Source organism: Tursiops truncatus, chromosome 16 (assembly GCF_011762595.2).
Source record: "Tursiops truncatus isolate mTurTru1 chromosome 16, mTurTru1.mat.Y, whole genome shotgun sequence".
Taxonomy (NCBI): Eukaryota; Metazoa; Chordata; class Mammalia; order Artiodactyla; family Delphinidae; genus Tursiops; species Tursiops truncatus.
In genome coordinates this window covers 47,225,887-47,286,834 of record NC_047049.1, presented here as the reverse complement: position 1 = coordinate 47,286,834, position 60,948 = coordinate 47,225,887, and the positions used below count along the sequence as shown (strand labels likewise).

Genomic DNA, 60,948 nt, shown 5'->3' with positions numbered 1-60,948 from the left:
TTAATATGGTGTATCACATTGATTGATTTGCGTATATTGAAGAATCCTTGCATTCCTGGAATAAACCCCACTTGATCATGGTGTATGATCCTTTTAATGTGCTGTTGGATTCTGTTTGCTAGTATTTTGTTGAGGATTTTTGCATCTATGTTCATCAGTGATATTGGCCTGTAGTTTACTTTCTTTGTGACATCTTTGTCTGGTTTTGGTATCAGGGTGATGGTGGCCTCGTAGAATGAGTTTGTGAGTGATCCTCCCTCTACTATATTTTGGAAGAGTTTGAGAAGGATAGGTGTTAGCTCTTCTCTAAATGTTTGGTAGAGTTGGCCTGTGAAGCCATCTGGTCCTGGGTTTTTGTTTGTTGGAAGATTTTTAATCACAGTTTCAATTTCAGTGCTTGTGATTGGTCTGTTCATATTTTCTATTTCTTCCTGGTTCAGTCTCGGCAGGTTGTGCATTTCTAAGAATTTGTCCATTTCTTCCAGGTTGTCCATTTTATTGGCATAGAGTTGCTTGTAGTAATCTCTCATGATCTTTTGAATTTCTGCAGTGTCAGTTGTTACTTCTCCTTTTTCATTTCTAATTCTATTGATATGAGTCTTCTCCCTTTTTTTCTTGATGAGTCTGGCTAATGGTTTATCTATTTTGTTTATCTTCCCAAAGAACCAGCTTTTAGTTTTATTGATCTTTGCTATCGTTTCCTTCATTTCTTTTTCATTTATTTCTGATCTGATCTTTATGATTTCTTTCCTAGTCTAACTTTGGGGGTTTTTTGTTCTTCTTTCTCTAATTGCTTTAGGTGCAAGGTGAGGTTGTTTATCTGAGATGTTTCCTGTTTCTTAAGGTAGGATTGTATTGCTATAAACTTCCCTCTTAAAACTGCTTTGGCTGCAACCCATAGGTTTTGGGCCGTTGTGTCTCCATTGTCATTTGTTTCTAGGTATTATTTTATTTCCTCTTTGATTTCTTCAGTGATCACTTCATTATTAAGTAGCGTATTGTTTAGCCTCCATGTATTTGTATTTTTTACAGGTCTTTTCCTGTAATTGATATCTAGTCTCATGGCATTCTGGTCGGAAAAGATACTTGATACAATTTCAATTTTCTTAAATTTACCAAGGCTTGATTTGTGACCCAAGATATGATCTATCCTGGAGAATGTTCCATGAGCACTTGAGAAAAATGTGTATTCTGTTGTTTTTGGATGGAATGTCCTATAAATATCAATTAAGTCCATCTTGTTTAATGTATCATTCAAAGCTTGTGTTTCCTTATTTATTTTCATTTTGGATGATTTGTCCATTGGAGAAAGTGTGGTGTTTAAGTCCCCTACTATGAATGTGTTACTGTCGATTTTGCCTTTTATGGCTGTTAGTATTTGCCTTATGTATTGAGGTGCTCCTATGTTGGGTGCATAAATATTTACAATTGTTATAGCTTCTCCTTGGATCGATCCCTTGATCATTATGTAGTGTCCTTCTTTGTCTCTTCTAATAGTCTTTATTTTAAAGTGTATTTTATCTGATATGAGAATTGCTACTCCAGCTTTCTTTTGATTTCCATTTGCATGGAATATCTTTTTCCATCCCCTTACTTTCAGTCTGTATGTGTCTCTAGGTCTGAAGTGGGTCTCTTGTAGACAGCATATATATGGGTCTTGTTTTTGTATCCATTCAGCCAATCTGTGTCTTTTGGTGGGAGCATTTAATCCATTTACATTTAAGGTAATTATCGATATGTATGTTCCTATTCCCATTTTCTTAATTGTTTTGGGTTTGTTACTGTGGGTCTTTTCCTTCTCTTGTGTTTCCTGCCTAGAGAAGTTCCTTTAGCATTTGTTGTGAAGCTGGTTTGGTGGTGCTGAACTCTCTCAGCTTTTGCTTGTCTGTAAAGGTTTTAATTTCTCCATCAAATCTGAATGAGATATTTGCTGGGTAGAGTAATCTTGGTTGCAGGTTTTTCTCCTTCATCACTTTCAGTATGTCCTGCCACTCCCTTCTGGCTTGCAGAGTTTCTGCTGAAAGATCAGCTGTTAACCTTATGGCGATTCCCTTGTGTGTTATTTTTCCCTTGCTGCTTTTAATATGTTTTCTTTGTATTTAATTTTTGATAGTTTGATTAATATGGATCTTGGCATTTTTCTCCTTGGATTTATCCTGTGTGGGACTCTCTGTGCTTCCTGGACTGGATTAACTATTTCCTTTCCCATATTAGGGAAGTTTTCAACCATAATCTCTTCAAATATTTTCTCAGTCCCTTTCTTTTCCTCTTTTTCTTCTGGGACCCCTATAATTCGAATGTTGGTGCGTTTATGTTGTCTCAGAGGTCTCTGAGGCTGTCCTCAGTTCTTTTCATTCTTTTTTCTTTATTCTGCTCTGCAGTAGTTATTTCCACTATTTTATCTTCCAGGTCACTTATCCGTTCTTCTGCCTCAGTTATTCTGCTATTGATCCGTTCTAGAGTATTTTTAATTTCATTTATTGTGTTGTTCATCATTGCCTGTTTCCTCTTTAATTCTTCTATGTCCTTGTTAAATGTTTCTTGCATTTTCTCTATTCTATTTCCAAGATTTTGGATCATCTTTACTATCATTATTCTGAATTCTTTTTCAGGTAGACTGCCTATTTCCTCTTCATTTGTTAGGTCTGGTGGGTTTTTACATTGCTACTTCATCTGCTGTGTGTTTTTCTGTCTTCTCATTTTGCTTATCTTATGTGTTTGGGGTCTCCTTTTTGCAGGCTGCAGGTTCGTAGTTCCCGTTGTTTTTGATGTCTGTCCCCAGTGGCTACGTTTGGTTCAGTGGGTTGTGTAGGCTTCCTGGTGGAGGGGACTAGTGCCTGTGTTCTGGTGGATGAGGCTAGATCTTGCCTTTCTGGTGGGCAGGTGCACGTCTGGTCATGTGTTTTGGGGTGTCTGTGGCCTTATTATGATTTTAGGCAGCCTCTCTGCTAATGGGTGGGGTTGTGTTCCTGTCTTGCTAGTTGTTTGGCATAGGGTGTCCAGCACTGTAGCTTGCTGGTCATTGAGTGAAGCTGGGTGTTGGTGTTGAGATGGAAATCTCTGGGAGATTTTTGCTGTTTGATATTATGTGGAGCTGGGAGATCTCTTGTGGACCAGTGTCCTGAAGTTGGCTCTCCCACCTCAGAGGCACAGCACTGACTCCAGGCTGGAGCACCGAGCCTTTCATCCACACGGCTCAGAATAAAAGGGAGAAAAAGTAGAAAGAAAGAGAGAAAGAAAGAGGATAAAATAAAATAAAGTAAGATAAAATAAAATAAAGTTATTAAAATAAAAAATAATTATTAAGAAAAAAATTTTTTTTAAAAACTGAAAAAAAAAAAATAACAACGGACAGAACCCTAGGACAAATGGTGAAAGCAAAGCTATACAGACAAAATGTCACAGAGAAGCATACACATACACACTTACAAAAAGAGGAAAAGGGGAAAGAGTAATAAATCTTGCTCTCACAGTCCACCTCCTCAATTTGGGATGATTCGTTGTCTATTCAGGCATTCCACAGATGCAGGGTATATCAAGTTGATTGTGGAGATTTAATCCACTGCTTCTGAGGCTGCTGGGAGAAATTTCCATTTTCTTCTTTGTTCGCACAGCTCCTGGGGTTCAGCTTTGGATTTGGCCCCACCGCAGCATGTAGGTTGCCTGAGGGCATCTGTTCTTCACTCAGACAGGACGGGGTTAAAGGAGCAGCTGATTCAGGGGGTGTGGCTCACTCAGGCCGGGGGGGGGGGGGGGGGAGGGAGGGGCACGGAGTGCGGGGCAGCCTGCGGTGGCAGAGGCTGGCGTGACATTGCACCAGCCTGAGGCGCGCCGTGCACTCTCCCGGGGAAGTTGTCCCTGGATCACGGGACCATGGCAGTGGCGGGCTGCACAGGCTTCCGGGAGAGGCGGTGTGGACAGTGACCTGTGCTCGCACACAGGCTTCTTGGTGGCGGCAGCAGCAGCCTTAGCGTCTCATGCCTGTCTCTGGGGTCCGTGCTGTTAGCCGCGGCTCGCGCCCGTCTCTGGAGCTCCTTTAAGCAGCACTCTTAATCCCCTCTCCTCGCGCACCCGGAAACAAAGAGGGAAGAAGTCTCTTGTGTTTTCGGCAGCTCCAGACTTTTCCTGTACTCCCTCCCGGCTAGCCGTGGTGTATTAACCCCTTCAGGCTGTGTTCACGCTGCCAGTCCTCTCCCTGCGATCTGACCGAAGCCCAAGCCTCAGCTCCCAGCCCCCGCTTGCCCCCCCCCCCCCCAATCTCAAGTCCAGATAATCAGTGAACCAAGAAATGAAGCCCCGATTTATAGCATATGCCATAGATGCTCCCATTATGGCTGACTTGATGTCATTAGATGTGGAGTTGGGCAGAAATGCACAGAAGCGGGGCACCATAGCCCACATACAGGCCCAACAGTTGCGGTACCATCCGCAGCAAGATATTCAATAGTGAAAACTAGTAAAAGAATTAGGAATTGGTGAGTTTGGGATATTTATGGTGTTTATATAATTTATTAAGTTTACTTAATGTGGGTTTTGATAATGGCTGTGTTAAAACAGCTTGTTCACAAAATTCCTGAAAATCTCACAAGCCACTATGAGCTGGCTCCGAACCACCACTGGCCACATGCCACAAAAAACACTTTACTCAAAGAGAGGTGAGGGGAGAGAGGACACTTTTGGGGGACAGAGTAGCATGTATGTGTCCCCTCAGCCTCTTCATGTGGTGAGCTGTACTCAGTGCCACAGTGACAGGTTCTGCTGGTTCAATCAACCTGTGTATGTCATCCCTTCTACTTGGCTTTCCTGCACCGTAGTGGTGGAAAAGCTAAATGTACATTTTATAGACCCCTTGCAGTGAGGACATGGGCTTTTGACATGGATCCCTCCAAGCATCTCCATGCATTAGTGCGCCTGGATAGGAATTCTAAAAGGTGTGAGGTGATATCTCATTGTGGTTTTGATTTGCATTTTCCTAATGAGTAGGATGTTGAACATCCTTTAATGTATTAATCTGTCACATTTATTGTTTTGTGTATGTTGAACCATCCTTGCATTCCAGGGTAGAATCCCACTTGATTATGGTGTATGATCCTTTAAATGGTTCACTAGTAAATTGTTGAGATTTTTTTCCATTATATTCACCAGGGGTATTGATCTATAGTTTTCCTTTCTTAAATGTCCTTTTCTGCCTTTGGATTCAGGGTAGTGCTGGCCTTGTAAAGTGTCTTTGGTAGTGTTTCTTCCTCTTCATTTTTGCAGAAAAGTTTGAAAAAGATTGTTGTTCATTCTTCTTTAAACATTTGTAGAATGTACTAGTATAACCATCTGGTTCTGAGCTTTTCTTTGTTGGGATGTTTTTGATTACTAATTGAATCTCCTTACTCATTATTGGTCTGTTAAGATTTTCTATTTCTTCAGGATTTAGTCTTGGTGGGTTGTACTTTCTAGGACTTTCCCCGTTTCTTCAATATTGTCCGATTTGTTGATGTGTAGTTGTTAAGTAGTAGAGTTTTATAAATACTTTAATTTTGGTAATATCAGTTTTCATGTCTTCTCCTTCATTTATAATTTTACCAATTTGGTTTCTCTTTCTTTTACTCACTTAGTCTAACTAAACTATTGTCAAATTTGTTTATGTTCTCCAGAAAACTAACTCTTCATTTTGTTTTCTATTTCATTTATTTCTGCTCCAATCTTTATTATTTTCTTCCTTCTACTACCTTTGTGCTTTTTTTAATAGTTCCTTAGGTTGAAATATTTTTTTCCTTAAAATATGCATTTACTTCTATAAATTTCCTCCTTAGAAATGTTTTTGTTGCAAACTGCATGATCTGGTTTACATACTGTGTTTGCCTTTTCAAGATATTTGTTTGTTTTTAAAAAAGTCTTCCCTGGGGCTTCCCTGGTGGCTCAGTGGTTGAGAGTCCACCTGCTGATGCAGGGGACACGGGTTCGTGCCCCGGTCCGGGAAGATCCCACATGCAACGGAGCTGCTGGGCCCGTGAGCCATGGCCGCTGAGCCTGCGCATCTGGAGCCTGTGCTCTGCAACGGGAGAGGCCACAACAGTGAGAGGCCCGAGTACCAAAAAAAAAAAAAAAGTCTTCTCTGGTCCACTGGTTGCTCAGGCATGCGTTGTTTAATTTTCATGTAATTTAGCATCTTCCAGCTTTCCTCACGATATTCATTCCTACTTTCATACAATTGTAGTTGGAGAAAATGCATGGCATGATGTCAGTCTTCTTAAATTTATCGAGACTTGCCTGTGGCCTAAAATATGATGTATCCTAGAAAATGGTCCATAGGTGCTTGAGAAAATTGTATATTCTGCTGCTATTGTATGAAATGAAATGTGTATATCTTTTAGGTCTCTTTTGGTCTATAATTTTGTTCAAGTCTGCTGCTTCCTTATCAATTCTCTATCTGGATGATCCTTCCATTGTTTAGAGTGGTTATTAAAGTCCTCACCTATTATTGTGTTATATTTTTGCCTTTTGTTCTGTTAATAATTGCTTTATATACTTAGGTGCTCTGATATTGAGTGCATGTATATATGTGCAATTGCAATGTTTTCTTGATGGATTTTTTTTTTTTTTATCATTATATAATGACCTTCTTTGTCCCTGGAGCATTGTTAGCTCAAAGTCTATGTCGTCTGATGTAAGTATAGATATCAATGCTGTCTTCTGGTTACCATTTGCTTGAGTATCTTTTTCCATTCCATGACTGTCAGTCTTTGGGTGTCTATAAGGCTAAAGTAATTCTCTTGTGGGGAAACATATTTCTGGACTGCTGTTATTTCCTTTTTTTTTTTTTGGTCCATTCAGCTATTTTATGTGTTTCTATTGAATTTAATTTTTTTATGTTTAAAATAATTATTGATATGAAATACTTACAATTGCCATTTTGTTTTTTCAAGTGTTTTATAGGTCCATTTTTCCTAGCTTCTTATCTTGCTGTCTTTTGCTAATTGATGACTTTTTGTAGCAGGTATGCTTAGATTCCTCTTTTATCACCTTTTTTATATCTACCAGAGGATTTATCTTTGTGGTTATCATGAAGCATACCTAAAATATATTTATAACATCCTATTCTAAGCTGATAACAACATTGATAGCATACATAAATTTTCCCTTTATTTCTCCATCCTTCACATGTTAGGTTATCAATATAAAAATTTATATATTTTTATGTTTCGTATCCAGTAAGATATTATTGTAGTTATCGTTGTTTAATACATTTTAAGCTCTTAACTAGTGTTCTAAGTGAATTACACACCCAAATTACAATATTGCAGGGTCTGATTTTGACAATATGTGTCATTAGTGGTGAGTTTTACAAACTTCTTATGTTTTCACAATGCTAATTATTATGCATTTATTTCTGCTTGATGAAATTCCTGCAGCAGTTCTTGTACAGCAGGTCTTCTGGTGATGAACTCTTTCAGTTTTGTTTGTTTTGATATATTTTCAATCTCTTTCTTCATTTCTGAAGAACAGATTTGCTGGGTACAATATTCTTCTTTGACAGGATTTTTTTTTCTTTCTATACTTGAATACATCACCCCTCTCTCTCCTGGACTACAAAGTTTGTATTGGGAAGTCCCTCTAAATTCTTATGGTGGTGACTTACATGTGGTGACTCATTTTCTCTTGTTGCTTTCAAAATCCCCTGTGTCTTTGACCATAGACAATTTACTTACAATGTGATTTCCCATAGCCATTGCAGAGTCAACTTATTTGGGATTCTTTGCGCTTCATGAATTTGGATGTACATCTCTCATTCCATGTTTGGTAAGTGTTCAACTCTTTTGTTTCAAACATACTGTCTTTTTCTCTTCCTCTTCTCAATGGGACTCCCATAATTCACTATTGATTCTGTTTGTAATGTCCCATAGTGTTTCTTCACTCTTAAATTAATTTTTCTTTTCACTCCTGTGGCAGGATAACTTCAAATGACCTATCTTTTAGTTCACTGATTCTTTCTTCTGCTTGCTCGAGTTTGTTGTTGAATCTCTTTATTATATTCTTCAGTACAGTCATTGTATTCTTCAGCTCTAGTTTCCAGTTGTTCTTTTGATGGTTTCTATTACTTTGTTGAACATCTCATTTTGTTGATACATTTTTTTCCTGAATTTCATGAAGTTGTGTGTCTATGTGTGTTTCTTGAATTTCACTAAACTATTTTAAGAGGATTATTTTGAATCTTCTCTACGAGAGTACATAGATCTCTTTTTCTTTAGAGAGTTTATTCATTTCTTTTCATCATCTCATGTTTCCTTGATTCTTCATGGTCCCTGATTTGTTGCATTGGTATGTACACTGGTCTTTGAGTAAGCAGTCTCTTCTTCCCTTCTTGGACTCTGTGGTCCATGGTGTTGCTTCATCTTCACATATATATTCTGTGATTTTCACAGTGAATTCTTGCCTGTTGATAGTCCTCTAGCATGTAAGTGTGGAAGGAAACCTGATCATGTCTTCAAAGTATTCTTTAGGAGGGATCTGAAAAATTGGGAGGTGTGTCTCTGTCATCAGAGGAGCTGATGGGAAATTGGGACCCTGCAATTACCTTAATATTATGAGAAATATTAAGGTACAAGAAGGGAAATTACATTTCTGAAGGAGGTAGTAGATTTGAGGACCTTTTTTTGATAGTGCCTTGGAGATTACATGGGTAGTGGCCTTGGATGTTAACCTACATGTGGTCAGCAGTTTACAGAGAATTCTCAAGTGTGGCAACCCCACGTCCTGGTATCCAGAGCTGAAAGGCCCAGTCATGGTTTCTTCTAACACCTTGGTCCTCAACGCACATTTCTTGATGTCTCTGAGCTCATCATCCTCTCCCTCCCTGGGGCAGAGGAGGAAGACATTAACTACTGGGCCCCTGAGTCTTTACAAGTGACCTGGCCCTGTTCTGAGCATACTGTAGCAGTTACTGTCACCCTCATGGCACCCTGTAGAGGAGACACCATTATCCCTCTTTTCAGTGAGAATTTGAAGCACAGGGAGATTAAGTAACTTGCCCAGGAGATTAAGTAACAGCAAGTGAGTAATGGACACCAGACTATATTCATACATCAAAGATATTTTGGGCTTTTTGGAAAGAGCATATTTTGGCTAAAACCCCACGTATCTCAACCCATGGTGACAGATGAAGACCTGTCTGTGGGGAATGAGACTCATCATGTCTACATCCACAGGACACCAGGGTGCTTTGTTCTGGCAGGAGCAGTATAGCTGCATCTCATACAGTGGAGCAGTGCTCACCAGGTAACAAACTCTCTTGCTAATCAACAACAAATCCCAACTCCTTTTGACTGGAAACCCAAACACAGTATATGTGTCCAATTCAGTACAAAAGGGGCTCTTAACAATTTTGTGTTTTTGGTGCTTTAGATGTTGGGCTACGGGGGTGGGAGTGACAAAGTACTTCTGCAGAGCTTCCGGGCAGTACGAGGGATCAGCGGCAGCATCCTGGAGAGTGACTGAGAGCATATGGGTGGGAGATGTTGACTATGTGAACAGCAGCTACTGAGGGGGAAGCACTCCTGGCTGGGTTGAAGGCAGATCTTTGGGCCGCAGAACATTTGTGTGCAGTGGGGATTCATTAAGGTGAAGTTGATGCACCTCCCCTGTGTGAAGAAGAGTAGAGAGAGAAGGTTACTGAGAAGCCATTGGAATTGGGAGCAGAAGGCTGTGGTTTCCTTGGCTCAAGGGGATTAGGCTCAGTACCTGTCAGGATCCCCAGGGTGCGCCTTTGTTGATGCCCTTCCTCTCCCTAGGTGCCGGCCTCCAGCCTGCGCTCCTAATACTAGATTCTGTTCAGATATTGGACATCTGCCCTCCCTTCCCTATGGAGCCCCGTTGTTCTGACTCTGGACTCCCTTTGCTCTGGTGTTGAACTTGCCTGCTCCCCTCTGCACTGGGAGCCTGGTTAGCAAGGACAAGGGCTTATTGCCACTGTAGCCCCAGCATTGCCCAGGCTCTCTTGGTGAGTATGTGCCAAAGGGATGGGTTCTCACTACAACCCTCAGGCTGGGGTTGAGTCCACAGTGCAAGGGCAGGTGATGGTGCCCTCAGATGGGTGATGGGCTCTGGAGGCAGCAGCACATACAGACCCCTTGGTTTGGGTAGAGATTGATGCAGACCCTTTGGGGCACCATAATCTGTCTGCAGCACCACAGGGAGGGTGGTGAGCACACTGACCAGCTGACAGCATCCCTGGGCAGCCCTGGACTGGATCTGTCAATGGGACTCCAGGACCTCTGGACTCTGGGTTATTCGGACTCACCTGGACACTTTCTTAGCCTCAGCAAAAATTGACCTAGCATTCTTCATAACTGCATTATTTCTTCAGTGGCATTTTATTATTTTATCCCTGTTTTTGTCAAAAAAAGGTAAGGCTTGGAGCGTTTCAGAAACTAGACTAACTTCACAGATGTAGTAACAGGTTGAAGTCAGTACTTTCCTACAGTCACTCCTGAAAATGCCAAAGGGACCTTTCCCCATCCCTGCACAGTGCCCCGCAAAGCAGATTTCTGTGCCCTATATTGTCAGATCCAAAATGCCTCCTTGTGTCACAGAAATGACCTAAAGCCTCTACACAGGAGCACGTGTAACTAGAAGTGCCCATTCATTCATTCATGATCAGAGGGCTCAGTGTGTGTGGACCACATGCAGTGGAACAACTGGATTTGGTGCCCTTGCAACACTCTGACCTGCAGGACTGGTGTGCCTCTGTCCCCCACACCCTATGTGGTGACAGTGGGAATCTTGTGAACATCTTTACCATTGGATTGATGAGGACAGTACTTGATTTCGAGCCTTTCAATTCAGCAAGCCCTACAGCCCCAGGGCATACACACTGGCTGTTTCCTCCATTTGGAAGGACCTCTCTGGATGTATTTTTATCAGTTATTTCTCAGCTTAACTGTCACTCTCACAGATTCTGATCTGGCCAAACAGGCCCTCACTGAGATATTCATGACTTTCAAGTGTCTAGAGAGCTGTCTAGAGACAGGTGGAGAATGGGGCTTCTGTGCAAGCAAGGCTGGGACTCAGAGCTCGATTCACACCCAGAGCCGGGAGCCCAGCTGCAGAAGGAGCCCCGACACCACTGTCACCAGACAGTGTCTCTGCTGGGTGTGAGCATGCCTCAGGTGTGTCACCAGCAGTGTCCAGAGGCTTTCAGGCCTATCCAGAGCTTCTAAATGCCCACCTGTCCAGCCACCAAGAGCCAGTGTTTTCCTGATTCAGTGAATGTGGTCAGTACAGACCTCACTACAGATCGTGGGACTGCAACATCCTCCAGGCCCCTGGCCCGGTCTGTACAAAAGGTCTGATTATGGGGACACCCAGGAATATGATGCCCAGGCAGGTGCTTCCCAAGAGAACCAGGAGCAAGGTCCTCCTCAGATCTGGAGGCCTGAGAAGGGCAGCTCTCTGATGGTTTGGGGGTAACCATCATGAGACCATGAGTGCTGACCCGAATGGGGGGCAGAGCAGTGAGAAGGGTGGAGCCAGGCTCAGAATTAAAGTCCCGCTCTGCTGCTCCCATCCTTTGTGAGCTGGGACAAGTCACTCAGCCTCTCTGTGGGTCACACCCGCCTCCATAGAGCTGGGATCTACCAGTACAGTAGTATCTACCTGTACATTCACTGGGAGGATTAAAGCAGTGAAAACATGTAAAGTTCTTGAGGAACTGACCCACAGAAAGGACACAATAAAATTATCTATCATTATTATTATTAAATAACAAGGATGACAAGTGGAGAAATTGGGCTTCTCCCCACTGTCACAGGCACTGACACAAGGAGGGCATCTTTACTAGCTGGTAAAACCAGTCAGTGTTGACCAGACAACATTGGGGAGGGGGTGCCACCATGTCCTCCGCCACTGCTGCAGCTGAGTGAGCAGCCCAGGAGGGTCTCATGGATGGGGTGCAGCCAGCAGTCCCACAGGGTCAGGTAGGCAGTGGGGAGGGACGATGGACGGGAGTCCAACAGGCCTCTCCAGCCCTTTTCGCTTAAGATTGGAATTGCTGGGCATTGCTCTGGAGAAGAAAGGTCCTGACATCCTTGAGACGAGGACGCAGGGGAAATGCACGGGCACCATGTTGAGAATCGTCTGGAGGCTCATGAGCTCCAGGTCTCCACGCCTTGGGCTTTCCTCTCGGCAGATGCCCGGACAGGGCTCTCTGACCCACAGTCCCAGGGGCAACTGTCAAGGGCAAAAGCAAGACCCCAGCCCACGGGGAGCATCCCTGTGCCCTGCTTACCATGTCCCTGGGCGGACACCACATCAATGGCAGCTGGCTGCAGCGCTGGACAAAGTCATAAAAAGTATCCAGTTTTCCCTGAAAAGCAGATGTGGTTGTGAGGAAGCTACAGGCACAGACGCTGCGTCCAGATGGGTGGTGTCCCCTCTGTCTCCCATGGCTTCCCAGGGCTGTGTCCCCACAAACTGGCTGAGACAGCACTGCAGCCATCACCTGGGGCAGGGGGCTTAAAAGTCTTCTGCGTTTGTTGGGAGCTCGTCACTGTGGGTCACAGATTGTTTTGGGTTCTGGAACAAATCGGTACTTTTGGTGTAGGAGGAGAGGTCGGGGCTACTTTTGAAAAAAGTGTCAAAGTTTGGAGGAGACATGCAGTAGCCAAGGAGAGGTCCTCAAGGAGCAAGGTGAGGGGGGCATGGGGACTGGGCAGGAGCCTGAAGAAGAGGGAAGAGGGCCTGCTTTTGGGGGGCTCAGAGGGAGAAGGCAGGGAAGAGTCCCAGTCCCTGCTCAGGGGGAAGGGTCCTGAAACGGGGGAAAGAGAGAGATGAGGAAACCAAAGAACCGGTGAAAACGTGGACGTGGTGTGGGCGGAAGGTGGGGCCGGGCCTGAGGCAGGAACGAGCCCCTGGCAGGTGCTTCCTCCCTCTCTGGAAGGTGAGCTCTGTCTTCTCCGTGCCCTCACACTGACTCTCAGGGGAGATGCGGGGCCCGCCCTCCGGCTGCCATTTGAAGCTCCCAGGAGGACCAATGGATCCCACAGCGACAGAGGCAGGACCAGGGGGAGGAGGGCAAAGTTGAACCCAGAGATGGTGGGGTCTTCCTTCCTCAGACCCGTTACCTGGGACCCTCTTCGTCCCTGTCATCTCTCAGCCCCCTGCCAGCTGGGGTCTCAGTCACCTGGGGGAGGGAACTGACTCCCCCTCCTCCATATAGCCCTTGTCACCCCATCTCAGGGGCCTCAAGGACAATGCAGTGAGCTCTCTCCCTCCCTCACTGAGCAGACAGGAGCCGTAGGCACTCCCGGGTAGTTTAATGCTGGTAAGATCTTGGCTCAGAAGTTTCTTTTCTTTTTCCTTTTTTTTCCCCCTGACTGGTGTGTGTCTGTTTGTCATTACATGTTTTCACTCATCCAGTCACTGCCCATTGAAACCCAGGAGATTGCCAGAGCTGATGACAACTCTGAGAATCAGGAATTGGCCGGCTGTGAGTCAGCCCCCAACATGCAGAATCCTGGGCCCATCCCAAGGCGAGGTCCCTGGTGCTGGGACTGCCTGGAGGCAGGGGGCACCTGAGCCTTCAGCTCTTTGTCCTCCCCTGGGCCATAGGGTCGGGAGGGTCTCTGGTTGTTCTCTGTCACCGAGAGGTGGGAGACCAGAGCCCATAAAGCTCGTCTCCATCCAAGCCAGGTGTTTTAGGCCCAAGTCTGTGTGCATTGAACTGGCTCCCCCTCCTCCAAACCTCCAGCCTTGAGGGGCTCATCCCTCCCTTTCTAAGGGTGCTTGTCACCTCCATCTGTTTCATCCTGTCTTCTTGGCACCCACAGCAGGAGACAATCACCCTGGTCTGTACAGGGCATGGCTTCTAGAAAGAGAAAAAAATTGCAGTCTTTCTTGTCTGGCAGCTCCTGGGTGCAGACCCATGACAGGTTGCCCCAGCACCTGTCAAGTACTGGCGAGTCAGCAAATGTTTGCTGGAGAATCAAGGACAAATGAGCAGCGCCCGGCACGTAGGAGAGTGGCCTCCATGTGAAAAACACACCAACTCCTTTTGGTTTACAAAGATGGCTCTTCTCCAAACATCAACAAACTCTATCCTGTCCCCTTGGTTCCTGGCAGCCACCCTTGCAGGAGAAGCTGGGCGTGAGGCTGTGCCATGTAACGGAGGCTGGCAGGGGTGTGGGCATTAGCAGGTGACAGGGCTGTATTCACCCGACTCTGGCAGATCCAGCCTCCCCAGGCCACACTGCAGCCAGTGTAGACGTCAGCCCAGGCAGTGACCCTGTTTCCCACCAGATCTCAGGCCCAGGTCCCCCTGCCTCGACACGGCACCCCTGCTCTAACTACTTCTAATGGGCCCTGGGTTGGGCCCCTACCCCGGGTCAGCGCCAGCCTCCTTACCTGACCCTTGGTCCCTGTGCTCACCTGCCCTAGTCCCCAACAGCTCAAAGTCAGGTTAGGACTCCCTCCACCCTCCCCAGTCCCCGGTCCCTAAAGGCCAACCCTGCCAAGACTGTCACCCCGACATGAGCCAGGGATGAAAGCCAAGGAAATGGAGCCCAGCATACATCAGAGCCCGGGGAGGGGGACCAGGTCCCTGAAACCTGAGGATCCTTCTCCAAATGCTTGCGCCAGTCCTGGGAAGGATCAGTCTACAGAGAGTCTTTTGGGAATTGAGGAAAAGCCCATTTATATCAGGAGGGATCATAGCTGTTCCTGAAATAGGCTACCCCATGTTGCTGATTCAGTGATAAAGGCCCTGGTTCAGGCTGTCTTCCGAGGTGGGGAACCGTGTTGTCCGGGTGACGTTTTGTGAGTCTCAGGTCCTCTCTGGGGTCCCTCCCTGCCCTCTGTCACCCTCTTCTTTCTGCCACCTCTCTCTGCCCAGGTAGGTGGGAGGTGGAGGGGTGGGGGAGGGCATCTCCCCATACATGTCAGAGGGCCTCTCTCTGCAGGTTGTGTGTGCAGGTTGTCAGTACTCTCTGGTACTGACAACATCACAACGAAACACACCACTTACTTTTTCTGGTTTCTGGGCTGGTGGTGGCTCCTTGACGATCTAGAACGTGAAAGAGACAAAAACACAGGCTGGAAGGGGCATGGAAGGCTCTGGCTCAGCTATGCAGACAGGAGAGGACCCTGCTCGGCAGCAGTAAGGGATCATACATGGGCTTTGGGGTGTCAACCTAGGTGCCTCCCTGAGCCTCAGGCCCCTCAGTCATCAGAGGGGAATCGGTACCTCCGTGGAGGGTCAAGGGGGAGACAGGCAGACTAAGGCCCCTGGTCCCTGGTAGAGTTTTCAGCCGCAGCCCTGACATCATATGAAGACAAGAGAACACTCCCCACACCCCTCCTCCTCTCCCCTTCCCTCCCTCCCCCTGCAGCCCTCCCTGCCTCCCAGCCCTCTGGGATGACAGTCCAACTCCCTGTGAAGGTGAAAGCATGAAGCAGGTGGCCCCCTAGAAGCCCAGGGTGTGTCTATGCCCGGGATGGGAGGACAGAGTCTGTGCCTTGTTTGCTAGTGTGAGGACCCCAGAGCTGATGGAACCTGGCCACAGGCAGAATCATGGGGCAGGCATGGGGCTGGTCCCTCAGGGGTCGGTGAGGGCTGGATGCAGGCTGTGCGGGCAAGGGTCACTCACCCTCTTGCAGCAGCAGATGCAGACAAGCAGCAACGGTATCACGACCAGGGACGGGATGAGTGTAGGGTACAAGAGAGGATTGTTGGGAATTGTGCTCTGGGTGATAACTGTAGTCACTGTGGTTGTTGTGACAACTGTAGTCACTGTGGTTGTTGTGACAACTGTAGTCACTGTGGTTGTTGTGACAACTGTAGTCACTGTGGTTGTGGCAACAGTTGTCATGGTAGTTGTTGTCATGGTGACAGTGGTAGGCACTGTGGTCTTCATTGTCATCGTTGTTGTCGTCGTCCTTGTTGTCGTCCTCCTGGTCCTGACAGTGGTAGGCACTGTGGTCTTCGTTGTCATTGTTGTCCTCCTGGTACTGACAGTGGTAGGCACTGTGGTCTTTGTTGTCATCGTTGTTGTCCTCCTGGTACTGACAGTGGTAGGCACTGTGGTCTTCATTGTCGTCCTCCTGGTACTGACAGTGGTAGGCACTGTGGTCTTCGTTGTCCTTGTTGTCGTCCTCCTGGTACTGACAGTGGTAGGCACTGTGGTCTTCGTTGTCATCGTTGTCGTCCTCCTGGTACTGACAGTGGTAGGCACTGTGGTCTTCGTTGTCATTGTTGTTGTCCTCCTGGTACTGACAGTGGTAGGCACTGTGGTCTTCGTTGTCGTCCTCCTGGTACTGACAGTGGTAGGCACTGTGGTCTTCGTTGTCATTGTTGTTGTCCTCCTGGTACTGACAGTGGTAGGCACTGTGGTCTTCGTTGTCGTCCTCCTGGTACTGACAGTGGTAGGCACTGTGGTCTTCGTTGTCATCGTTGTCGTCCTCCTGGTACTGACAGTGGTAGGCACTGTGGTCTTCGTTGTCATCCTCCTTGTTGTCGTCCTCCTGGTCCTGACAGTGGTAGGCACTGTGGTCTTCATTGTCATCCTCCTTGTTGTCGTCCTCCTTGTCCTGACAGTGGTAGGCACTGTGGTCACTCTGGTTGTAGTTGGGACAGTCTCCTGCTGTACAGGGCACACATGCCAATGTCCTGGGGTTGGCCTGGGTGATCTCTTCCCGTGAACCCAATATCTACTTCCCACACCAGACCTCACAGTTCCCCTTCTCCTCAGGTTGCCTCATCCAGAGGGATCACAGTGGGGAGAGGAGATCATGGCTGGTACCCAGAGAGCCACTGTGGAGCCCTGGGCCACAGACCCCAGCACTGGCCCTGTTCCGAGACCCTCCCCGGGGCCCTGTCAAGGAAGCCCAGTCCTCCAAGGAGTGACAGCCCAGCCCTCACTGCCTGCCTTGGCTGAGAGCACAGGGATTTTGTAAGGACCACAAAATGCTACGACACACAGATGGGTGAGGGAGGGGCTTTGTGGCCCCAGAGAGGTGTGGGTGCAAGAGCAGAGGCAGGACACCCTGCTCACCTCCCCGTAGCCTCCCTCCCCTACTTCCCCGCTCTGCAACCTCGGGCCAAGCTACTCCCTCTCTCGGAGCCTCCGTCTGCACATGTGGAGTGAGGAAGTGAGCGGGCACTTGAGAGCGTTAGAGAGCGGCTGTAGAAAGCCCACGCACAGGCCAGGTCCACGTGGGGGATTAAGGAACGGGCTCTGTTCTCCTGTTGTTGTGCCTAATAAGGGCATGTGTGCTGCATCTGTGGACCCGCGCTGCCCAGCCCTTCCCTACATCAAGCCTCTGCTTGAGAGAAGCAGGGGGGGAAGAGGGCAGAGAGAACCTGTGCCCAGGAAACAGGGAGGCTGAAAGGAGAGGCCGAGTGGGACTGAGGGTGACCCTGTGCTGGGCCCGGAGTCACGGGTGGCTCCCGAGTTCTCAATGTGCCTGTGGATGGGGGCCATCCGGTGGCGGGACTCCTGCTGGGAAACGTGGAGGTTAATCTCGGGTCCAGAGGTGGTTGTGCAGGGACCAGCGGAGACAGACACGCAGGGGATCGTCACACTGCGGTAACCCTCACCAGCTGGGACTGGACAGAAGGGCGGTGACATTAGGCACACGCGTCCCTTCTCCCAGGGAAACCTCACTCCAGGCTAACGTGCTCTGTCCGCCATGGCGGGCTGCCCCAGGCTAAGGGACCCGGATGCTGTGGAGCTGGGAAAAGAGGGCCCCTGGGAGCAGCACTTTGTTCGCAGCTTCCTCTCCCTGAGCTGAGCCTCGCCCTTCCCACCGGCCCTGCCAGCTTCCCAGCAACTGAGGGGAGAGTCCCCCTGCACAGGTCAGAGCCAGTTAGTGGAGAGGGGCAACTGAGGAGCACGAGAAAGGAGGAGTGGCCGCAGGGAGGTTGATGACATCTGCAAAGTGACAGCCGGTGTTCCCCAAACAGGTGTGGGAGGCCAGGGCTGTGATGGTCATGAGAGGGTCCAGAGCCCTGCCCACTGTACACCAGTGCAGTGCAAACACACCCTGGCAATGCATGGTCACAGCTGCTCCCACTCTCCAGACCCCTGTGCCGGGGACCCTGATTTGGAGGGCCCAGGTGTCCCAGAGTCCCTGGACCTTGTCCCCTAGTACACAGTGCCGCAGCCTCTCCCGCTCACTCTGGCTGGAATCCAGGATGGAGCCTTGAGCTCCCCACCACAAGGCCGAGGCCAGGGGAGGAGGCAAGCTGGGTCCAGGGTGGGCAGAGCCTCAGCACTGTTTCTGAACTCTGATTAGAGCTCGAATTGGTCCCTTCCACATACCTTCAATGATACTTGGTTCACAGAGAGAGCAGAGATTCTGCAAGACCTGGACAGCTGCCTGAAACCTCGGTGCTCTTGTAGAAGAATTTGCAATGAATTTTACCAACCTGATGAAGGGCTAAGGGCACCTGTCTGGCTGTGAGGTGCTGCCCGAGATGCCTGTCTCATAAGCTACGTGCTCTGCCTTCCCCAGGGACTTTGCTCCCCTCACCTCATCTCCCCAGGATGTCTCTGCCTCCATCCACTGGGGGAGGCTCAGGCTTACCTTGTCATCCACACAGTCCCTGCTGGCAATTTTCATGTCTTCGCCTGTGAAGGTGACACCATTGTCCAGGCTGTAATCAATTGAGACCTCCCTAAAGCACAGAAAGTTAGAGGGTAACCACCAGATCGAATAGACACAGTTCTTGCGCTTGACTCAGTCCATAGCACACAGCTCTCCTCATGGAAATGACTTTGAACGTCAGCCATTCAGGGCTACCAGAGAGCAGACAGCAGGGGTAGGGGACGTTCATCCCCAGGCACCATGAGATTGACCTCTGCAATGAGGGCTGACCAGGCAGTGAGGAGCCCTGCGTGGGGTCAGATGCCCTCAAGACCAGGAGCGAAGTGACCAGGGATGGCTGTATGGTGGCACCATCCCGACTCCTCTGTATGTACACGGTATGTTGGCTTCACTCGGGAAAGCTGCCTGGAGCAAAGGTACCAGCCCTGGGGCACACCATCTCCCACATCCTGCCCTCCTCAGCAGAGCCTGGGCCACCGCGGACCCCTGAGCTCCTCGGGGGATTGTCAACCAGGGCAGGTGCGGAGGATGCCCTGAGCCCTCCCAGAGACAGACATGTGCTGCCCCAGCAGAGGTGGCTTCTGATATTCTTGGCTCAAATGGCCCCCAAGCGTAATACTTACTGTCCAGCCTTGTCAAATGTATGTCCTGGGCAAATTAATTTTTCTTGATTCACAAAGGTGGCTGCTTTATCTAAAAGAAAACCACGTGGGAAGAATGTCAGTGGACTTGTCCACCCATCCGCCCCTCTCCTTCTGTCTGCCTTGGAAGCAGACCTGCCACTTTGGCAGAAGCAGCTTCTCTCCTCTGCCTTCTTCTGAAATGTACTATGTGTCAAGTGCTGTGCAGAGCTCTGGTATTTTGGTATTTTAAACTTTATTAAGTACAGTTGATACACAATATTCCCTAAATTACAAGTGTACAATACTGTGATTCACACTTTTTAAAAGTTGTACTCCATTTATAGTTGTTATAAAAGGCCCTGGTATTTAATGGGAACAAGGCAAGCAGAGGCCCTGCTCTCAAGGACCTGACAGCTGCGGGACTGCAGAGAGAGACAGACATAAAGTAAGAAACAATGAACAAAATAAATGCCAGAGTGAAAAGTGCAGTGACATCAGAAAGCAAGGGACGGGTTAGAGAAGGGAGGGGAAGGGACAGCTGCTTAGGAGCAGGTGACCTGTTCTGTCCTTTAGAGACTCAATTTCTCTTTAAGAGAAAGTGAAATATTTATACAGGACATGATGGGATGTCTGGGATTTGCTTCACAATAATCAATGGTGAGAGTATCATCAAAACCAGATTGGCCAGGATTGGTAATTACTGAAAGAAGGGGAAGGCTGCTTCAAGGGCATTAACAAGTTTTGCTACTTTTGTATGTTATTGAAAATTCCCCGTAAAAATAAGGTCTCACTGCGGCGGTGTTCCTGGAGCTGAAACCAGATGAGGGGAACGGTAGGGAAAAGTCTGGGGAAGAGGGTCCGGGCTGTAGGCACCTGTTCTGAGGCCTGAGGCATAACTAGCTGAGCTTGTTGTGGGAAAGACGTGAGTGAGGAGAGGGGGCGGGGCCTCGTGGGCCCTGAGAAGGGGTTTGGGCTTTATTCTAAGTTCAATGAGCCTGTCGCGTGGCTGGCCAGGTTCGGGTAAGTTTGGACACAGAGGTAGCAGGGCCTGCAGGTGGACTGGATGTGGGATGAGAGCAAAGAGGAGTCAAGGACGACGTGCAGGTTAGTGAGCAGAGCGCCTGGGTGGGTGGTGGTGACATTTATGGACACAGGGAAGCCTGAGGGGAACAGGGCTTCTGTGTTCGTGCTTGTTCTGTAACTTTATGGGAGCTGGGAGGTGGCACTCCGGAGGCTCCGTCTATAATTAGTAGCTGTGGAACCTTCTCCTCTCCTGAGCCCTAAATCATTTCACACCCTGACAGTGGCCACAGGTCAGGCCTGTTCCGCACAGATGGTCCCCTTCCACGTGACCAGCTTTCGGCCATAACTGAGTTGTCAGATTAGCTAAGAACTTCTGAACTGTGCTCCCCTCATTGGTGCTGATATTTAAAGTAATCACCAACTTTATTTCAGGGGAATGATTTGTGCCTGAGGGGTAGGGTGATTGGGATTAGTGTGAAAAAAATCACAAGGAAATGTGGTGTAATCTCCACAGTGTTCACAGAGCAGGGAGAGTGAGGTGATGCAGGCACCTCATGTACTGAGGGCCAAGGAAGGCATGGTTGGCTGCACAGGAGCTTTCTTTTTTTCTTTTCTTTTTTTTTTTTTGCGGTACGCGGGCCTCTCACTGTTGTGGCCTCTCCCGTTGCGGAGCACAGGCTCTGGACACGCAGGCTCAGCGGCCATGGCTCACGGGCCCGGCTGCTCTGCGGCATGTGGGATCTTCCCGGACCAGGGCACGAACCCGCGTCCCCTGCAATGGCAGGCGGACACTCAACCACTGTGCCACCAGGGAAGCCCTCTTTTTTTTCTTTTAATTGAAGTATAGTTTTTTTATATATCTATAATATTATACTAGTTTCAGGAGTATAGCATAGTGATTTAAAATTTTTCATAGATTATACTGCATTTAAAGTTATTACAAAATATTGGCTATATTCCTTGTGCTGTACAATATAAACTGTAGCTTATTTATTTTATGCACAGCAGTTTTTACCTCTTAATCCCCTACCCCTGGATCTTGCTCCTCCCTGCTTCCCTCTTCCCGCTGGCAAACACTGGTTTGTTCTCTACATCTATGAGTCTGTTTCTGTTTTGTGACATTCAATCATTTATTTTATTTTTTAGATTCCATGTGTAAGTGATAACACAACAGTATTTTCTTTCTCTGTCTGACTTATTTCACTTAGCATAAATACCCTGTAAGTCCATCCATGTTGTTGCAAATTATAGAATTGCATTCTTTTTTATGGCTGAGTAATATTTCTTGAGTAATATATACCACATCTTTTTTTTTTTTTTAAATGTACATTGCCTCTTCTGTTTGATTTTGAGCTCCTTGTGAGCCTAGACTACATGTTTTGGGTTTGTTTTTATTTTATTTTATTTTATTTTTTCAACATCTTTATTGGGGTATAATTGCTTTACAATGGTGTATTAGTTTCTGCTTTATAACAAAGTGAATCAGTTATACATATACATATGTTCCCATATCTCTTCCCTCTCCCTCCCTCCCACCCTCCCTATCCCACACCTCCAGGTGGTCACAAAGCACTGAGCTGATATCCCTGTGCTATGCGGCTGCTTCCCACTAGCTATCTACCTTACGTTTGGTAGTGTATATATGTCCATGCCTCTCTCTCGCTTTGTCACAGCTCACCCTTCCCCCTCTCCATATCCTCAAGTCCGTTCTCCAGTAGGTCTGTGTCTTTATTCCTGTCTTACCCCTAGGTTCTTCATGACATTTTTTTTTCTTAAATTCCATATATATGTGTTAGCATATGGTATTTGTCTTTCTTTTTCTGACTTACTTCACTCTCTATGACAGACTCTAGGTCTATCCACCTCATTACAAATAGCTCAATTTTGTTTCTTTTTATGGCTGAATAATATTCCATTGTATATATGTGCCATATCTTCTTTATCCATTCATCCGATGATGGGCACTTAGGTTGTCTCCATCTCCGGGCTATCGTAAATAGAGCTGCAGTGAACATTTTGGTACATGACTCTTTTTGAATTATTGTTTTCTCAGGGTATATGCCCAGTAGTGGGATTGCTGGGTCATATAGTTCTATTTGTAGTTTTTTTTGAGGAACCTCCATACTATTCTCCATAGTGGCTGTACCAATTCACATTCCCACCAGCAGTGAAGGAGTGTTCCGTTTTCTCCACACCCTGTCCAGCATTTAGTGTGTGTAGAGTTTTTGATGATGGCCATTGTGACTGGTGTGAGATGATATCTCATTGTAGTTTTGATTTGCATTTCTCTAATGATTAATGATGCTGAGCATTCTTTCATGTGTTTGTTGGCAATCTGTATATCTTCTTTGGAGAAATGTCTATTTAGGTCTTCTGCCCACTTTTGGATTGGGTTTTTTTTTTGTTGTTGTTATTGAGCTGCATGAGCTGCTTGTAAATTTTGGAAATTAACCCTTTGTCACTTGCTTCATTTGCAAATATTTTCTCCCATTCTGAGGGTTGTCTTTTGGTCTTGTTTATGGTTTCCTTTGCTGTGCAAAAGCTTTGAGGTTTCATTAGGTCCCATTTGTTTATTTTTGTTTTTATTTCCATTTCTCTAGGAGCTGGGTCAAAAAGGATCCTGCTGTGATTTATGTCATAGAGTGTTCTGCCTATGTTTTCCTCTAAGAGTTTGATAGCCTTACATTTAGGTCTTTAATCCATTTTGAGCTTATTTTTGTGTATGGTGTTAGGGAGTAATCTAATCTTATACTTTTACATGTAGCTGTCCAGTTTTCCCAGCACACTTATTGAAGTGGCTGTCCTTTCTCCACTGTACATTCCTGCCTCCTTTATCAAAGATAAGGTGACCATATGTGCGTGGGTTTATCTCTGGGCTTTCTATCCTGTTCCATTTATCTATCTTTCTGTTTTTGTGCCAGTACCGTACTGTCTTGATTACTGTAGCTTTGTAGTATAGTCTGAAATCAGGGAGCCTGATTCCTCCAGCTGCATTTTTCGTTCTCAAGATTGCTTTGGCTATTCGGGGTCTTTTGTGTTTCCATACAAATTGTGAAATTTTTTGTTCTAGTTCTGTGAAAAATGCCAGTGGTAGTTTGATAGGGATTGCATTGAATCTGTAGATTGCTTTGGGTAGTAGAGTCATTTTCACAATGTTGATTCTTCCAATCCAAGAACATGGTATATCTCTCCATCTATTTGTATCATCTTTAATTTCTTTCATCAGTGTCTAATAGTTTTCTGCATACAGGTCTTTTGTCTCCTTAGGTAGGTTTATTCCTAGATATTTTATTCTTTTTGTTGCAATGGTAAATAGGAGTGATTTCATTTCACTTTCAGATTTTTCATCATTAGTGTATAGGAATGCCAGAGTTTTCTGTGCATTAATTTTGTATCCTGCAACTCTACCAAATTCATTGATTAGCTCTAGTAGTTTTCTGGTAGCATCTTTAGGATTCCCTATGTATAGTATCATGCCATCTGCAAACAGTGACAGCTTTACTTCTTCTTTTCCGATTTGGATTCCTTTTATTTCTTTTTCTTTTCTGATTGCTGTGGCTAAAACTTCCAAAACTATATTGAATAAGAGTGATGAGAGTGGGCAACCTTGTCTTGTTCCTGATCTTAGTGGAAATGGTTTCAGTTTTTCACCATTGAGGATGATGTTGGCTGTGGGTTTGTCATATATGGCCTTTATTATGTTGAGGAAAGTTCCCTCTATGCCTACTTTCTGCAGGGTTTTTTTTTTTATCATAAATGGGTGTTGAATTTTGTCAAAAGCTTTCTCTGCATCTATTGAGATGATCATATGGTTTTTCTCCTTCAATTTGTTAATATGGTGTATCACATTGATTGATTTGTGTATATTGAAGAATCCTTGCATTCCTGGAATAAACCCCAGTTGATCATGGTGTGTGATCCTTTTAATGTGCTGTTGGATTCTGTTTGCTAGTATTTTGTTGAAGATTTTTGCATCTATGTTCATCAGTGATATTGGCCTGTAGTTTTCTTTCTTTGTGACATCCATGTCTGGTTTTGGTATCAAGGTGATGGTGGCCTCGTAGAATGAATTTGGGAGTGTTCCTCCCTCTGCTATATTTTGGAAGAGTTTGAGAAGGATAGGTGTTAGCTCTTCTCTAAATGTTTGATAGAATTCACCTGTGAAGCCATCTGGTCCTGGGTTTTTGTTTGTTGGAAGATTTTTAATCACAGTTTCAATTTCAGTGCTTGTGATTGATCTGTTCATATTTTCTATTTCTTTCTGGTTCAGTCTTTGCAGGCTGTGCATTTCTAAGAATTTGTCCATGGAAGTTTTTTGTTTGTTTGTTTTCTGTTTTTCGGTAGGCAGGCCTCTCACTGTTGTGACCTCACCCGTTGCGGAGCACAGGCTCCAGACGCGCAGAGTCAGCGGCCATGGCTCACGGGCCTAGCCACTCTGTGGCATGTGGGATCTTCCTGGACCGGGGCATATATACACTACCAAACGTAAAATAGATAGCTAGTGGTAAGCAGCCGCATAGCATAGGGAGATCAGCTCGGTGCTTTGTGAACACCTAGAGGGGTGGGATAGGGAAGGTGGGAGGGAGACCCAAGAGGGAAGAGACATGGGGATATATGTATACGTATAGCTGATTCACTTTGTTATAAAGCAGAAACTAACACACCATTGTAAAGCAATTATACTCCAATAAAGATGTTAGAAAAAATAAAAAAGAAGACAACATATGTCTTCCTTGAAAAACAAAAACAAACAAAAAAAAAAAAAAAAAAAAAGAATTTGTCCATTTCTTCCAGGTTGTCCATTTTATTGGCATAGAGTTGCTTGTAGTAATCTCTCATGATCTTTTGTATTTCTGCAGTGTCAGTTGTTACTTCTCCTTTTTCATTTCTAATTCTATTGATTTGAGTCTTCTCCCTTTTTTTCTTGATGAGTCTGGCTAATGGTTTATCTATTTTGTTTATCTTCTCAAAGAACCAACTTTTAGTTTTATTGATCTTTGCTATTGTTTCCTTCATTTCTTTTTCATTTATTTCTGATCTGATCTTTATGATTTCTTTCCTTCTGCTAACTTTGGGTTTTTATTGTTCTTCTTTCTCTAATTGCTTTAGGTGCAAGGTTAGGTTGTTTATTTGAGAAGTTTCCTGTTTCTTAAGGTGGGCTTGTATTGCTATAAACTTCCCTCTTAAAACTGCTTTGGCTGCAACCCATAGGTTTTGGGCCGTTGTGTCTCCATTGTCATTTGTTTCTAGGTATTTTGTTATTTCCTCTTTGATTTCTTCAGTGATCACTTCGTTATTAAGTAGTGTATTGTTTAGCCTCCATGTGTTTGTATTTTTTACAGATCTTTTCCTGTAATTGATATCTAGTCTCATGGCGTTCTTGTCGGAAAAAATACTTGATACAATTTCAATTTTCTTAAATTTACCAAGGCTTGATTTGTGACCCAAGATATGATCTATCCTGGAGAATGTTCCATGAGCACTTGAGAAAAATGTGTATTCTGTTGTTTTTGGATGGAATGTCCTATAAATATCAATTAAGTCCATCTTGTTTAATGTATCATTCAAAGCTTGTGTTTCCTTATTTATTTTCATTTTGGATGATTTGTCCATTGGAGAAAGTGTGGTGTTTAAGTCCCCTACTATGAATGTGTTACTGTCGATTTTGCCTTTTATGGCTGTTAGTATTTGCCTTATGTATTGAGGTGCTCCTATGTTGGGTGCATAAATATTTACAATTGTTATAGCTTCTCCTTGGATCGATCCCTTGATCATTATGTAGTGTCCTTCTTTGTCTCTTCTAATAGTCTTTATTTTAAAGTGTATTTTATCTGATATGAGAATTGCTACTCCAGCTTTCTTTTGATTTCCATTTGCATGGAATATCTTTTTCCATCCCCTTACTTTCAGTCTGTATGTGTCTCTAGGTCTGAAGTGGGTCTCTTGTAGACAGCATATATATGGGTCTTGTTTCTGTATCCATTCAGCCAATCTGTGTCTTTTGGTGGGAGCATTTAATCCATTTACATTTAAGGTAATTATCGATATGTATGTTCCTATTCCCATTTTCTTAATTGTTTTCGGTTTGTTATTGTAGGTCTTTTCCTTCTCTTGTGTTTCTTGCCTAGAGAAGTTCCTTTAGCATTTGTTGTAAAGCTGGTTTGGTGGTGCTGAACTCTCTCAGCTTTTGCTTGTCTGTAAAGGTTTTAATTTCTCCATCAAATCTGAATGAGATATTTGCTGGGTAGAGTAATCTTGGTTGCAGGTTTTTCTCCTTCATCACTTTCAGTATGTCTTGCCACTCCCTTCTGGCTTGCAGAGTTTCTGCTGAAAGATCAGCTGTTAACCTTATGGGGATTTCCTTGTGTGTTATTTGTTGTTTTTCCCTTGCTGCTTTTAATATGTTTTCTTTGTATTTAATTTTTGACAGTTTGATTAATATGTGTCTTGGCGTATTTCTCCTTGGATTTATCCTGTGTGGGACTCTCTGTGCTTCCTGGACTGGATTAACTATTTCCTTTCCCATATTAAGGAAGTTTTCAACTATAATCTCTTCAAATATTTTCTCAGTCCCTTCTTTTTCTCTTCTTCTTCTGGAACCCCTATAATTCGAATGTCGGTGCATTTAATGTTGTCCCAGAGGTCTCTGAGGCTGTCCTCAGTTCTTTTCATTCTTTTTTCTTTATTCTGCTCTGCAGTAGTTATTTCCACTATTTTATCTTCCAGGTCACTTATCCGTTCTTCTGCCTCAGTTATTCTGCTATTGATCCCATCTAGAGTATTTTCCATTTCATTTATTGTGTTGTTCATCATTGCTTGTTTCCTCTTTAGTTCTTCTATGTCCTTGTTAAATGTTTCTTGCATTTTCTCTATTCTATTTCCAAGATTTTGGATCATCTTTACTATCATTATTCTGAATTCTTTTTCAGGTAGACTGCCTATTTCCTCTTCATTTGTAAGGTTTGGTTGGTTTTTATCTTGCTCCTTCATCTGCTGTGTGTTTTTCTGTCTTCTCATTTTGCTTATCTTACTGTGTTTGGGGTCTCCTTTTTGCAGGCTGCAGGTTCGTAGTTCCCGTTGTTTTTGATGTCTGTCCCCAGTGGCTAAGGTGGTTCAGTGGGTTGTGTAGGCCTCCTGGTGGAGGGGACTAGTGCCTGTGTTCTGGTGGATGAGGCTAGATCTTGCCTTTCTGGTGGGCAGGTGCACGTCTGGTCATGTGTTTTGGGGTGTCTGTGGCCTTATTATGATTTTAGGCAGCCTCTCTGCTATTGGGTGGGGTTGTGTTCCTGTTTTTTTTTTTTTTTTTGCTGTATGCGGGCCTCTCACTGTTGTGGACTCTCCCGCTGCGGAGCACAGGCTCCGGACGCACAGGTTCAGCGGCCATGGCTCACGGGCCCAGCCGCTCTGCGGCATGTGGGATCTTCCCGGACCGGGGCACGAACCCATGTCCCCTGCATTGGCAGGAGGACTCTCAACCACTGCGCCACCAGGGAAGCCCTGTGTTCCTGTTTTGCTAGTTGTTTGGCAGACGGTGTCCAGCACTGTAGCTTGCTGGTCGTTGAGTGAAGCTGGGTGCTGGTGTTGAGATGGAGACCTCTAGGAGATTTTCGCCGTTTGATATTATGTGGAGCTGGGAGGTCTCTTGTGGTCCAGTATCCTGAAGTTGGCTCTCCCACCTCAGAGGCACAGCACTTACTCCTGGCTGGAGCACCAAGAGCCTTTCATCAACACGGCTCAGAATAAAAGGGAGAAAATGTAGAGAGAAAGAATTAGTAGAAGTAGGAAGAAAGAAAGAAAGAAAGAAAGAAAGAAAGAAAGAAAGAAAGAAAGAAAGAAAGAAAGAAGAGAGGGAGGGAGGGAGGGAGGGAGGGAGGGAAGGAAGAGAGAAAGAAGGAAAGAAAGAAAGAAAGAAGGAAAGAGGGAAAGAAGGAAAGAAAGAAAGAAAGGAGGGAGGGAGGGAGGGACGGTGGGTGGAAGGAAGGAAGGAAGGAATGAGGGAAGGAAGGAAAGAAAGAAGATAAAGTAAAATAAAATAAAGTTATTAAATTAAAAAATAATTATTAGAAAAAAACAACAGACGGATAGAACCTTAGGACAAATGTTGGAAGCAAAGCTATACAGACAAAATCTCACACAGAAGCATACACATACACACTCACAAAAAGAGGAAAAGGGGAAAAAATCATTAATCTTGCTCTCAAAGTCCACCTCCTTAATTTGGGATGATTCGTTGTCTATTCATGTATTCCACAGATGCAGGGTTCATCAAGTTGATTGTGGAGATTTAATCCGCTGCTTCTGAGGCTGCTGGGAGAGATTTCCCTTTCTCTTCTTTGTTCTCACAGCTCCCAGGGGCTCAGCTTTGGATTTGGTCCTGCCTCGGCGCGTAGGTCGCCGGAGGGCATCTGTTTTTCGCTCAGACAGGACGGGGTTAAAGGAGCCGCTGATTTGGGGGCTCTGGCTCACTCAGGCCGCGGGGAGGGAGGGGCGCGGAGTGCGGGCCGAGCCTGCGGCGGCAGAGGCCGGCGTGATGTTGCACCAGCCTGAGGCCCGCCTTGCGTTCTTTCCACATCTTTTTTATCTCTTCATCTGTGATGGACACTTATGTTGCTTCCATATCTTGTCTATTATAAATAATGCTGCTGTGAATGTTGGGGTTCATGTATCTTTTCAAATTAGTGTTTTTTTTTCTTCAGATATATATCCAGTAGTGGAATTGCTGGATCATATGGTAATTCTATTTTTACATTTTTGAGGAATCTCCATACTGTTTTCTCTAGTGGCTGCACCAATTTTTGGTGCAATACATTCCCACCAATACCCCAGTATACTGGGGTTCCCTTTTCTCCACATCCTGGCCAACATTTGATAAGAGCCATTTTGACAAGTGTGAGATGATATCTTATTGTGGTTTTGACTTGCATGATTAGTGATGTTGAGCATCTTTTTATATAGCTGTTGGCTATCTGTATATCTTCTATGGAAAAATGTCTATTCAGGTCTTCTGCCCATGTTTTAACCGGTTTTTTTTTTTGGATACTGAAGTGTTTGAGCTATTTATATATTTTGGATATTGACTCATCAGTCATATCATTTGCAAATATTTCCTCCCATTCAGTAGGTTCTCTTTTCATTTTGTCAATAGTTTCTTTTGGTGTGCAAAAGGTTATAAGTTTAATTTGGTCCCATTTGTTTATCTTTGATTTTGTTTCCTTTGCCTTAGGCGACAGGTCCAAAAAGGTATTGCTACAATTTGTGTCAAAGAATATTCTGCCTGTGTTTTCTTCTAGGAGTTGTATGATTTCAGGTATTATAGTTACATCTTCAGTGCATTTTTTTAATCAGAGTATAGTTGCTTTACAATGTTGTGTTAGTTTCTGCTGTATAGCAGAGTGAATCAGCTATTTGTATACATACATCTGCCCTTTTTTGTATTTCCTTCCCATTTAGGTCACCACAGAGCACTGAGTAAAATTCCCCGTGCTATACAGTCAGTTCTCATTAGTTATCTATTTTATACATAGTAGTGTATATATGTCAGTCCCAATCTCCCAATCCATCCCACCCTGCCCCTTCACCCCTTGGTACCCATACGTTTGTTCTCTACATCTGTGTCTCTATTTCTGCTTTGCAAATAAGTTCATCTATACCATTATTCTAGATTCCACATATATGTGTTAATATACAATATTTGGTTTTGTCTTTCTGACTTCACTCTGTATGACAGTCTCTACGTCATCCACGTTTCTGCAAATGGCACAATTTTGTTCCCTTTTATGGCTGAGCAATATTCCATTGTTTATATGTACCACATCTTTATCCATTCCTCTGTTGATGGACATTTAAGTTGCTTCCTTCTCCTGTCTATTGTAAATAGTGCTGCAATGAACATGGGGGTGCATGTTTTTTTTTGTGGTACGCGGGCCTCTCATTGTTGTGGCCTCTCCAGGCCGCGGAGCACAGGCTCCGGACGCGCAGGCTCAGTGGCCATGGCTCAGGGGCCCAGCCACTCCGCGGCACGTGGGATCTTCCCGGACTAGGGCACGAACCCACGTCCCCTGCATCGGCAGGCGGACTCTCAACCACTGTGCCACCAGGGAAGCCCTGGGGTGCATGTATTTTTTGACTTATGGTTTTCTCCAGGTATATGCCCAGGAGTGGAATTGCTAGGTCATATGGTAGTTCTATTTTTAGTTTTTTAAGGAACCTCCATACTGTTCTCTATAGTGGCTGTATCAATTTACATTCCCACCAACAGTGTAAGAAGGTTCTCTTTTCTCTACACCCTCTCCAGTATCTATTGTTTTAATGCAATTTTAGATTTTTTGGTATATGGTGTGAGGAAATGTTCTAATCTCATTCTTTTATGTGCAGGGTGTCCAATTTTCCCAGCACCACATGTTGAAGAGACTGACTTTTCTCTATTGTATATTTTTGCCTTCTTTGTCATAGATTAATTGACCATATGTGCATGAGTTTATTTCTGGGATCTCTCAACTCTTCTGATGATCTATGTGTCAATTTTTGTGTCATTACTCTGCTGTTTTGATTACTGTAGCTTTGTGGTATTGTCCGAACACAAGGAACACAATACCTCTAGCTTTGTTCCTTTTTCTCAAGATTGTATTGACTATTAGAGTTTTTTTGAAGTTACATACAAATTTTAGGGTTACTTGTTCTATTTTTGTGAAAAATGTCAGGGATTTTTTTCCTAGGAATTGCATTAAATTTGTAGATTGCTTTCGGTAGTATGGACATTTTAACAATATCAATTCTTCCAATCCATGAACAAGACCTTTCTTTCAATTTATTTGTATTTTCTTCATTTTCCTTCATCAATGTTTTATCGTTTTCAAGTATAGGTCTTTTCACCTTCTAGGTTAAGTTTATTCCTAGGTATTTTATTCTTTTTGATGCAATTGTAAATGGGATTGTTTTATTAAATTCACTTTCTGATATTTTATTATTAGTGTACAGAAATGCAAGAGATTTCTGTATATTAATCTTGCACCCTGCAACTTTATTGAATTCATTTATTAGTTTTAATAGTTTTCTTTGGTGGAGTTTTTTGTATCGCTTTCTGAATATAGTATCATGTCATCTGCAAATAGTGACAGATTTACTTTTTCCTTCCAATTTGGATGTCTTTTGTTTCTTTTTCTTGTCTGATTGCTGTGCTTAGGACTTCCAATATATCTTAAATAGGAGTGATAATAGTGGGCATCCTTGTCTTTTTCCTGATTTTAAAAGGGAAGCTTTCAGCTTTTCACTGTCAAGTGTTATGTCAGCTGTGGGTTTGTCATAAATGGCTTTTATTAAGTTGAGATATGCTCCCTCTATACCACCTTTGATAAAAGAGTTTTTTTAAAAATCATGAATGGATGTTGAATTTTGTCAAATGCTTTTTCTATGTCTATTGAGAGGGTCATGTGATTTTTATCCTTTTTTTGTTGTTGCTGTTGTTAGTGTGGTGAATTATATTCATTGATTTGTGGATATTAAACCATTCTTGCATCCCTGAAATAAATCCCACTTGATCATGGTGTTGATCCTTTTTTATATATTGTTGAATTCAGTTGGCTAACATTTTGTTGAGGTTTTTTGCGTCTATATTCATCAGAGATATTGGCCTGTAATTTTCTTTTTCTGTAGTGACCTCGTTTACTTTTGGTATCAGGGTAATGGTGACCTTATAGAGTGATTTTGGGAGTGTTCCCTCCTCTTCAATATTTTGAAATAGTTCGAGAAGGATAGGTATTAGCTCTTCTGTGTAAGTTTGGTAGAATTCCCCTGTGAAGCCATCTCATCTTGGACTTTTGTTTGCTGGCAGTTTGTTGATTACATATTCAATTTCAATACTAGCAACCAGTCTGTGCAGCTTATCTATTTCTTCCTGATTCAATCTTGGAAGATTATATGTTTCTAGACATTTATCCATTCTTTCTTGGTTGTCCAATTTGTTGGCCTATAACTGGTTGTAGTATTCCCTTATGACTTTTTGTATCTCTGTGATATCAATTGTGATTTCTCCTCTTTCACTTCTTATTTTTTTAATTTCGGTCCTCTCTCTTTTTTTCTTGATGAGCCTGGCTAAAGGATTATCCATTGTCTTTATCTTTTCAAAACAGGTCTTGATGTGCTGGGGGATTGATTACTTCATGGCTTTGCATATGAAGGGAGAGGTTACCAGGCTTCCATCCAGGTCTCTCCCTCCACTTGACTTTGCCTCTATCCTTACAGTGTCTACAGTGAGTGGGCAGCAAGGGCTTTGACGGCTTGGTTGGATGAAGGGAATGCAGTGTGTTGTGTGATATTTTTTACTTGGAGGCACCAAGTGGGTTACTTACCATAGACTTCGCTGAAGCCGAACTCATATCTGCAAACAATTTCATCCTTTCTTTGTTGATCTAGGTCAGATGTAAAAAATGTCACTTCGTAGGCTTCTGCAAGGGTAACATCCAAAGGTCTGTGTTAGGAGGGGCTGAGTGCTGTCTTCCCTCTGATCTCACAGTTACAGAAGGTCATCCAAAACTGAACTCCCAAGTGACTCCTATGAGGAAGCAGCTCTGTCTGAACCAATATCTGTGTACCTCCTGTGCCAGATCCTCTCCTGGTGTCACTGAGGGTCCACTCTGAGGCTGCTGGACTGGGCTTTGAGCACTCAGGTTGCTGCTACAAACCTCTCTGAACTGTTGAGCACATTAAAAGACACCCAGTCTCCTACCCTCCATAGGGGCAAACCCAGGCCCTGAAGTACCACAGTCTTCCCTAAGAGGTACAGGCAGTGCTCTCCACCATAAATGAAAGAGGAACCCAGACAACACAGGCTGAAGACAGTCCTGACCCTCGTCTGAGCTGAGCACACAAGCCTGGGTGTCTGTGGGGCTTTTTGACACTAGGGTTTCTGCTCCTCCTCCGTGTCTCTCTCTCTCTGCCTATGGCAGGCTGGAGACCCCAGGAGCAAGGCCAGGACCTGGGTGAGGCAAGGAGGGGGTGAGGACCCTGCACAGGAGAATCCCCCATGGAAGGTGAAATCCTGTCTCAGCTGTTGTTCTGAAGTCGGCAATGAGTGCTCTGCCCCTCCCTCTTCCTGCCCCTTCATGTGCCTCACACAACCCCCCACGCCCACCACAGAGATTCCCCAAGCACTTTCTTAGGCCCAGGTGGGAGACACTGATAGGCAGTTCTGGGCCATAGGGGCTCCCCAGGCTTCTGGGTCCCCACTGGTGCTTCCTGACAACTGAAACAAATACTAGGGGATCCAGAGAGGGCAGCTAGTGGGCCTGGCCCCTGGAGCTGGCCAGGATAAATGCAGATCTTCCTGCTGCAAGTCCATGGTCTTTAGCCTGCACCCCTGCCTCCTGGCCTAGGCCGGCTAATGCCAATCCCAGATACTTGATTTGCACAAGGTCAAGTAACTTGAGAAATATTCCTCAGAAATGCCAGCACAGCCTTGGACCTGGCAGTGCTGATTCGTCCTGCTTCAGATCTTCCTGTGGTCACCTCAGATCAAGGTGGAGCTTACAAATTCTCTTTTGAAGTAAACAGATTCTTGGGCTGTGGGCTGAAGCTGGCCTGCTAACATGTTTTGATAGGCTTTTGGAAGCAGAAAGCCCCCACAGAGGACCTGGCAGTCCCGGCCTCATGGTGAAGATTGGACCCAGCCTCCTCTTCCACGTAGCTGACAGGAGGGAGGGCGGCAGCCGAGTGCAGGGCCGTCTGATAGCCCAGCGCACAGCCCGTGCCGCGTCCTCAGGAGCAGCGCACGCTGCCCTCCGCCTGGACACCCTCCTTCCTCCTGTGTCTCCTGCTGCCCTCAGCCCCGCTCGGGTGCTGCTTCACCTCTGCAGCAGAGCCCCCTGTGCCCCAGGCACTGCCGCTCCCTATGGGGGGCTTCTGAACTCCGGCAAGTCTCCAAAGTAGAAGGCAGGGTGATGGTTTCAATATTTCAGCAAAAGAGACTTGCAGGTAAAGGATTTTTGCTTTGTCCAGAAAGCTGCTCCTTTTGCTTCCCAACCCCTCCCCCTGCACCCCAATTCCTCCAACATATCAACCACAGGAAGGAAATGATGTCACAGGAAGGTCTAAAATCGGCTTGCAGGGCTGCATGTCCCACGTACAGTCCACTGCCCACCAGCTCTCAGGCAGCAGAAGGACGAACAGTCCGGGTAAGGGAGATGGATCCTTTCTGGAACAGAGAGCTTTCTCTCTGGAAGAAAAGTTGTACACCAGGCCAGCTGGGGGCTCCAGAGAGAGGAGCTGGGAAGGCAGGCGTCTCCCTGAGAAGGCTGGTGGAGCTGAGCATGAAAAGGGCATCTAGCCTGCCTGAGACTGACACAGGTGCACAGGTGGACGTGACCTGCCCTGGGGCGGGCGGGTCTGGGAGCACCACATGCTGCTTGGGACAGTCACTTTGAGAGAAACTGGACACTGACCAATCCCTGGACCAACTGTGACCAGGGATTGTCTGGGAAGGGAGATGAGGGGACTTTCTGTGGGCATATGTAGTGCTGTGACTCTCCATGGGGTTTGTGGTTACACAGGCATTGCGTGCATCTGTCAGAACTCACCAAATGATACACTTAAGTTTGCTGAATTTCAAAAAGAGAAATCTTAACAAAAATTGTTTCCAAATTCAAGATATGTGGTGCGGTAGCCTGATGACGGTAATTTATTTTGGAATGCATCAAAAAATCAGTTTGACTGATGAAGACAGTGAGACAGAGACAGAGAGCTAGCTAGATTAATATGAAAGAGAATACAGTCAGATATTAAGTGTGAATCCAGGTGGTAGAGATGGGGTGCCCACTGTACAATTGTTTCCACTTTGCTGCAGGTTTGAAATTACCCATAATAAAAGTTTGAAAGAAAAAGAATTTACTGATCAATAAAAAAAAAAGACATGGACACAGCCAAGCAGAAGTCATGGTTCCTACTGGGTGACAAGTGACTAATGACAGAACAGAGCAAAGGCTGTGGGAAGCCAGGGGGCAAGCTGACCAGGAAAGATTTCGGGCTTGAGGTGCTCTGAGAGTGAGGCTGCGTGGGCTGGACCCTGTAAAGCTAAGGAAGGTTTTGCAGGGAGCCCAGTCCCCCCAGCCCCCAGCCTCTGCAGCAGATGGGCTTAGAGCAGAGGTTGGACCTTGGAGGGTCTGGTTGTCTGGCTCAGGGGCCTCAGCCTCCATGGTCAGGCTGGGGTAGGGAAGTGGTCTTCTCTGTCCCTCGGGTCCTGTGCAGAGAATGGGCTGGAGCACAGGTCTGGAGGCAGGGAGGCCAGCAGAGGCCTCTGCCTAGTCCTGGAGGGAGGCCGAGAGGCTGAAGAGGCCACGTGCCTCATGCTCCCCACTCCTGGCTTCCCCACACCCGGCCCACTGACTTATTCAGAACAACAGCCTGATGAACAGCTTCTTCTACTTTATTTGGGGCCCAGGTTCCTGCCTTGAGCTTTCCCTCCAAGTGACAGTCATGCTGTGTGGCAGCTTTTGACAAGATGACAGCAGCTGTAAAGGTCAGAGCAGCAGTGCTGGGCCACGCCTGCAGAGGGTGTGCGGTGGGCACCTGTCACCTCAGCTGGGCCACCACAGGGCGTGAATGACAATGGGCATCTTCCCCTGTGGTTTGACAGGCCTGTGTATGTCCCAGGGACACAATCAGAGAATTGAAGCTGTCAGGGTGCTGCACGGCTCAGACGTGACACCAGAGAAGCAGTGACCCATGTCCCCACTCGGCACTGCAGGTCACAGTGTGGGATTCAGGAGGAGTCACACAGCTGCCACCCACAGCGGGCTCAGCTGGACACGCTTTCATCCTGGGCTCAGCTCGGGGGTGGGGGCAGCACCAGGGGTCAGTGATGGGAGTGTTAGTGGCAGCTCCTGTTGGTGAGGGCCACCGGCTTCTAGATCCTGTGCCAGTCCCTGTGAGCTCCACTGCATCTACGTCTCACTGCAGACCTGATAGTGGGTGTTGCTGTTTCTACTCCTTGGCGACAAAAGTGGAGCTCACAGGTACTCAGCATTTTGCACCGGTTTCATGCCCATGGGCAGCAGAGCTCGGATATAAACACTGCTCTGTGTGACCCCATGGCCTGTTGCACTGTAACCTTGCAGTTCAGAACACCATGGCCAGGCCCAGCTTCCTGGGTCTGCGTCCAGCTGCATCCAGCTGTGTGCTGTTACCAGTGGGAGCGTGTGCTTATCCACCCACCTCAGCTCCACAAATCCCAGTGATGTGGACTCATGAGCCAGCACACACAGAGCTCACTGAGAGAGAGGGCTTCTATCAGAAAAGCAACTGCACAGGATCCTCCCCACACTGATGCAGGGACCCTTCCGGGGGGAGAGAGGGCATCCTTGTCACGTTCCAGATCTCAGGGAGAGGCCGACCCCGTTGAACCAGTTGGTGTAGTGTTGGCTGTGAGTATTTGTTGGATGCCTTTGTCAGACTTGAACTACGTCCAACATTTTTCTTCATCCATTGAGATAATCATGTTTTCCTTCTCCATCTTCCTAATGTGGTGAATTACATTGATATTTCATATACAGAATCAGACTTGCATTTCTGGCTTGATACCTAATTAGTTTTGATGTATTATATTTTTTATGTGTTGTTGGATTTCATTTGCTAAGTATTGTTGAGGGTTTTAAAGTATATATTTAATTTTTAAAAGAAATTTTTGTTTTAGTTTTATAAACTAAATTCATTTTGGTCACCTTTTTCCAATATATGTATTCAATTCTATACCATTATGTGTTATACTTTAAATTTATCCAGAGCTATATTTCAATTACATGTCAATAAAGCTGGATGATAAAAGTAATTACACATGCATATCCACACACAACTCCCAACATGCACGCATCATACAATGACACACTGACTTACATATCTGCACACTCATGTGTCGGACAGATTTCCATACAATCAGCTCATACACACACACATCACACACAGACACCACAGTCATAGACCCCACACACACATACCATACACACTCACTCCACTCAAACCACACATATGACACACACAATCACACCACAAACAGAAACACACCATGTACACACACCCCACAGTCACAACACCCACGCACCACCCAAATGTGTCACACACACATAGAACCACACACTTCTGTATAGATATGTGACTCTGGCTCCTACCTCCTAAACAGACAAAGTAAGTGTCCCCAGCCGTCACTTCCATGCAGGAATTTTCCACCAGCTGGAACAGACAGTGGGGTGGCAGGGTCAGGGAGACTGATGGCAGAGGCATAGGGAGAAGACACCCCATCTCCCCTCTCACGGTTAGCCCACACTCACCGAGGCAGCAAGCTTTTCCAGGGACTGGAATTCTTCTATCCCATATATTTGGTCTTTTCTTTGTAAAATATCATGCAGCTACAAGGGAAGTGGAGATGGTGGGCACACAGCCAGGGCTTGAGGACACAGCAGATCCTGTCCCAGGAGACAGGCTCTTGCCTTATGCTGTGTTGGACTCCAAGGGCCACACCCTGGTGTCGGCCAGCAGCCCACCCTTAGCGAGTGGAAAGCTCCTTCACCCGCGCCTCTGGTGTGCAGGTTTCCACAGCACTTGCTATGCATTGGCGGGGGCTATGTGTTCTCCAAACAGTTGGGGGGGGGGTAGAGGGCCATCATCTGGGGGTCTCTGGGACAGCTGCCTTTGAAAGCATTCCCCACCTGGGCTCAAGAGTGGCACCTGGTTAGCTGAACACCTGATTAGCTGTTCTGAATTACCTGGCCTTTCTTATAGTCTTTCATGCCCAGGCCGTAAACCTTGGCCCCCATACGCCGAGCTTTGTCAGCCTAAGAGGGAAAAAAATGTTTGAGTAAAAATACCCCAATACATGGAGCACAAAGCTGGTAATGATGGACTAGACTCACTTCAAACTTAGTTGCTCGTACCGTCCTTGGCAGCAGTGGTCCAGTGGTCAGAGAGATAATCAGGCTGGAAGCGCTGCTGCCTGCAGAAGAATCAGGGAGTGGCCTGGTCAGCAAGGCACCTGGAGTGACCTGCCTCAGGCTGCCAGGCCCACAGCACTGCTCTCACACCTCCTCCTCCTGGGGAGAGGCCACCCTGACCCGAGTACCCAACACCCAGAGCGCCTAGAGGGAGAAGGGGCCTCAGCCCAGGACCCACTTGACAGACGAGGAGCCTGAGACCGGGTCAGAGCCCTTCCTAGTGGACCTTCACTATGGACAGGTGGCACGGCCTTTGCCCTGAAAGGCAACTGCAGCTACTCACTGGACGAGGACAAGCCTCTCAGGTGAGCGCAGGGAGAAGCAGCCGACCGACTGCACAAGACACCCCCGGGTCAGGGGGCAGTGGGCTCTGTCCTGGGTGGCGCCGGCAGGCACTGCTGCTGGCTCTGTGGGTCCTGCTATTCAGAACTCAAGGTCAAGGTGCTTGGGCAGCAGCCCCCCCCAGCTCCCCGCCTTTCCCCAGCAGCCCATGCATCCTTCCTGACAAGGGCTGCAACCCTACAGTCTCGATGCAGGTGGTCTGGGCCAAGTACAGCCATTTCCACTGGCGGAGGCACAGTCACAGGATGAGAGTCAACCGGAGGGAAGAGGCTCAAGGGAAAGGAGGCAGAGCCAGAGCTGTGGTGGACAAAGTGTGGGCAGCCAGGGGGACACCAAGGTCTCTGTTCCCTAAACTGAACCCCGTCTGCTCGCCATCCCTGGAAGTTCTCTTTTCTTTTTCATGCAGCCCAACCATAGGTCAAGCACTTGATATCTAGTAAGAACCCGGAATGTAATGCATGAAGCCATGTGGTTCTTGGAAGCATCCCTGGGGGTGGTTTTAATCCTCACTGCACAGAGGAGGAACCTGCAGCACAGAGAGGACAAGGGACTCGCTCCAAGGTCAGCGCTAGGATTGGCCGAGGGGGTCTGCACCAGCCCTTGCTGAGGGCCTCGCCTGGCTCTGTCCCACCTGAGCACAGTGACGCCAGCAGGCATCTTACCTCTTGAGTTAGCTCGTTGAATCTGCTCATTTGCCTGCAACAAAATGAAGGAAATTGGTGGAGGGCAGTGAGATGACCCAATAATACTCGAAGACCTGGGTAAAGCAGAATAAATTCTCAGAGCTGTAGGATCTGTACCTTTTTAAATCCTTCCTGCATGTGTGTGGCTCCACTAGGTACTATATTCTGAAGTCTGCTAAGACCATCACGAATTTCATTTCTGAAAAAAACAGTAAAGGGGGTTGAGGAGGAACGAGGGTTGACTGTTGCAAAACAGATCAGCTGTCCTGGTGCCATTCTGCCCTGTGGAGACCTGCCTGGACCACAGAGGACACAAGTGGCCCTGTGGTGACCTCTCTGCCTGTGTTTTTGACACTGACTGGCCTTGGTCAACGCTTCTCTGTCCCGCATTCAGCGGGTGTGGAGGATGCTGCTTTGCTGGTCCCATGGGTAGGGCCTGGCTTTCAATGTGCTCATCTCTGTCTCAGGCATGCAGACCTCGGCGGACTCAGCAAGGGCCCTGCCTTGACCGTCCGTGGTGAGGCGGGAGCACCCATGGCTGCGCACCTGTGAATCCAGCACCGCCAATGTGACTGGCGGTACTGCTGGCACCTAAGGGGTCCCTGGTGAGGGCGCATCACCTTCCAACAGGCAAGGCTGAGTTTGGAAAGGTCACTCTGCTGATACCCCTGCCCTGTCCCCTCCTCCCCTGCCACAGACTCCTGAGGTGGACTTGGTCCCTCCAAGCCACTTCCCCCTCTGGATCGGCACTAAAGGAAGCAGTCAGGATGCTCCGTTAGAGTCTAGAGCTCTTGGGCTTCATGTGCTCCTGAAGAAAGAGACCATAAGCTGGAAAAGAGGCCTGAGGCCCGTCCATGTGGGAGGAAGAGCAGGGACCCCAGGCTGCCATGGGGATGGGCTGTCGGCCTCTGTTAAAGCAGATGCAGGGGATGGGACTGGGACACACCAGGGCTGGGGCTTAGGTTCAGGCTAGTGCAGTGTGATGGGCTGAGCTGTCACAGCAAGTCTAAGGAGAACATGGTCCCTGAAGGCTGGCTCTTGCCTTGCGCAGAAGGGATTCTGCCGTGAGGTGTGATCTGAGAGCCCCAGGTCCTGCCCTGCCTGACCAAGCCCAGGAGCTGAGGAGGCTGTGACCCAGGGCCAGTGGAGGCCAAACCAGGCCCTGCCCACCCCAGCACAAACACCCTCCCCTCTTCCTGACACTTTGGGGGAGATTTCCTTTTTGTTGGCAGCACCCCCAAATATGCTGGAGCTCTCATCGCTCCCCAGCCTTTGGCCCGGGCCTGAGCTTGGCCCGGCTTCACTCCTGCCTGAGCAGGCCTTCTTCTTGGGCTGCCCCCGCCCCATCCCTACTCCCAGCTCTGTGCACTAGGCTGCTTACGCCCTCATCAGGCCCTTCACTTCTTAAGATTCCACCCCGTTTTTCACTCCCCTGAGCCCACTCCCACTTCTGACACCTTCCCTTGAGGAAGGCATCGTCACCTCTACTTTCCAGAGAGGACCCCGGAGACCCTCAAGAGCCTCCCCACAGCTCCCTTGGTTCAGGCTCTGAACCCCTGCCTTGGAGGAGGCAGTGGTCCTCCTGTCCCCCACGGGCAGCTCCTCCCTCAGAGGCCCCCGCCCAGCCCCCGCCTCTCTTTCTGCCACCTGCCTGACAGCCCCCCACTGACTTGCTATCTTCTACCTCAACCTCACTCAGGTCTCTCTCTCTCTGAAATGCAGAAGACAGGGACACACAAAACCATGTCTTCCCCTAGCTCACCTAACAGGAAGCACAGCCCGTGCTTCTCCTGGGAGCCAGGCATGGGGAGTGCTGTGTCCACGCACTGGCACCAACACACTCCCTGGGTTCCGATCATTTGCACCATAAGCATCGGAACCTCCCGGCTACTCGGGAGCTCCGTAGCTTCCCACCTCCAGGGCTTTGGGCACCTCGCTGGGCCCTCCCAGCGGCCCGCCTAGGATGCTGGCGTGTGATGCTTCCCTCCTGCACCCCAGCCCACACTCATGGGCTCCCTTGTCTCAGACCCACCAAGGGACCAAGCTCCCCTCCACTGAAGCTCCAGCACTTCAGCACTGCCCACCCCCGCCTCCTGGTTCTGACTGTGCCTCCCCTCTTCCCCCACTGGCCCAGAGCAGAGAGTGACACACAGAGCAGGTGCCCAACACAGGCCAGTGTTCACAAAGGGCCCACACATCTGCTCCACCAGATCCCAGGCGTCCTTGCAGTGAGCCAGTTCTCAGGAAAGGGAAGAGCGCTGAGAGGACACAGGACAGGTGGAGGGCAGGGCTTAGAGGGGGCGGAGATGGTCTAGCAGCACGGGGTCTGCCAGGGCCAGCGCAGCCAGGGGTCAGTGGGAGCCATGGAGCCGGGGCTGGGGGTCAGAGTGGACGCTGAGGGGAGACCAGCATGGCCCAGCCTGCTCCCAGTGGGAACTGTCAGCTCCCTGGGCTCTCAACGGACCCCATCCACCAGGCCTGCCTGGGGGATTAAAGCAGTACTTACCTGTCTGAGGTGAGCTTCATGAGGGTGTGGCCCAGAGTGGAGTAGGTGATGAAGGACATCCGCAGGTTAGGGCTGGAGAAGTATGAAGACGAAGTCAACAAGCAACCAGGAAGGGGGTGCATGTCAATTTCCCTGCTCCCGTTCCAAGTGTTTTGCTTCGGGGACCCGTTTCCTGAACACTGGAAGTTCCTATAACTTAGTAAAGAATTCTGAGGCCTGTGGAGGTGTGGGACCTTCCTGCTCCCTCTTTATACTCCCCCCCCCAAATCTCTCTGTCTGTCTGTCTCTCTCTCTCACACACACAGAGGCATGCACAAGAAGATAGATACTCATGTACTTCTGCATGAGCCTCCCAACTGGCCTCTTTTCTACTGTAAAGTTCTTTGAGACTCACCCCTTTTCTCTCCTTGCCCACCTCCCCATGTCCTGATCATCTCAAAGAAATTATTCTACCTCTTTTCAGCCTTTCACACATCCCTCCCTTTTCTCTCCCTCCACTGTCTTCTGCTCCATTGACCCTCATTATTTTTTCTCTCAATTGCTACCATAGGTCCCTAGCTGTGCTCTCTACTGCTCTTGGCTCTTGTTACAAATCATTTTAACCACTAGTATCAGACTTTCTACCTGGAGGACCTCAAGTATCATATTAGACACTTGCTCAAGAATCATCTATAGCTCCCAACTACTCACAGCGGAATTCTAAGCCCCTTGGCCTGGCATTATGATCCTCAGTGGTTCTGGCTCCAGAGTGCTCTGTCTAGACTCATCTCTCAGCCTTCCCTGAGTTAACGCTGCTTTCCAGTCAAGTAGAGCACTCACTCCACAAGAAATCTCCTTGATCGTTCTTCTACGCTCTTTTCCGCATTCTTTAGGATCTAGTTCAAAATTCCACATCCCCTAGAAAGTCATACTTGACTTTAAAAAGATAAGAATACTTGCTTTTTCCTTAAAGTTACTAGAAATTCCTTTTCACTTTTCTTTTAGCCCTTGGCACAATTTAACTCGGCGTTTGGTTACTGGTTTGCCTGTTTATTAATCTGTGCGCTCCTCAGGGGCAGACTGTGTCCCCTACAATGTGGCCTGACCTCAGGCAGGAGCCAAGAAAGCTGCTGAGACCTGATGGAACCAGCGTGATCTGTCCTTTCTGCTTCAGAACACCCCCCTGGACTCTGTGCTCCTGACCAAAGGTACTTCTGTGACCACCGAGTCTAAAGAGCTATGTACCCTGCCCGGCAGAAGAAAACACTAGCCGTACTTTGTGTACATCTCCACCATTTCATCCACTAATTCGCAAATGTCCTTCCAAATATCATTCGCCTTCTGTGACCTGAAAACAAAGAAGACCTGAGTCAGAGGGATGAGGCGCATCCATCCAGTGGGCAGTGTTTCTGCCTCTCGAGCTTCCAGCAGACACTTGGGCAAATCCTCCCCATCCCAGGTAGCGAAAGGCTGCCACACTCCCTCAGTGACCTCAGTGGGTCCCCCTGGTGGTGACTTTCATCATTGTGAGTGCTGGGGAGGGTAAACGACCAGACCCATGTGCAGGGGGATGAGGGTCTTTGGGTGGCAAACCAGGATGGTTGGTCATTTTACTTGGGGCTTTAAGACAAGGAAAGAGGGAGAATTTGTTGGTTAGAAATGCCTCCAGCGATTCTGACACGTTGGTTCTCGTCCCTCACGTATGGACACCCAACAGGTACCCTGTCCTCAGGCCAGGGAGCATGTGTTACTCAGACTGTTTTATTACCATTTGTTTTCTCATCAGCCTGCAAATTAGGCCTGGGACACTGCTGTCCTGACATCATGATACCCACCAGCAGGGAAAACTGCAGGCCCTTCCTGGTCTCCGTCAAGTTTTTTGCTCCCATTGTCTTTAACTTTAGTGCCAGGATGGAGACTGAGGAGGCTGAAGCGGGTGAGGATGAGGAGTGTGCTGTGCTTTCAGATACACCTGGCCTATCCCACTGTAGCCATGCTCTAGGCTTACTCCTCACTGATGGCCTGGGGATGGGAAATGGGTGCATAGGGCCCATTCTTGGACACCTTCAGCTCCTCTTCCCCTTTGCAGAATCCAGCAAGACTCAGTCCTGTCACACCCACTAACCTCTGGGCTACTTCATCCAATGTCTAGGAGCTTTCCCCCTTTCCAGTTGATTGCATAAGCAAATACCTGCCCTACTCTACCTCCCAGAATGTTTTGAGGATGACAGATGTGCAGTAAAGGGCTCTGGGGACCGTAAAGTGCTTCAGTGATATTGGGAACCATACCACTGTTACTACTGAATGAATAAAATTTGTCCTCAGCCCCACGGAGGAGCTGAAAATGGAACCTAGGCAATCTGTCCAGTCTGAGGACACGCCCCTCCCTTTCCTTCCTTGAGGGCCAGAAGGTACAAAATGCACAGCCCTGGTTTCCCAAAGCCACAAGCAGACAGGCCAGACTGTTCATCACGTGCACACAAACTGTAAAGAAAGAAGCAAAACATTTAGAACCAGCCAAGCTAAGGACTTTCTAAGCAGTGACACTAGGAGAATGCCTAACAGATGACAGCAATCTCCCTGGGGCCCAGGAAAAATAGAGGTCATTCGGGTAAATAACAAAACAAAACAAACACCAAACAAACCCAGAAATCACAGTGAGCTCCTTCCGAGTGCTGACAAGACAGCTTCTAGCAATCACCTGCCCCTCCAGCTGTTTAAGGGACGTGCAGGGCACAGATCCAGGTCAAGCTGATGGAGAGACTGACAACCATCCAGAAACTCTATGCTGTTTTGTTTACTTTCCAAATATAAATGTTCCTGGGAACAAAGGCCTGGGGCACTAATTCTAACTCAGGAACAAGGAGGCCACAGAGGTGTGTTCCTTGGGTCTAATCAAGACTGTTCTTGTCTCCCCTCTCTCAGAGGCTGGGTTCTCTTGGACTACTTCCTGTCATCAGTGGTCCTGTGGACAGAGGTGCCCTGAGGAGCACCTGGGCCAGGCGGGAGAGCCACTCACGCGTCCACTATGAAGTACAGGTCAAAGGCACCGTCGCAGGATTTCAGCTTCTTCCATTTGTTTCTGTGATGGCTGGTGCCCAGGTGGAAGCTTCTGTGGTTTGGGAGGTGGTACAGGGATCTCCCTGGGCTCAGCTGTAGAGGCTGTAGCGCCAGCATCAGGAAGAGCATGGAGCCCGGCATCCCGGGCCCAACATTCCCCATTTTCTTGGCCAGCCCCCGTGGTCCCACTAGACCCTGGCCACTTCAGGCCACCTCAGGCTGGGGCATGTGCTACCTTCGCTGGTTCCAAGGGACCACCACTCCTCCAGCCCTTTCTCTAAGGTGCACTGCTGCTGTAAGCCTCCCCTGGTATCTGCCCTGAGGGCAGAAGAGGCAAGAGGCTGGCCTCGGGAGCTGTCCTCACTACCTGCATAATCCTCCCCTGTGATGTCCCTTATGATGGACAGGAAGGTTGGCATGGTGGCTTTGTGATCCGCAGGTCTGCTCAGTGTCCTGCTATTGACAGTCCCAGTGGGGAGGCATGGGTGGGGGTAAGATGAAGCGTCCATTTGTTCTTTATCCCAATCCCTCTCAGGTGGCCATTAAATTCCCCGGGAAACCCTGCCTTTCTGTCAACTGAAAGAAGGCAGCTGAGGTGGCTTAGATAAGGACATCACTGTTGGGTCAAGGAATTGGGAGCCTAGAGTGCTGCAGTGGTCACTCGTGTGACCCAGTGGATGGAAGGGTCTAGAAGTGGAAGAAGGCCTGTAAGGATGTCAAAGTCCTTTGTGAATGAGGGACATTGCAGTTATCTTCTTCTGTGTAGCAAATCACCCCAAACTCAGTCGCATAAAACAAGAACGATTTTGTTATCCTCCTGGGTTCTGTGACCAGAAATCAGAGAAGGCTGAGTGGCGACGGCTTGTCTCTGTTCTATGTGGGCATACACAACTCTAAGTCAAAAGTGATTAAAAAGCCAAGACTGTGAATGTAAAACTTTTTAGAATACCTTAACCAATTGATTTTATTACCTTCATTTTTATATGCATAAAAGGAGAGTGATATATGTTAAAATCCTCTAGTAAGCTTAGATATTTCAATACGTAAAACATAAATTGGAAGTGATCTAAAGCATTTTTGGAGTGGTATTTAAAATAATGGAAAATTTTAAATAAATGGTGTTTTGGAATTGAGACAGTTGGTGTACTTCTCCCAATAACCTAATAGGTTTTCCTTGCTTCATATTCTTCATGACACTTTACTATTGTCCTATTTTTATATATTTTCCTATCGATTCAGCATCTCTTTTTGGTCTTAATTTGCATTCTTCTCATTACTAATGGGATTGGTCTTCTGTTCTAGAGACTTAGGGTCCTTTCTGAAGGAGGTAACAGGTGTCAGGGCCTGTTCCAATTAATTCTTGAGGTTTATGTGCTTGGTGAGCTTGGAACGTGAACCTACATGTGGTCAGCAGGCTTTTACAGAGAATGTTCATGTATAGGAACCCCATGTCTTGGTACCCAGAGTTGAAAGTCCCAGTCATGACTTTTCTTACACCCCTGTCCTCATCAGACACTTCTTGATGATTCTGAGAGTTGGCTTCTATCAGAAAATCAGCTGCACAGGATCATCCCCACACTGATACAGGGACCTTCTCGGGGGGAGAGAGGGCATCCTTGTCAAGTTCCAGGTCTCAGGGAGAAGCTGTCCCCATTGAACCACTGTGGATAAGATTAGCTGAGAGAATTTGTGCGGATGCCTTTTGTCAGGCTGTTCCTGTTATGATGCTGGACTTGAACTTATTACAACTTTTTTCTTCATTCATTGAGATAATCATGTTTCCCTTCTCCATTTTGCTGATGTGGTAAGTTATATTGATATTTCAAACCTGAATCAGACTTGCATTTCTGGGGTGATCCCTCATTGGTCTTGATGTGTTGCCCTTTCTATACATTGCTGTATTTCATTTCCTAGTATTATGTTCAGGATTTAAGAAGTACCTTTTCTTATTTCTTAATTATATTTTTGGTTTTGAGTTTTAAAAAAGTAATTACTCCAGCTTCATCCCAGCTGGAGTCATACGTTGGTAGATTTGGAAAGGACTGTGGAGATAATTTAGCCCAACCCCAGTTTATTGATGGGAAACTGAGGCTGAGAGAGATGGGATAGTCAGTTCAGGGTCACTCACTGGATTGATAAAGCCACTTATGTCTCTTCTAGGAACATTGGCTGTCATTAATCTCTGATGTCAATGGCATCTCCTTTGAGGAATCAGTCTGGAAAGGATGTTAGGAGAGGCTCAGATGTCCCTGGTGGCACAGTTTGGACATCCTTTCAGGATAAAATGGCAAATGAAACCCAGGGTCACACAGGAGTGGGATGAAGGGTAACACTGGCATGTGTTTCCTCAGGAGCTGTTGAAAGCTCAGAGGTTAGACATAGAATCTGACTTTTTTTTTTTTTTTTTTTTTTTTTTTTGCGGTACGCGGGCCTCTCACTGTTGTGGCCTCTCCCATTGTGGAGCACAGGCTCCGGACGCGCAGGCTCAGCGGCCATGGCTCACGGGCCCAGCCGCTCCGCAACATGTGGGATCTTCCTGGACCGGGGCACGAACCCGTGTCCCCTGCATCGACAGGTGGACTCTCAACCACTGCGCCACCAGGGAAGCCCTAGAATCTGACTTTTTGATGGGGTAAAAGTTTGGGAGAAGTCGGAGAGGAGGCAGGAAAAGGAGACCTAAACCCTCAACATACCCTCATTTGGTGTTTGGGTCACATGGTTGACTTGGTGTTCACCTCTGGGGGCTCTGGGAGGGCGACATGGCCAGTGCAACCAAAGCAGGCTTGGCGACACACACTTGGGTTTCAATCCCAGCTGCGCCTCATCCTTGCAGGCGACATGGGGCAGGATGCTTAGTATTGCAGGACTTGGGTCCTCTTCATCTGTGAAAGAGGGTGATGACCCTCCATGTGTGCTGAAGATGGAAGGAGGTGACATATGCAAAACATGTGTCACAGACTCCTGTTGCCAAGATAGTGAGAAGGAGGGCAGGCACCTGTGCTTCCTTTTCCAGGTGGGGCAGGAGGCAGGGCAAGAGGAAGGAGCTAAGATGAACTCAAGTGATGTTCCTGTGAGGAAGGAGCGGAGCTGTCCCCTCCTCACGGTCCTCCTGGGCTCAGGAGACATATTTGTTAATGATGACAACTCGGAACACTCAGCTGAGTGTGGTCCAGCAAACCTCTCACAAGCTGAGGGAGCGCTTGAAGATGGGCTTGCAAGCCTTAAGAACTTGCTGGTGGAGCAGATCAGGGAAGGGCAGGGATGAATGTCTTCCCAGAAGGGCTGATGGCTCCCTTTCTTCCTGGGTACCACCCTCACTTATGGCCATTGTGTGTCTCCCCTGCAGCCGTGAGCGCCTCAAGGGCAAAGCAGAAGCTGATTCACCTGTTAGTGCCCAACAGGTGGTCACAAGAGGGCATTTGACAGTTGACAGGTGAGCAGAGGAGAAGCAAGTGGATGAATGTGTGAAGAACAGTTGTGGTCACTTCAGGAGAGTGGAGAGGGAGACCCACACTTGGTGCAGGGGCAGGGCCTGGTGGAGAGATGGCTGCCCCCAGGTGTGGGAGCAGGGAACAGGAACAGCTCCAGACCCAACCCGCCATGTCTGGATGTTACTGTCCAGCTTTTACCCTCTGGTCACCTGTGCTGCAGCAGCTCCCGTGTCCAGGGGTTTAAAGTGTCCAAGCACATGTGAGGATTTGTGAGGAAAGCTGGCATGCAGAACAGCAAGGAAAATAATCTGCTGTGAATCAGGGTGCAAGCGTATTAGAGTTGTCAACCAAGTCAAAACTAACTGGTGGAAGACTTGTGTCAGTACAGCAGCTGCTGTTTTGACAGATGCTGACAGATGAGGGGCAGTACTGAGCCTGGCCTCTGCGTGGCAGAGTTGTGCGGTGTGGTCCCTCCTCTGTGATGGAATTCTGAAGGTGAAAGCAGGTGGCATTGCGCCCTGAGTCAGGGTGAGTTGCTGCATCTATAGCAGTCTGGGTTCTTTAGATACCAAAAACAAAGACCGACTCTGGCCATCTTAGTCAAGAAGATTAGTTAGAAGGTTTTGGTAAGGGTGAGAAGCGATAGGAGAGGAGAGGATAGATCCCAGCATCAAAGGGAGGACTGGAGAACAAATCTTGGAAAAACACAGGGATTGAGCTGCTTCAGAGAGTCTGGTAATCCCCTCAAACTGAAATTAGGTTTTCTTAGGAAGGATGCTGGCAGCATAAATTCAAACCAAACCATCGGATGTCTGCTTTACTCTCATAGTTATCATGTAATCCTGCCTTCCCATTTGCTGGTTTGAGAACCTGGGTACAAAAGAGTGCCCTTAAGTCTGGTGCAGCCAACACTTCCTGAGAGTGTGCTACTTGCCACCTCATGAAGTCCTGTGGGGTACACAGATAAATAGACACGCAGTCTTTCTCCAGGAGGAGAGGGTCAGGCTGGGTAATAGCAAGGACAGTGTTGGGGCCCCAGCAGGCTCCACACACCCTGAGCTTTGGCTCTGCAACCCTGACAGCAAATCTGGCAGTCCTCACACAGGATAAATTTGCTAGCTGTGGAAGGGCATAGCACTGGATTATAATTTCTATTGGGGATAAAAGTAGTCCTCTCTCAGCCTTCAGTTTAGGTACTGGCCCCTGGAGTGTGGGCAGAACTTTTCTGTGAGTCTCTGCACTGGGGATCAGGACCCCTGACTTGCGCCCCTGATCTACCTGCTCTATCTGGCAGGCGGGGCAATTATGAGTACCTCAGCCCACCATCTGGACTGTGACCCAGGCAGGGCATCAGATGGGGGGTGGGTGCCTGCTTCCACCTCCCAGGGTAGCCTGAGGACATGAGGGTTAATGAAGGTAAGCTGTTCTGAGGTCTGTAGAGAAAGGAGCTGTGCAAGTTGATGGCTCTTACTGTGACCCTCTTCCTTTTCCCTCCCCTGACGCACTCAGTGGGGATGGAGTCACAGGTGGGTCTGGATGGCTTAGTATGAATAGAAGGGTATCATTTAGGGGTGGCTCTTTGTCCTACTAAACTTGTGTCCCTCAACCTTTTCCTCATGACTGGAGGATGCCTAGACCTTCTTTGCCTGTGCTATTTTCACCATTGCTTCTTGGAAAACTCCTATTCATCCATCAAACTCCAGAGCTAATGTCACCTCCTTGATGGGGCATTTCTTAGGTAGCACATTATTAGTGACTATTCATCCCTGATCCTACAACAGTTGTCCCACACCATTAACACAGGCTTCAGTAGATCCTACTATAACTAGGCTTTCTTCCTCTTACTGAATGTGCAGTAGTGGCTCCACTGTATTCATCTTTTTATCTACAGGCTGAGCAGAGATTTGTATTTGTTGAATAAATAAATGAAAATCACCCCTAAGAGATATGGAATGGGTTTCTGTGTCTGGACCATATGCCTTGCTCAAAACAGTCCTTGCAAAACACTTGTGATTTAATTCTTACTTTTTTTTAACTGCCTTGCACCTGCTTTTGCAGTTCCCTCTGACTTCTCTTTTTGTATTGTATTTTCTTCCTGCCCTTTGGAGGATTTCCTGCCCCCTTTCTAACACCAGGAGGGTGTCTCTGGTATTCCAGTGCCCAGAATTCCAAATCATTTGGGTCTCATGGGTGGTGTGCTGGTAAATGTTTAATAATTGGCTCTCCGCATGTAGTTACAACAGGAATGTCAGATGGTATTTTCATTTGCGGTAAAGTTAACATGAAAATGAAACAATGAAGACAGCTGTCTAAATTTCACTTGTTTCTCAGTGTTTTGGGTGATGTCTTTTTCAAAATAGAGAATAGTTTAACAGTTGAAGAATATTCTTTCAAATTTTTGCACTAATCACAATGGAAAGAATTCAGACAGGACATAATTTTTAGTTTAAACAGAATTAACTTTTCCCCCTCACATTCTTAAGTCCAGAAAAACAATGAACCAAGAAATGAAGCCCCGATTTATAGCATATGCCAGAGATGCTCCCATTATGGCTGACTTGATGTCATTAGATGTGGAGTTGGGCAGAAATGCACAGAAGCAGGGCACCATAGCCCACATACAGGCCCAATAGTTGCGGTACCACCCGCAGCAAGATATTCAATAGTGAAAACTAGTAAAAGAATTAGGAATTGGTGAGTTTGGGATATTTATGGTGTTTATATAATTTATTAATAGTTTACTTAATGTGGGTTTTGATAATGGCTGTGTTAAAACAGCTTGTTCACAAAATTCCTGAAAATCTCACAAGGCACTGTGAGCTGGCTCCGAACCACCACTGGCCACATGCCACAAAAAACGCTTTACTCAAAGAGAGGTGAGGGGAGAGAGGACACTTTTGGGGGACAGAGTAGCATGTATGTGGCCCCTCAGCCTCTTCATGTGGTGAGCTGTACTCAGTGCCACAGTGACAGGTTCTGCTGGTTCAATCAACCTGTGTATGTCATCCCTTCTACTTGGCTTTCCTGCACCGTAGTGGTGGAAAAGCTAAATGTACATTTTATAGACCCCTTGCAGTGAGGACATGGGCTTTTGACATGGATCCCTCCAAGCATCTCCATGCATTAGTGCGCCTGGATAGGAATTTTAAAAGGTGTGAGGTGATATCTCATTGTGGCTTTGATTTGCATTTTCCTAATGAGTAGGATGTTGAACATCCTTTAATGTATTAATCTATCACATGTATTGTTTTGTGTATGTTGAACCATCCTTGCATTCCAGGGTAGAATCCCACTTGATTATGGTGTATGATCCTTTAAATGGTTCACTAGTACTTTGTTGAGATTTTTTCCATTATATTCACCAGGGATATTGGTCTATAGTTTTCCTTTCTTAAATGTCCTTTTCTGCCTTTGGATTCAGGGTAGTGCTGGCCTTGTAAAGTGTCTTTGGTAGCGTTTCTTCCTCTTCATTTTTGCAGAAAAGTTTGAAAAAGATTGTTGTTCATTCTTCTTTAAACATTTGTAGAATGTACTAGTATAACCATCTGGTTCTGAGCTTTTCTTTGTTGGGATGTTTTTGATTACTAATTGAATCTCCTTACTCATTATTGGTCTGTTAAGATTTTCTATTTCTTCAGGATTTAGTCTTGGTGGGTTGTACTTTCTAGGACTTTCCCCGTTTCTTCAATATTGTCCGATTTGTTGATGTGTAGTTGTTAAATAGTAGAGTTTTATAAATACTTTAATTTTGGTAATATCAGTTTTCATGTCTTCTCCTTCATTTATAATTTTACCAATTTGGTTTCTCTTTCTTTTACTCGCTTAGTCTAACTAAACTATTGTCAAATTTGTTTATGTTCTCCAGAAAACTAACTCTTCATTTTGTGAATCTTTTATATTGTTTTCTTGTTTTCTATTTCATTTATTTCTGCTCCAATCTTTATTAGTTTCTTCCTTCTACTAACTTTGTGCTTTTATTAATAGTTCCTTAGGTTGAAATATATTTTTCCTTAAAATATGCATTTACTTCTATAAATTTCCTCCTTAGAAATGTTTTTGTTGCAAACTGCATGATCTGGTTTACATACTGTGTTTGCCTTTTCAAGATATTTGTTTGTTTTTAAAAAAGTCTTCTCTGGTCCACTGGTTGCTCAGGCATGCGTTGTTTAATTTTCATGTAATTTAGCATCTTCCAGCTTTCCTCACGATATTCATTCCTACTTTCATACAGTTGTAGTTGGAGAAAATGCATGGCATGATGTCAGTCTTCTTAAATTTATCAAGACTTGCCTGTGGCCTAAAATATGATGTATCCTAGAAAATGGTCCATAGGTGCTTGAGAAAATTGTATATTCTGCTGCTATTGTATGAAATGAAATGTGTATATCTTTTAGGTCTCTTTTGGTCTATAATTTTGTTCAAGTCTGCTGCTTCCTTATCAATTCTCTATCTGGATGATCCTTCCATTGTTTAGAGTGGTTATTAAAGTCCTCACCTATTATTGTGTTATATTTTTGCCTTTTGTTCTGTTAATAATTGCTTTATATACTTAGGTGCTCTGATATTGAGTGCATGTATATATGTGCAATTGCAATGTTTCTTGACGGATTGTCGTTTTTCTTTCTTTTTATCATTATATAATGACCTTCTTTGTCCCTGGAGCATTGTTAGCTCAAAGTCTATGTCGTCTGATGTAAGTATAGATATCAATGCTGTCTTCTGGTTACCATTTGCTTGAGTATCTTTTTCCATTCCATGACTGTCAGTCTTTGGGTGTCTATAAGGCTAAAGTAATTCTCTTGTGGGGAAACATATTTCTGGACTGCTGTTATTTCCTTTTTTTTTTTGGTCCATTCAGCTATTTTATGTGTTTCTATTGAATTTAATTTTTTTATGTTTAAAATAATTATTGATAGGTAAATACTTACAATTGCCATTTTGTTAATTCTTTCAAGTGTTTTATAGGTCCATTTTTCCTAGCTTCTTATCTTGCTGTCTTTTGCTAATTGATGACTTTTTGTAGCAGGTATGCTTAGATTCCTCTTTTATCATCTTTTTTATATCTACCAGAGGTTTTATCTTTGTGGTTATCATGAACCATACCTAAAATATATTTATAACATCCTATTCTAAGCTGATAACAACATTGATAGCATACATAAATTTTCCCTTTATTTCTCCATCCTTCACATGTTAGGTTATCAATATAAAAATTTATATATTTTTATGTTTCGTATCCAGTGATATTATTGTAGTTATCGTTGTTTAATACATTTTAAGCTCTTAACTAGTGTTCTAAGTGAATTACACACCCAAATTACAATATTACAGGGTCTGATTTTGACAATATGTGTCATTAGTGGTGAGTTTTACAAACTTCTTATGTTTTCACAATGCTAATTATTATGCATTTATTTCTGCTTGATGAAATTCCTGCAGCAGTTCTTGTACAGCAGGTCTTCTGGTGATGAACTCTTTCAGTTTTGTTTGTTTTGATATATTTTCAATCTCTTTCTTCATTTCTGAAGAACAGATTTGCTGGGTACAATATTCTTCTTTGACAGGATTTTTTTTTCTTTCTATACTTGAATACATCACCCCTCTCTCTCCTGGACTACAAAGTTTGTATTGGGAAGTCCCTCTAAATTCTTATGGTGGTGACTTACATGTGGTGACTCATTTTTTCTTGTTGCTTTCAAAATCCCCTGTGTCTTTGACCATAGACAATTTACTTACAATGTGATTTCCCATAGCCATTGCAGAGTCAACTTATTTGGGATTCTTTGCACTTCATGAATTTGGATGTACATCTCTCATTCCATGTTTGGTAAGTGTTCAACTCTTTTGTTTCAAACATACTGTCTTTTTCTCTTCCTCTTCTCAATGGGACTCCCATAATTCACAATTGTTTCTGTTTGTAATGTCCCATAGTGTTTCTTCACTCTTAAATTAATTTTTCTTTTCACTCCTGTGGCAGGATAACTTCAAATGACCTATCTTTTAGTTCACTGATTCTTTTTTCTGCTTGCTCGAGTTTGTTGAATCTCTTTATTATATTCTTCAGTACAGTCATTGTATTCTTCAGCTCTAGTTTCCAGTTGTTCTTTTGATGGTTTCTGTTACTTTGTTGAACATCTCATTTTGTTGATACATTTTTTTCCTGAATTTCATGAAGTTGTGTGTCTATGTGTGTTTCTTGAATTTCACTAAACTATTTTAAGAGGATTATTTTGAATCCTCTCTACAAGAGTACACAGATCTCTTTTTCTTTAGAGAGTTTATTCATTTCTTTTCATCATCTCATGTTTCCTTGATTCTTCATGGTCCCTGATTTGTTGCATTGGTATGTGCACTGGTCTTTGAGTAAGCAGTCTCTTCTTCCCTTCTTGGACTCTGTGGTCCATGGTGTTGCTTCATCTTCACATATATATTCTGTGATTTTCACAGTGAATTCTTGCCTGTTGATAGTCCTCTAGCATGTAAGTATGGAAGGAAACCTGATCATGTCTTCAAAGTATTCTTTAGGAGGGATCTGAAAAATTGGGAGGTGTGTCTCTGTCATCAGAGGAGCTGATGGGAAATTGGGACCCTGCAATTACCTTAATATTATGAGAAATATTAAGGTACAAGAAGGGAAATTACATTTCTGAAGGAGGTAGTAGATTTGAGGACCTATTTTTGACAGTGTCTTGGAGATTACATGGGTGGTGGCCTTGGATGTTAACCTACATGTGGTCAGCAGTTTACAGAGAATTCTCAAGTGTGGCAACCCCACGTCCTGGTATCCAGAGCTGAAAGGCCCAGTCATGGTTTCTTCTAACACCTTGGTCCTCAACGCACATTTCTTGATGTCTCTGAGCTCATCATCCTCTCCCTCCCTGGGGCAGAGGAGGAAGACATTAACTACTGGGCCCCTGAGTCTTTACAAGTGACCTGGCCCTGTTCTGAGCATACTGTAGCAGTTACTGTCACCCTCATGGCACCCTGTAGAGGAGACACCATTATCCCTCTTTTCAGTGAGAATTTGAAGCACAGGGAGATTAAGTAACTTGCCCAGGAGATTAAGTAACAGCAAGTGAGTAATGGACACCAGACTATATTCATACATCAAAGATATTTTGGGCTTTTTGGAAAGAGCATATTTTGGCTAAAACCCCACGTATCTCAACCCATGGTGACAGATGAAGACCTGTCTGTGGGGAATGAGACTCATCATGTCTACATCCACAGGACACCAGGGTGCTTTGTTCTGGCAGGAGCAGTATAGCTGCATCTCATACAGTGGAGCAGTGCTCACCAGGTAACAAACTCTCTTGCTAATCAACAACAAATCCCAACTCCTTTTGACTGGAAACCCAAACACAGTATATGTGTCCAATTCAGTACAAAAGGGGCTCTTAACAATTTTGTGTTTTTGGTGCTTTAGATGTTGGGCTACGGGGGTGGGAGTGACAAAGTACTTCTGCAGAGCTTCCGGGCAGTACGAGGGATCAGCGGCAGCATCCTGGAGAGTGACTGAGAGCATATGGGTGGGAGATGTTGACTATGTGAACAGCAGCTACTGAGGGGGAAGCACTCCTGGCTGGGTTGAAGGCAGATCTTTGGGCCGCAGAACATTTGTGTGCAGTGGGGATTCATTAAGGTGAAGTTGATGCACCTCCCCTGTGTGAAGAAGAGTAGAGAGAGAAGGTTACTGAGAAGCCATTGGAATTGGGAGCAGAAGGCTGTGGTTTCCTTGGCTCAAGGGGATTAGGCTCAGTACCTGTCAGGATCCCCAGGGTGCGCCTTTGTTGATGCCCTTCCTCTCCCTAGGTGCCGGCCTCCAGCCTGCGCTCCTAATACTAGATTCTGTTCAGATATTGGACATCTGCCCTCCCTTCCCTATGGAGCCCCGTTGTTCTGACTCTGGACTCCCTTTGCTCTGGTGTTGAACTTGCCTGCTCCCCTCTGCACTGGGAGCCTGGTTAGCAAGGACAAGGGCTTATTGCCACTGTAGCCCCAGCATTGCCCAGGCTCTCTTGGTGAGTATGTGCCAAAGGGATGGGTTCTCACTACAACCCTCAGGCTGGGGTTGAGTCCACAGTGCAAGGGCAGGTGATGGTGCCCTCAGATGGGTGATGGGCTCTGGAGGCAGCAGCACATACAGACCCCTTGGTTTGGGTAGAGATTGATGCAGACCCTTTGGGGCACCATAATCTGTCTGCAGCACCACAGGGAGGGTGGTGAGCACACTGACCAGCTGACAGCATCCCTGGGCAGCCCTGGACTGGATCTGTCAATGGGACTCCAGGACCTCTGGACTCTGGGTTATTCGGACTCACCTGGACACTTTCTTAGCCTCAGCAAAAATTGACCTAGCATTCTTCATAACTGCATTATTTCTTCAGTGGCATTTTATTATTTTATCCCTGTTTTTGTCAAAAAAAGGTAAGGCTTGGAGCGTTTCAGAAACTAGACTAACTTCACAGATGTAGTAACAGGTTGAAGTCAGTACTTTCCTACAGTCACTCCTGAAAATGCCAAAGGGACCTTTCCCCATCCCTGCACAGTGCCCCGCAAAGCAGATTTCTGTGCCCTATATTGTCAGATCCAAAATGCCTCCTTGTGTCACAGAAATGACCTAAAGCCTCTACACAGGAGCACGTGTAACTAGAAGTGCCCATTCATTCATTCATGATCAGAGGGCTCAGTGTGTGTGGACCACATGCAGTGGAACAACTGGATTTGGTGCCCTTGCAACACTCTGACCTGCAGGACTGGTGTGCCTCTGTCCCCCACACCCTATGTGGTGACAGTGGGAATCTTGTGAACATCTTTACCATTGGATTGATGAGGACAGTACTTGATTTCGAGCCTTTCAATTCAGCAAGCCCTACAGCCCCAGGGCATACACACTGGCTGTTTCCTCCATTTGGAAGGACCTCTCTGGATGTATTTTTATCAGTTATTTCTCAGCTTAACTGTCACTCTCACAGATTCTGATCTGGCCAAACAGGCCCTCACTGAGATATTCATGACTTTCAAGTGTCTAGAGAGCTGTCTAGAGACAGGTGGAGAATGGGGCTTCTGTGCAAGCAAGGCTGGGACTCAGAGCTCGATTCACACCCAGAGCCGGGAGCCCAGCTGCAGAAGGAGCCCCGACACCACTGTCACCAGACAGTGTCTCTGCTGGGTGTGAGCATGCCTCAGGTGTGTCACCAGCAGTGTCCAGAGGCTTTCAGGCCTATCCAGAGCTTCTAAATGCCCACCTGTCCAGCCACCAAGAGCCAGTGTTTTCCTGATTCAGTGAATGTGGTCAGTACAGACCTCACTACAGATCGTGGGACTGCAACATCCTCCAGGCCCCTGGCCCGGTCTGTACAAAAGGTCTGATTATGGGGACACCCAGGAATATGATGCCCAGGCAGGTGCTTCCCAAGAGAACCAGGAGCAAGGTCCTCCTCAGATCTGGAGGCCTGAGAAGGGCAGCTCTCTGATGGTTTGGGGGTAACCATCATGAGACCATGAGTGCTGACCCGAATGGGGGGCAGAGCAGTGAGAAGGGTGGAGCCAGGCTCAGAATTAAAGTCCCGCTCTGCTGCTCCCATCCTTTGTGAGCTGGGACAAGTCACTCAGCCTCTCTGTGGGTCACACCCGCCTCCATAGAGCTGGGATCTACCAGTACAGTAGTATCTACCTGTACATTCACTGGGAGGATTAAAGCAGTGAAAACATGTAAAGTTCTTGAGGAACTGACCCACAGAAAGGACACAATAAAATTATCTATCATTATTATTATTAAATAACAAGGATGACAAGTGGAGAAATTGGGCTTCTCCCCACTGTCACAGGCACTGACACAAGGAGGGCATCTTTACTACCTGGTAAAACCAGTCAGTGTTGACCAGACAACATTGGGGAGGGGGTGCCACCATGTCCTCCGCCACTGCTGCAGCTGAGTGAGCAGCCCAGGAGGGTCTCATGGATGGGGTGCAGCCAGCAGTCCCACAGGGTCAGGTAGGCAGTGGGGAGGGACGATGGACGGGAGTCCAACAGGCCTCTCCAGCCCTTTTCGCTTAAGATTGGAATTGCTGGGCATTGCTCTGGAGAAGAAAGGTCCTGACATCCTTGAGACGAGGACGCAGGGGAAATGCACGGGCACCATGTTGAGAATCGTCTGGAGGCTCATGAGCTCCAGGTCTCCACGCCTTGGGCGTTCCTCTCGGCAGATGCCCGGACAGGGCTCTCTGACCCACAGTCCCAGGGGCAACTGTCAAGGGCAAAAGCAAGACCCCAGCCCACGGGGAGCATCCCTGTGCCCTGCTTACCATGTCCCTGGGCGGACACCACATCAATGGCAGCTGGCTGCAGCGCTGGACAAAGTCATAAAAAGTATCCAGTTTTCCCTGAAAAGCAGATGTGGTTGTGAGGAAGCTACAGGCACAGACGCTGCGTCCAGATGGGTGGTGTCCCCTCTGTCTCCCATGGCTTCCCAGGGCTGTGTCCCCACAAACTGACTGAGACAGCACTGCAGCCATCACCTGGGGCAGGGGGCTTAAAAGCCTTCTGTGTTTGTTGGGAACTCGTCACTGTGGGTCACAGATTGTTTTGGGTTCTGGAACAAATCGGTACTTTTGGTGTAGGAGGAGAGGTCGGGGCTACTTTTGAAAAAAGTGTCAAAGTTTGGAGGAGACATGCAGTAGCCAAGGAGAGGTCCTCAAGGAGCAAGGTGAGGGGGGCATGGGGACTGGGCAGGAGCCTGAAGAAGAGGGAAGAGGGCCTGCTTTTGGGGGGCTCAGAGGGAGAAGGCAGGGAAGAGTCCCAGTCCCTGCTCAGGGGGAAGGGTCCTGAAACGGGGGAAAGAGAGAGATGAGGAAACCAAAGAACCGGTGAAAACGTGGACGTGGTGTGGGCGGAAGGTGGGGCCGGGCCTGAGGCAGGAACGAGCCCCTGGCAGGTGCTTCCTCCCTCTCTGGAAGGTGAGCTCTGTCTTCTCCGTGCCCTCACACTGACTCTCAGGGGAGATGCGGGGCCCGCCCTCCGGCTGCCATTTGAAGCTCCCAGGAGGACCAATGGATCCCACAGCGACAGAGGCAGGACCAGGGGGAGGAGGGCAAAGTTGAACCCAGAGATGGTGGGGTCTTCCTTCCTCAGCCCGGCCACCTGGGACCCTCTTCGTCCCTGTCATCTCTCAGCCCCCTGCCAGCTGGGGTCTCAGTCACCTGGGGGAGGGAAGTGACTCCCCCTCCTCCATATAGCCCTTGTCACCCCATCTCAGGGGCCTCAAGGACAATGCAGTGAGCTCTCTCCCTCCCTCACTGAGCAGACAGGAGCCGTAGGCACTCCCGGGTAGTTTAATGCTGGTAAGATCTTGGCTCAGAAGTTTCTTTTCTTTTTCATTTTTTTTCCCCCTGACTGGTGTGTGTCTGTTTGTCATTACATGTTTTCACTCATGCAGCCACTGGCCATTGAAACCCAGGAGATTGCCAGAGCTGATGACAACCTCTGTGAGAATCAGGAATTGGCCGGCTGTGAGTCAGCCCCCAACGTCCAGAATCCTGGGCCCATCCCAAGGCAAGGTCCCTGGTGCTGGGACTGCCTGGAGGCAAGGGGCACCTGAGCCTTCAGCTCTTTGTCCTCCCCTGGGCCATAGGGTCGGGAGGGTCTCTGGTTGTTCTCTGTCACCGAGAGGTGGGAGACCAGAGCCCATAAAGCTCATCTCCATCCAAGCCAGGTGTTTTAGGCCCAAGTCTGTGTGCATTGAACTGGCTCCCCCTCCTCCAAACCTCCAGCCTTGAGGGGCTCATCCCTCCCTTCCTAAGGGTGCTTGTCACCTCCATCTGTTTCATCCTGTCTTCTTGGCACCCACAGCAGGAGACAATCACCCTGGTCTGTACAGGGCATGGCTTCTAGAAAGAGAAAAAAATTGCAGTCTTTCTTGTCTGGCAGCTCCTGGGTGCAGACCCATGACATCTGTTGCCCCAGCACCTGTCAAGTACTGGCGAGTCAGCAAATGTTTGCTGGAGAATCAAGGACAAATGAGCAGCGCCCGGCACGTAGGAGAGTGGCCTCCATGTGAAAAACACACCAACTCCTTTTGGTTTACAAAGATGGCTCTTCTCCAAACATCAACAAACTCTATCCTGTCCCCTTGGTTCCTGGCAGCCACCCTTGCAGGAGAAGCTGGGCGTGAGGCTGTGCCATGTGACGGAGGCTGGCAGGGGTGTGGGCATTAGCAGGTGACAGGGCTGTATTCACCCGACTCTGGCAGATCCAGCCTCCCCAGGCCACACTGCAGCCAGTGTAGACGTCAGCCCAGGCAGTGACCCTGTTTCCCACCAGATCTCAGGCCCAGGTCCCCCTGCCTCGACACGGCACCCCTGCTCTAACTACTTGTTATGGGCCCTGGGTTGGGCCCCTACCCCGGGTCAGCGCCAGCCTCCTTACCTGACCCTTGGTCCCTGTGCTCACCTGCCCTAGTCCCCAACAGCTCAAAGTCAGGTTAGGACTCCCTCCACCCTCCCCAGTCCCCGGTCCCTAAAGGCCAACCCTGCCAAGACCCTCATCCTGACATGAGCCAGGGATGAAGACCAAGGAAATGGAGCCCAGCATACATCAGAGCCCGGGGAGGGGTACCAGGTCCCTGAAACCTGAGGATCCTTCTCCAAATGCTTGCGCCAGTCCTGGGAAGGATCAGTCTACAGAGAGTCTTTTGGGAATTGAGGAAAAGCCCATTTATATCAGGAGGGATCATAGCTGTTC

At 46.8% G+C, this 60,948-nt stretch overlaps 2 protein-coding genes across 2 annotated transcripts in view; both read right to left on the bottom strand.

Annotated features, from left to right (window-relative positions):
• Positions 1–9,060: 9,060 nt before the first annotated feature.
• Positions 9,061–45,131, bottom strand: LOC141276712 (uncharacterized). Its single transcript, XM_073793686.1, has 18 exons — positions 44,736–45,131; positions 42,993–43,064; positions 41,738–41,809; positions 39,349–39,430; positions 39,211–39,244; positions 38,150–38,208; positions 37,982–38,050; positions 37,547–37,624; positions 37,388–37,448; positions 32,582–32,677; positions 19,212–19,281; positions 18,568–18,658; positions 16,161–16,622; positions 15,630–16,122; positions 15,008–15,046; positions 13,778–13,852; positions 12,275–12,352; positions 9,061–9,629 (listed from the first exon to the last, which is right to left on the bottom strand). Exons 1-17 carry the CDS (start codon positions 44,936–44,938, stop codon positions 12,330–12,332), a joined length of 2,079 nt encoding a protein of 692 aa, XP_073649787.1. The 5' UTR covers positions 44,939–45,131; the 3' UTR covers positions 9,061–9,629; positions 12,275–12,329.
• Positions 45,132–59,888: 14,757 nt separating this feature from the next.
• The window catches only part of LOC141276711 (uncharacterized), a 2,953-nt gene continuing 1,893 nt past the window's right edge, over positions 59,889–60,948 (bottom strand). The window contains exon 3 of the mRNA XM_073793685.1: positions 59,889–60,095. Coding sequence (XP_073649786.1) covers positions 60,004–60,095 — 92 coding nt within the window. The 3' untranslated portion in view covers positions 59,889–60,003. The remainder of the gene's footprint in view (positions 60,096–60,948) is intronic.

Bases quoted from the DNA above. Each gene is read 5' to 3' on its own strand.
- LOC141276712 (XM_073793686.1), bottom strand. From the start codon at position 44,938: ATGGGGAATGTTGGGCCCGGGATGCCGGGCTCCATGCTCTTCCTGATG. The intron at 19,282-32,581 runs GTAAGTAACCCA...GTTTTCTTTTAG, and splicing joins CGGCTTCAGCGAAGTCTATG to ATAAAGCAGCCACCTTTGTG. The intron at 13,853-15,007 runs GTAAGTGGTGTG...TTCTCTTTCTAG, and splicing joins CAGCCCAGAAACCAGAAAAA to AAGCCATGCCCTGTACAGAC.